At 46.3% G+C, this 72,089-nt stretch overlaps 1 protein-coding gene across 2 annotated transcripts; it reads left to right on the top strand.

Annotated features, from left to right (window-relative positions):
- The first annotated feature begins 17,656 nt into the window (after positions 1-17,656).
- LOC135392948 (uncharacterized) lies at positions 17,657-50,809 on the top strand. Of its 2 annotated transcripts, XM_064623585.1 has the most exons (7): positions 17,657-17,716; positions 17,781-17,853; positions 35,076-35,149; positions 38,642-38,845; positions 39,777-39,908; positions 46,036-46,126; positions 49,036-50,809. In XM_064623585.1, exons 2-7 carry the CDS (start codon positions 17,789-17,791, stop codon positions 50,615-50,617), a joined length of 2,148 nt encoding a protein of 715 aa, XP_064479655.1. In that variant the 5' UTR covers positions 17,657-17,716; positions 17,781-17,788; the 3' UTR covers positions 50,618-50,809. The 2 variants fall into 2 exon arrangements, with proteins under 2 accessions (XP_064479655.1, XP_064479654.1); XM_064623584.1 differs by having other exon boundaries at positions 17,671-17,853.
- The last annotated feature ends 21,280 nt before the right edge of the window (positions 50,810-72,089 follow it).

The raw sequence follows: 72,089 nt of genomic DNA, 5'->3' as shown, positions 1-72,089 counted from the left end.
GAAAATCGACGATGCCGTGGCGAAGAAGCCGCTGCGCAACACCCGAGTGACCAGCGCCCGCCATGTTGGTAGTTGGCCCCCAGCAGTTGCAGAGATCGACGACAGGTGGCCACTTAGTTGCAAGGCATCACACCAGATGGCACCACCATCATAGCTCTAGGCGAGAAAGACGGAACAAGACACTAGCGGCAGGTAGAAAATGGCAGCACTGCTAAGCAAGTCTAGACATGCGAGAGAAAAGGTTTAACACACAGTACACACAGAAAACAGTACATATCGGGGAAAAGACAATCGACTAGGCCTAACCAGAGCGCCTCAACACTATACACCTAACACAACGCGAGAAACCACTAAACAACAGGCTTCCTCTTCGCTAAACAAGTCTAAACATGCGAGAAAAGGCTTAACACGAGCGCGGTCAAACATCGACAAATCACTCGTTGGTCACCGCTAAACACGGCAAACATGTGAGAAAAGGAGTGCGGCAAATCACTCACCTTTTCCCCACGGTGACTGCTCATCAGCCAGGCAGAAACTGAGCGAGCGCGGAGCACCCGAGCATACGTCTGCTCTCCGCGACAGCCAGACAGAAACTGAGCGAGCGCGGGGACTGCGGAGCACCCGAGCACACGTCTGCTCTCCACGACAGCCAGCCAGAAACTGACTGAGTCGCCGCGCCGCCCCAAGCAGCACACAATATTGGACCCATATTGGCTGGTCATTGGCGATACGGGTCCAATATGGGACCCGTTTCGCCAAGATTTTCCCCATATTGGCTGAAAATGGGCAATATGGGCCCCATATTGCCCAGTTTCAGCCAATATGGGGAAAATCCTGGCAATATGGGCCCCATATTGCCCACTTTGAGCCAATATTGGGAAAATCTTGGGAATATGGGCCCCATATTGCACGCGTACACCCCATATTGACTGAACAGGGTACGTAGCCCTGTTGCACAAATGCCCAAGCAGCACGGCAAGATTGAACGTTGAAGCGTATGAAATACCCTATTCACTACATCGTTACATTCAACAACTTCCCGCAGATGATACACATTGTTCGAAACAGTCAACGTACTTGGCATTCCCAACGTAAAGTTCGCTAGAGTTCGACACCTCAACATTCCACGTCTTGAAAGTCGCCGCCATCTTCCTTCGCGATGCCAATGCCAATCGGTCGAGCCGACTGTGAGCAAGCGAGTTGTTTGAGCGTAATCACGCGTCCTACAACTAATGCGCATGCGCGACAGCCCGAACGGACGTTTCATAGGGCTAAAATGTCGCTGGGTGCTGTAATGGTAACGAAATTGCGGCAGGTCAAGTAAAAAACACAATGTTTGACAAGAAGGGATGGCTATTCTGTAAAGTTAGGTGATTTCAAGTTGCTGCAAGCAGTGTAAATTGCTCTGGCGTGTGTCCGTCACCGCCACGAAAGTGTTTCGCTGCTTTGTATTCTCGGAGCGGGTGTGGAAATTGTTAGTCCACAGAATATTGCGATCCCAACGAAGGCGTCTGAGGGATCTTAGGTATTGGCAGTTCTGTGGGACTGCTTGTGAGCACCTGTTCTTCGTTTTTTTTGTGTGTGTGTTTTGGCAATGCCGTGTTTCTTTCCTTTTTTTTCGTTTTTTTTTTTTTTTTTTGAAGTGATGTGAACGTGGATCAATTAGATCCGCAGAAATAAAAAAGCAAAAATCATACAAAAGTAGTGAATATTATACAGCATAATGCTTTATTATTACACGGGCTCCCCGTAGATGTTATCATAGAAATATTGGCAATATTGGCGCAAAATGGGCTTGCCAATATGGGCAGCCCATATTGGTCCAATATGGAGCCTGGTTGCACTCCCCATATTGGTCCAATATTGGCAGCCCATATTGGGCCAATATTGGCAATCTTGGCAGCCCATATGGGTCCAATATTGGAACAATATTGGCGTGCTGCTTGGGGCGGCAGCTGCACATACGCGCACGCTCCTAGCGCCCTCTGCGCCGCCCGCCCGCGGGTGTTTGCGGTTTCGGCTCTCCCCTGCGCGCGCTCCTAGCGGCGACGGGTGGCTTCACAGTTTCGGTTTCACCCTCCTTTCTTTGCGCGCGCGCGTTTATCTGTATAAAGGCACCGCGCACCGCGCTCGCATCATCATTCTGACCGATACGTGGAAAACGCCATGTGTGGTTTATTCTCCCGCGTTTCTCGTCGTCGCAAGGAAAAGACAAAAAACGAAGAACTTCGCGAATTTATTCGCGGCATTGTGGAGGAAGCCCTTCAAGTCCACCGCCTGGAATGGTTGCAAGCGCGTCAAGAAATGTGTCAGGACGCTCGACCGCATCTTAGCGGCGGACAGACTGGCGAAAAAGAAGTCCAACTTTAGCCTGGATAATCTGTATTCGGAACGCAGTTCCGATGTAGAGGACGACGACGACGACGTGTAAATAAAAGCGATGCATTTCTCTTCGAGTCTCAGTCTCTTGTTTTTCTTCGTGCAACGCGTACGCACGCAACATGTCTTCCCCCTCCCCGAACCTTTTCGTTTCCGTCATCCTTTTCGCTGTATCTTAAGCGGCCCCTCCATGTGCGGCAAATCTACTTTCGTTGCTAACGTGCTGAGGAACCTGAACGACGTGGTGGACAAGCCTCCGTCACAAACATTCTATGTGCAGAAATATGCTTCGCCGAGCATGCAGGACGAATTTAGGGAGTCTGTAAAATTTACCAAGGAGCTACCGCGAGAATGGGACACGTCGCGCGCTATGCTGATCGTCGTCGACGATCACATGACCGACGCCTGTTCGTTGAAGGAGGTGACCGATCTTTTCATTCGGGGTTCTCACCGCGCCAACACGTCGATCTTCTTACTCGTTCAAAACATCTTTTTCGACAGTAGCCATTTTAGAACTATATCCTACTACGCCAGTTACGTCGTCCTGTGGCGCAGCGTGCACCAGGTGGAACATTTCGGGCAACAGCTATTTGGCAGAAAAAGATTGGAGTATTTTCTGGACGCATATAAACAAGCGATGTCGTCGCCCCACGCTTATTTACTCGTGGATCTTCACAACTATACGCACGAGGATCACAGGTTGCGTAGCAATATCTTTCCGGGAGAACGTCAATATATCTATGCTCCAAAATGAATCTCCGCCCTCACCTCACTTTACTCCAAGTACTCTCCGCTCTACCCCCTCCGCGCCGTCGCGACGTCTTGAGACGTTCTTCCTCGTCCGACATGAAACACCTCTCCGAAATTTGCCTCAATGTATTGAACAGAAAGGTGGCTCTAGCTCCAGACACGTTCGTGCATTTGAAGAAGCACAGACGCTTCTTACGACGGCTCGCCTACAAAAAGATTCACAAGAATCCGCAATGTTTCAAGCGCTATCTGTCTCAGCAGCGAGGACAGGGCGTTCTTTCGTTGGTGGTTCCTCTCCTGCTTTCCGCCGTGTTGAACCTTTTCGCCAGTGGCCAAGAGAATTGAAGTGACCACCTCCTCCTCCATCGGAAACATTCTTTCCTCGAAAGAGAGTGACAATGTCAAAGTGAAACTCATACTACAAGCACTGTATCGCGTACTCAAGCAGTACGGATTTGACCCCTACGACAATAAAAACAAGGTGTCCGACGCTACAAATTACTTTGACTATTCGCTCCTCACTCCAGAGGTGGACGAAGAGGAAGCGGAAAGGGTCGTCTCGGAATTAAGGAAGGTTCTTTCCTGGGATTGCGAGGGCTGTGTCTCCGTGTTGGGCAAGCCCATCAGACACTCCTCTGTTTACGAACTCGTCAATTATTTGTTGCAACGTACGACGGGAAAGAAACCTTCCTGGTTCCCCAAAGTCTCGAAACTATTGCGTCTGATTTCTCTGCCCAAATCTCGCGAGCCTCAACAGCAGCAGCAGCAGGCCTCCATTGCGTTGAGAGACTTAAGGAGGGATATGAAAAGCCAGCGGGTGGTTTGGGGAGTGTGGACCGCTATAGAAAAGCGCATCACTTGAGCAAAAAGAAGGCTCTCGCCATTCTCAGAAAGCTGGATGCCTACACGCTTCACCATCCAGTCAGGAGAAAGTTTAATAGGAGACGCATCATCGCGCTCAAGATCAACGACGTGTGGCAAATGGACCTCGCAGACTTTTCAAAACACAAGAGATTCAACGGTGGCTACCGCTACATTCTCGTGGCAATCGATTCCCTCTCCCGCTTTCTGCGCACCCTCCCGCTAAAGACGAAGCGCCCCGCCGAAATGAAAAAGGCCATGATAAGACTTTTTCGGGGAAACTTTTTCGCACCTGACGCATCTTTTGCGACAGAGGAGGGGAATTCTACGACAAGACCGTCAAGGAGTATCTCTCACGAAAGAAGGTCCACATGTATTCCACCTTCTCTCCAGTAATCAAAGCACCGCAGGCAGAACGCGTGATACGCACTTTATGCGACAGAATATTCCGCTATTTTAGAGTAACCGGAAAATACCACTTCGTTTCCGCGCTTCCCAAGATCGTGCGACTAGAACAACACCAAACACAGGACTTTGGGCATCAGCCCGTCCGAAGTCACGCCTGAAAACGAATTGGAGCTGTTCAATAAGATAAATGGGAAGCCCGTCGTACCCTCCGAGAAAAAGAAGCTCAAAGTGGGGGATAAAGTGAGGGTCCTACTACACAGAAAAGGTTTTCATAAGAGCTCGGAAGGGAGTTGGTCGCCTCAGATTTTCACCGTCTCCCGCCTCAGAGACACCTCCCCTCCCGTCATGCACCTGGAAGATTACCGGTGTAAGGAAGTGGACGGATCTTTCTACCCGGAGGAGGTACTCGTCGTAACCCGAGCCGCCAATCAGCCTTGGCCAGTAACGAAAGTGCTGAGAAAGAAGCAAGTGAACGGTCAGAGCTTCTCCTTGGTTCGCTAGTTCGGTTACGACAAAGAACACGACAGTCAGGTTCCGAGCAGCGACGTGGTCAAGATTGGGAAATGACGTCAGACAACTACGTCCAGCTGCTCTCGAACGCCAGCATGGATAAGTTTCCCTCCAATAAACTCAACGCCTTCACGGTAGCTTTCAATAGTCCGCTTCAGCTCTCGAATCGGTATAAAGTCTGTCTGATGGATCTCAGCATAAGCAACGATTTTTTAAATATCGGGTACGAAAGGCAAGGTGCGAAAATTGAGGTTTCTTTTGAGGACACGGTCGAAGCCGGGAGAACTTTTCGTGTCACCTCGGATCTCAAGAGGGATTTGGGAAAAGCCCTTTCGGAATTCAACGTTTCTTTCGCATACAATAAATCGCGATACGACTTCGTCTTACCCGTGGACGTGAAAGCCGTGGAATTGGACCCTCGGCTCGCACAGGCGCTCGACGCCTCGCTAGCGTCCCGCGAAGCAGGTCGTGCGGTCAAGCCTCCCAAATTGAGCGAACGCGAAGCCACCTCCATCTTATTGGAGCACGCCGCACCCATCGCTTTCGGCGACGTCACTCTGAATTCGGAAACCATGTCCCTACGGAACACACTCAACAAGTATTTCCAGACGCACAAGCTGGACGCCTCGCTAGAATTCGCGGATAACGTCTACTCTCTGAAAACGCCGAAAGGGTTGCACGTACCGTGTCAAGCTGCTACATCTCACACCCGTCAAGGGACACGGAGAAACGCGTCTCTCGCGTCTACGCGTCTCTCTCCCCGCAGCCCGCCAATTTTCTTTCACGATCAAGACGAAAATTCCTCGATCTTTGCAAGTACATCTGCCTCCCGGCTATTATGCGACTCCGCAAGCACTTCTGGATGCGACTAACCAGCGCGTAGGCGAACGCGCGCGCTTAAGCTAAGACGGAACCAAACAGAAATGTAAAATTCGGCTTTCCGAGGGCACCTCCACCCTAAGACTTTCCGAGTACCTGGCCGTGCTTTTCGGCTTCGAATCGCGTACCGTGTCCACGGGAGAGGATGCCACGAGCTCCGTCGAGGTACTCCTGGAACCCCCGTTTCACAACATAATCGTCTACACGGATATCGTCGAACCCACGTACGTGGGGAGTGGGAAAAAAACGATATTAAAAATACTACCCTTTTATTACGAGAAAGACAAGCACGTCGTCACCTACACGTTAGATAACATCCAGTATTTTAACCTGTCTCAATTCGAAATTCCCTCAGTGACGATGGTTCTCGCGGACGAAACGGGAAGACGTTTGCCGTTGCGGTCCAAAGGCAGAACCAATCTATCGTTGCATTTTCAAATATGTACCGTAATTTACCGCAATAAGTTTATCGTTCCCATCTGGCAGCAAATAAAACTGATCGCCAAGAGAACGTTGAAGCGCTTGGCGCGGAATTTGGCCGATGGCGAAGGAATATCGCGCGCAGTAAAAAAGACGGCCATAGCAACGGGGAGAGACGTGCTGGATTCCATGGAGGGCTCTGGAAACAACAACAATGGAAAGAAACGCCGCAAAAGACAACAAAAGGCGCCGACACACGACGCACTTGCAGATATCTTTGGTACGCCGTGTAGGTCACACATCCACTGCGCGCGCTCCGTCATGACGTCAACGAAAGGAAAAATACAGACGCAGCGGTCACCGCATTGTCTAACGAGTGATGTGATGATATTCGAACCCCCTTCCATTCAATACGGCGTGGAAGATACTTCGTACCAACTCTTTTATCCTGTCAACGGAGTAAATAATTCCGTGATCGAGTTTTGTATTCAAAATTTACAAAGGGCACACTTGGATCTCTACGGTAGTTTTGTGTCTTTGACCGCGCGCATTGTTCGCGACGACGGGGAAGAAATGGACGAGAAAGATGTCGTTTTCTTAATAAACCATCTGTTGAGCGGCATGTTCAAGACGGTCACCGTTTATGCGAACAACAAGGTCGTCAGTTCCAACGAGTTGTACGCCTACAGGAGTATTTTGGACGTCGTGATTCATTCCACGCCCATGGCTCAAGAAACCGTGCACGCGGCTGGACTCTATGTCGAGGACGACGAACATTTAAAGAACAATTACGACGTCTCGTCCCGCAGTCCGAAACAACGTTACGAAGCAACGAAGGGTGGAAAATACTTTAACCTGGTCGGTCAGATCAATACCGACCTGTTTTAACAGCCGCGCCTGATGGTACCTGCCGTCGACATTCGCGTCGTTTTCCTGTTAAACAACGACGAATTTAAACTCATATCGGTCCCCAACGACAAGAAAACGTACAATTATGAGGTGGACATTAAAGAAATGACGTTACACTTGAAAAAGGTTACGCAGGCACCTTCCCTGTTTTTGGAATACGAGCGGCGGCTTGAGACCACGCCGGCCATCTACATGTTACGCGGATTGGAAACCAAGGTGCGGAGCTTGAGTGCCGGGAGCTTGGACGCTCACTTTGAAAACGTTTACCCCGAAAGGGTACCTTCCAAATTATGCGTCGCCCTGCTCGCCACGTCCGACTTTCTCTGCGGCATCCAATCGAACCCCTACAAATTCCGCCATTACGACCTGTCTCATTCGATGCTCTCCGTGGACGGCCAGCAAGTGCATCTGGAAATACTTGTTGAGTGTGTTCCTTAGGGGCGTGGTTTCCGAATTCAGAGTGACGTCGCCGAAAGCGACGGGTGCGGCGTGCTCCAATAAGATGGAGGTGGCTTCGCGTTCGCTCAATTTGGGAGGCTTGACCGACCTGCTTCGCGGGACGCTAGCGAGGCGTCGAGCGCCTGTACGAGCCGAGGGTCCAATTCCACGGCTTTCACGTGCACGGGTAAGACGAAGTCGTATCGCGATTTATTGTACGCGAAAGAAACGTTGAATTCCGAAAGGGCTTTTCCCAAATCCCTCTCGAGATCCGAGGTGACACAAAAAGTTCTCCAGGCTTCGACCGTGTCCTCGAAAGAAACCTCGATTTTCGCATCTTGCCTTTCGTACCCGAAATTTAAAAAATCGTTGCTTATGCTGAGATCCATCAGTCCGACTTTATACCGATTCGAGAGCTGAAGCACACTATCGAAAGCTACCGTGAAGGCGTTGAGTTTATTGGAGGGAACCTTATCCATGCTGGCGTTCGAGAGCAGGTGGACGTAGATGTCTGACGTCATTTCCCAATCTTGACCACGTCGCTGCTCGGAACCCAACTGTCGTGTTCTTTGTCGTAACCGAACCAGCGAACCAAGGAGAAGCTCTGACCGTTCACTTGCTTCTTTCTTAGCACTTTCGTTACTGGCCAAGGCTGATTGGCGTCTCGAGTTACGACGAGTACCTCCTCCGGGTAGAAAGATCCGTCCACTTCCTTACCCCGGTAATCTTCCAGGTGCATGACGGGAGGGGAGGTGTCTCTCAAGCGGGAGACGGTGAAAATCTGAGGCGACCAACTCCCTTCCGAGCTCTTATGAAAACCTTTTCTGTGTAGTAGGATCCTCACTTTATCCCCCACTTTGAGCTTCTTTTTCACGGAGGGCACGACGGGCTTCCCATTTATCTTATTGAACAGCTTCAATTCGTTTTCGGGCGTGACTTCGGACGGGCTGATGCCCAAAGTCCTGTGTTTGGTGTTGTTGTAGTCGCGCACGATCTTGGGAAGCGCGGAAACGAAGTAGTATTTTCCGGTTACTCTAAAATAGTGGAATATTCTGTCGCGTAAAGTGCGTATCACGCGTTCTGCCTGCGATGCTTTGATTACTGGAGAGAAGGTGGAATACATGTGGACCTTCTTTCGTGAGAGATACTCCTTGACGGTCTTGTTGTAGAATTCCCCTCCTCTGTCGCAAAAGATGCGGGTAGGTGTGTTACCTCCCCAAAAAAGTCTTATCATGGCCCTTTTCATTTCGGCAGGGCGCTTCGTCTTTAGCGGGAGGGTGCGCAGAAAGCGGGAAAAAATCGATTGCCACGAGAATGTAGCGGTAGCCACCGTTGAATCTCTTGTATTTTGAAAAGTCTGCGAGGTCCATTTGCCACACGTCGTTGATCTTGAGCGCGATGATGCGTCTCCTATTAAACTTTCTTCTGACCGGATGGTGAAGCGTGTAGGCATCCAGCTTTCTGAGAATGGTGAGAGCCTTCTTTTTGCTCAAGTGATGCGTTTTTCTATAGCGGTCCACACCCCCCAAACCACCCGCTGTCTTTTCATATCCTTCCAGAAGTCGTCCACACAATGAAGGCCTGCTGCTGCTGCTGTTGAGGCTCGCGAGATTTGGGCAGAGAAATCAGACGCAATAGTTTCGAGACTTTGGGGAACCAGGAAGGTTTCTTTCCCGTCTTACGTTGCAACAAATAATTGATGAGTTGGTAAACAGAGGAGTGTCTGATGGGCTTGCCCGACACGGAGACACAACCCTCGCGATCCCAGGAAAGAACCTTCTTTAATTCTGAGAGGACCCTTTCCGCTTCCTCTTCGTCCACCTCTGGAGAGAGGAGCGAATAGTCAAAGTCATTTGTAGCATCGGACGCCTTGGTTTTATTGTCGTAGGGGTCAAATCCGTACTGCCTTAGTATGCGATACAGTGCTTGTAGTATGAGTTTCACTTTGACGTCGTCACTCTCTTACGAGGAAAGAATGTTTCCGATGTAGGAGGATGTGGTCACTTCAATTCTCGTGGCCATTGTCGAAAAGGTTCAACAAGGTGGAAAGCAGGAGAGGAACCACCGACGAAAGAACGCCCTGTCCTCGCTGCTGAGACAGATAGCGCTTGAAACATTGCGGATTCTTGTGAATCTTTTTGTAGGCGAGCCGTCCTAAGAAGCGTCTGTGCTTCTTCAAATGCACGAACGTGTCTGGAGCTAGACCCACCTTTCTGTTCAATACATTGAGGCAAATTTCGGAGAGGTGTTTCATGTCAGACGAGGAAGAATGTCTCAAGACGTCGCGACAGCGCGGAGGGAGTAGAGTGGAGAGTACTTTGAGTAAAGTGAGGTGAGGGCGGAGATTCATTTCGGAGCGTAGATATATTGACGTTCTCCCGGAAAGATATTGCTACGCAACCTGTGATCCTCGTGCGTATAGTTGTGAAGATCCACAAGTAAATAAGCGTGGGGCGACGACATCGCTTGTTTATATGCGTCCAGAAAATACTCCAATCTTTTTCTGCCAAATAGCTGTTGCCCGAAATGTTCCATCTGGTGCACGCTGTGCACGGCGCGCCACAGGACGACGTAACTGGCGTTGTAGGATATAGTTCTAAAATGGCTACTGTCAAAAAAGATGTTTTGAACGAGTAAGAAGATCGACGCGTTGGCGTGGTGAGAACCCCGAATGAAAAGATCGGTCACCTTCTTCAACGAACCGGTGTCAGTCATGTGAGCGTCAACGACGATCAGCGTAGCGCGCGACGTGTCCCATTCTCGCGGTAGCTCCTTGGTAAATTTTACAGAGTCCCCAAATTCGTCCTGCATGCTCGGCGAAGCATATTTCTGCGCGTAGCATATTTGTGACGGAGGCTTGTCCACCACGTCGTTCAGGTTCCTCAGCACGTTAGCAACGAAAGTAGATTTGCTGCACATGGAGGGGCGTCTTAAGATACAGCGAAAAGGATGACGGAAAGGAAAAGGTTCGGGGGAACGCATGTTGCGTACGTACACGTTGCACGAAGAAAAAGAAGAGAATGATGCTCAAAGAGAAATGCATCGCTTTTATTTACACGTCGTCGTCGTCGTCCTCTACACCGGAACTGCGTTCCCAATACAGATTATCCAGGCTAAAGTTGGACTTCTTTTTCGCCAGTCTGTCCGCGGCTATGATACGGTCGAGCGTCTTCATCTTGTCCTGACACATTTCTTGACGCGCTTGCAACCATTCCAGGCGGTGGACATGAAGGGCTTCCTCCACGATGCCGCGAATAAATTCACGAAGTTCTTCGTTTTTTGTCTTTTCCTTGTGACGACGAGAAACGCAGGAGGATAAACCACACATGGCGTTTTCCACGTATCGGTGAGAATGATGACGCGAGCGCGGTGCGCGCTGCCTTTATACAGATAAACGCGCGTGCGCAAAGAAAGGAGAGTGAAACCGAAACTGAGAAGCCACCCATCGCCGCTAGGAGCACGCGCGCGCAGCGGAGAGCGAAAAGCGAAAACACCCGTGGGCGGGCGGCGCAGAGGGCGCTAGGAGCGCGCGCGTATGCGTAGCTGCCGCGGCGCGGCGCCTCAGTCAGTTTCTGCCTGGCTGTCGCGGAGAGCAGACGTGTGCTCCGTTGCTCCGCAGTCCCCGCGCTCGCTCAGTTTCTGGCGGGCTGTCGCGGAGAGCAGACTATGCTCGGGTGTTCCGCGCTCGCTCAGTTTCTGCCTGGCTGATGAGCAGTCGCTGCGGGGGGAAAAGGTGAGTGATTTGCTGCGCTCCTTTCTCGCATGTTTGCGGTGTTTAGCGGTGACCAACGAGTGATTTGGCGATGCTTGACCGCGCTCGTGTTAAGCCTTTTCTCGCATGTTTAGACTTGTTTAGCGGAGAGCAAGCCTGTTGCTTAGCGGTTCCCGCCTTGTGTTAGGTGTATAGTGTTGAGGCGCTGTGGTTATGCCTAGTCGATTGCCTTTTCCCCGATATGTACTGTTTTCTGTGTGTACTGTGTGTTAAACCTTTTGTCTCGCATGTCTAGACCTGTTTAGCAGTGCTTCCATTTTGCACCTGCCGCTAGTGTCTTGTTCTGTCTTTCTCGCCTAGAGCTATGATGGTGGTGCCATCTGGTGTGATGCCTTGCAACTAAGTGGCCACCTGTCCGCGGCATCGTCGATTTTCGAATGAATTATTTCTCTTCACTCTATTTCTATCTTTTTATTTTATTTTCTGCCTATTTTTTATTTTTTCATCAGCTCAACTAGCCCACAACTTACACAGTGGTCCGGACACGTCTTAGATGCTCCCCAATTAGTGTAATGACTCCTTGGAGGGTCCTGATTACTGTGGGGGGTCAAAATTAGCTCTAATTGCTAATTAATGGCGTCCAAGCCACTGTGTGAGTTGTGGGCCAGTTGAGCTGATCCCATACTACTCACCATAAGGCTCTAGCAAAAAGTCTGGTGGCTGGTGGCAAAAAGTCACGCTGCACTCGGGATCATCAAAGTTGCCCCCAATCGGCGTAGTAGTAGTTGATAATGGTCCTAAACAACCATGTCATAGAGCTCTGACATGAGGAAGTTCCAAAAAGTCACGCCATAACCACCTTCATCAAAATTGTTGCAAAACGGTTTTGTACTCAATAATGGTCTTAAGTCACCATTCCATACAGCAGCGACATGGTGAAGTCCTAGAAGGTCAGGCCATACTCGGCATGACGAACGTTGTCCCAAACAGTTGCCATAACCCACAATAGTGGGTATGTGTCATGTCATGCAACTCTGACATACGTGAGTCGCAAAAAGTTGGGTTCCGCGTAGTTGACCCTACCACCTTTGTCGCAAAGTGTCGACCATCCCAACATTTATATAGGATTAATTTGAGTGGCACCTGGATTAATTAGTTTGGCGCTAGGATTAATTTAGCTGGCACTTGGATTAAAATTGCCGGGAAAACCTGTAGTAATGGTCAGGGTCACATGACCCACTGACGTCAATGATTCGCGAACGAATCTTTCCAACGAGTCCCTAATGTTCACTGAGTTGAACGAACACATCAGATATTCGGGCCACGCGCGCTGAGCTTCGCCTCGCTAACTACTGCGCATGCGTTCAACACTGCTTTACAGCGACGAACATAGATGGCGACACGTGCGCCATCGACTGGAGGAGAGTGGAGAAACGAGAAACTGAAGCGAACGCAGCGAAACCTGACAAAACGGGGACGTCTAAGTGAACTGGTGAACGAGTACGATCGACGATAGTGAATGAGTTCATTCAGTTTGTGCTCGGGATTCGTTCATTCCGAACTGGTCATTCGCGAACGACACATCACTAGTTTCAGCAGTTCCAGCATAGTTTCGAAATAGCACGCATCAGCTGGGAAGGCGTCCGTCCTCTTGTGTTCCCTGTTTCGGTGATGTCAATCGGCTGAACAGTTTGTGATTCTACGCGTGTTGTGCTGTTTCTGGACACGAATCCCGCGAACAGTCTATCAACTACGGAACTGGAGTGCTTCGTGAGTTTGGAGCGGTTGGAGAATGAAGAACGCGTTCGGGCGCCATCGGATTGACAACAAAGACAGGATTACGATTATGTGCCACACAAGCGCCTTCCGCTCTGCAAGCAACGAAAGAAGATGCTCATCATAAAATCGGCTGGCACGGCGTCCTCTTGTGTTCCGTGTTTCGGTGGTGTCGATCGGCAAAACAGTTTGTAGAAATGTGTTCGCCCGTTTATTCATGCGTCGATGTGATTCTACGTGTGTTGTGCCGTTCCTGGACAGGATTATTATCCCACGAACAGTCTATATCAACTCCGGAACTGGAATGCTTCGTGAATTGCAGCAGTTGGAGAGTGAAGAGCACGCTCGTGCGCCGTCGGATTTCGAGGGCTGACAACAAGACAAGGTTACGTGCCACACAAGCGCTTTCCGCTCCGCAAGCAGCGAAAGAAGATACTCATCATGAAATCGTACGCACTCATAAAGCTGCCTCGGTATTAAGAAATGAATGGTATGTTCGTTTTGCTTCAAGTTCGAACTTGGTTACAGTGTGTCAACAAAGCCGTGGACTTTGTATTCACAGTGCACCCATGTATCAGATCAGTGCAACACGAAATGATCCGATAAATGTTACTGGGATGTCACATTGGGGATGTTGCGGACGTCCCGGGGATGTTCCAAACACAGCCTAAACTTGTCCCAAAAATGAAAAAATGAGACACCGAGAAATGTTTCAGGGAGATCCTGTGGATGTCCTCGAGGGATGTGCATCAGACATGAATGGGATATCGCTGAGAAGCCCCTCCCCCACGTGCCGTCCCCGTTTTAGTGCTGTCCTTTCCACTTTTTAAGCTGTATAATGTATTATAAGCACTGCAAGCAACATGCACACACCTTGAGTAAACATGACAGCATTTTATTGTTCCTTTGAGTTACATCTGTCATCATCCAGCACGTTGACCATTAATACTATGAAGCTAATAAATATCACAGTTCCAACAAATAGAAACACATGTACAGGGTTATAACTGTTCCCTGTAAACACTAAAGAATCCAAATGAGGGGATAGCAGCTGCCGCTTGTAAAGAAATTTAAAGCTCCAAATAGATTGTTAAAATTGCTCTCTGTAAAAACACTAAAGGGTTCCCAACCCGAAAAGGGTCAAATGGTGAGGTAGCAATAAGCAAGTATAGGCATTATGATATGCAACTGCAACATTCATGAAATCCCTTCTGCATCACACCGCAGCGTCGGACTTTGATGATGCAACTTGCAACAAGAAAAGGCAGTGCAAAAGTTCAAATAGGATGTTGTAAGTAATGACAGGTACTGAAAATTTTACCTGAAATTTTATTATGTTACCTCGTAGAGGCGCCTTTCTGGCTTGGGAGGAAAGAGCGGAAGCTGAGGCAGAGGTAGATGTATGGCGAATACGGCTGACTGCAATTCAATACAGAGATTTAATGCACCGTACGCTATCGCCTTTGCGTACATAAGAAATAGTGTGGTGGTTCTGTGCAATGCGTGAAGCTTTCTCTATGTTTTGCTCGTGCACAGAACCAGCAACGCTACCTCTTGCGTACGCAAATGCGGTAACGTACGATCCACTAAAACTCACTATTCATACAGAGGAAATGAAATGTACAGGTGAAAATGCAACACTGGTATGAATGCAAGACATACCACAAGCCCGTAGGCTATATAAAAAATTCAAACAAAAAACTCAGTGAGTGTGGAAGGAAATTGTCCAAACGAAACAACAAACAAAAGAGTCCAAACTAACAAAAGAGCACAAACTGGAATGTTTCTGGTACAGGATGTGGGGCAGTTCAACTGCGCTTCTGGTCTGGGCAGCTGAAGGAAGAGCAGAAGTAGAGATGGAGCGAATACGGCTCACTGCAAGACAACCATACAAAGGGAGTTAAATGTACAGGTGAATATGCAATGGTGCCAAAAATGGGAGATGTATCACAAGAACGTGAAACTTGCTCTCAAACATGATGTGGCAGAGTATAGGCCAAAACTGATCTTTTGTCAGCGGAAGTCCATTAACGTTCATAATTATCGCAATTTCGTATAGTATTTGACTTAATCCCTCCAGTGCGCACCTCTTGCCAAACCGAAATGGCAATATTTTCCATCTTCCATTCCTTCCACACCGGATGCAAAACGTGGGGTTCGTAGCAGGACGTTGCTACCACAAGCTGGGAGATCGATAAATGACGGCTGCTTCTTCAGCAATTTCAACACTTTTGTCAGATGTACATGTGACACAGACGATGCAAGCGCCCACAACCTCGGCCACTCTTCAAAGTTAGCATGCAGAGGAACACTGCATGGATGGGAAAGCGTCTCCCTCGTATTCTTGGTTCTGACAAATCGATTCCGTAGATGTTTCACTCAACACGGTGTCAACGTTGTGAAAGGGTAATAGACTAGAAACCGCGAAAATGTTAGCTGGCACAGCCGTGTTCTCAACGGACACAGAACGCATTTCATATCTTCGAAGGGCACGTTTTGGAGGAAGTAAAAGCAGCAAGTGACGGCACATTAATTGTTGATAAGTTTCCTTGCACCGCTTTCCGTAAGTGACAGTGAATGTATGACTATGCAGCCCACACATAATCCGAACACGTCACCTCGTCTGCAAAGAGTAAAGCAACCGGGAGACGCGCTTTGTGTTTCAGCTGCATCTGCCTGACGTGGTCATATGATCGGTCTGCACCCGCAATAGTAGTCACATAACAATGCAGTTCAAGAGTACGGGAAGTTTAAATATACTTACTTTTGCTTGCCATTGCTAACGACAGTTCCGTAGCAGAGTCGCATCACAATGGACGCCCGAGCGGCCTCCTTCCCGCCGCTTTCCGTACTGCTCATCGCCGAACGTCCCAATTTGGCATCCACAGGGCGATTTAGCGGATTTCAAATGCTGCGTTTCAAACGCACATCCTACCAATGTACTAGATACATCGCCTGTGGGACTGCGGATGTTGGGACCTGTTTGGGATGTCCCTACAAAGTTTCGTGTTGTCTGGGTTGTGTCAAATAAATATTTCTTTTAGCCAAAAGAAGCTTAAGTTATTTTGAATATCGGGTAACAGCGGTAGGCGTGAAATCCGGAACAAGTCGATGGTAGCCAGAACCGGCCAGTCAAAGTTAAGGCTCCTGATCGGCCGACTCTCATTGCATAATTTCTACAACGTTGCACTCTCATTGGCCCAGTGTTGTGTGAATTATCTCAAACTATGGGTTCTATGGGGAGCGGTTGGAGCCTGATATATGTATCTCGTGTAACAAGCCTGGCAATCGCACGATGTGTACACGGGCAGAAATACGGTCTTCTTCCTTTGAAGACCAGTCCTCTGGAGGTATATGCTCAAACGACCACCAAGTCTGACGTTGTTACTCAATCGCTCCCATCCCTGCACTTGCAGTAAAAGCAGCAAACGGGTCGACGTGAATGGCAGCTGAACGGTTGAACTGCGAAGTTCTCGAGCACATAATCACAATTTCACGTCGAAAATGTTCTTGAGGTGAGTTTGCATTTGTTGTTTCCATCGTCCAGAGAGAGTGAGGGAAAGTGGTTACACGACACTATAGGGGAATATGGAGTGAGTGTACAGAAAATCACATTAAGTGGAGGAATCTGCGTGTTTTGTTTTGGGACACATGAAGTCTGGATGTTTTCGACCAAGCTGATAAAGAAGGCGCTATAGAGATTAGGAGCCTCGGGTGTTAATCTCTGGAGATTATAATAATTGAATTTGAGTTTTTGCTGCTGTTTGTAAAGCCAGCTTGCTTTGGAAACAGTGACAAACGAAAAAAATCGATAATCATATTTCATCACCTTTCCCGTGATTAGTACTCCATGTTCTTAATTTCTATATTGGACATGTTTGTCACCTTGCACAAACAGATCCGGATTTCATGTGCCTCGAAGCCAAACACGCATGCTCTTCCACTTAATCTGATCCACAGCGCACACACGTGTATCTAGCTTTTCCGACCACTCGCTTCATATTCCTCTATAGTATTGTGTAGCCACTTTACCTCAGGCCTCTGTACAGGTGAATGAGCATATGACCATCCGAAACTTATGTTTATTTTAGAGTAACAAAGTGGAATTGTATAGACGTTTCACAGTTTCGTACGTATCTGCTACCCAAAGATGTGCAGACTATGCAAGGCAGCCTGCGCCATATCAAAGCTATCGAGATGTTTCATGCTCCGAGATTTGTTACTTTTTTATATATTTGCTATAGATAGACTGTGCCTTTCTTTGTTTATGAACTCAACTCAACACGTGTGTGATTCAGCGGGTTTTATGCTGCTACAACTACCAAATGGTGCCAGAAATAACTCATTGTCTGCATCATGTGCACCTCAAGACATACGGCACATTATGCGGGACGTCTGAAGCAGCGGGATGCACAAGAGATTTCTATTTCAATTGAGCAGTCCCTGATTTGATAGCATTTATTGATAAGTAGTAAGCCTACGCAAGGAAGTACTCTTTAAAAAGCTGATATTTCTTCTGCTTACCTTTGTACCTGGATATTTTCTTTAAATATGGAGAGTAACCATGTGCCATGTAGGCATGTGCCAACATCAGGTGCACAGAGCAAGTAGGCAAAAGAAGTAGACGTTGCACGTGGGTTTTCGTCGACCGGTGATCAGGCAAAGAATTACAAGGTAATCTGCAGACACCCGCTGGTACCTCGTCAAAAATGGGACGCAAAATCGTTATTTGAAACAGAAACGGCGATGCGTCTCTCTGGTATGCTCTGGCTGCTGTCTGTCTCAAGTACAACTCAAATCCAGGAGGTCAGGTGAGCTCACGTAACGATATGTGTAACGACGTAAAATACGTATCTCGATGGAATAGAGCAGAGCAATCGTTCGCAACCTGGTTGTATTGGGTTGACGAGGCAGGGGGCCCAAGGTATACAGGGTGTTTGCTGTAACGTGTCCCTCAATTATATATAAAAAATCTAGACATTGTACAAGGATGCCGCTTGCTGCATTGGTCTTTGCGGCACTTTTACCACCAGGGAAGGCTGATTTTGTCAAATTTCAACTGCAATAAATGGAATTTTATAATTTGCCAAGTCAACCTCACATTTTTCCAACGGAAATGGAAAGCACATGTTCGATTTACCACGAAACATCACTGAAGGCGTCCAGCACCACAGCGGGAACACATGAAAAAATCGAGCAAAATGCGCCGTTTTGGGACTCGTAAGTCGCCGGACGCGCGCTAACACGTACGTTCAAGGCAAGAAGAGATATGCGTGGAACGACAGGAAGCGTCAGGTGAAAATCAAGGGTTGACTTTATCAGAGCAGCAAATTTGGTGCGGCGAGGGAATGTTAAAGGGGCACTAAACAGCTCGACGAACATTATCCAGTTATTATGCTGTATGAAAAAACGTGGCCCACGATGTCAAAACGTGAAATTCATTTACTTCTAGCGAACGTCTTTACCACGAAACAATGCCATTCCAAGAGCATAATCCCAGTGAGCCTCTCCTTCATCCTTGGAACGAGGACACGTCACTAGGTTCCAGCGTAAATCGACGTCGCATTCCAGGCGCTGGAGGTAGGGGAGATTTCGATCTCAGAGCCAATGACGGGCTCCACGGAGACAAACCGCAGCTCCCGAAGGAACCGGTTGTGGCAGCATCTCGGTGACCTCGCGGAGCAATACAACACTGAAAACATAGTGCGCACATGAAATGCAACATTGCGGGCTTTTGGTACCGTTTCATCTGGCTACGTTGGGATTGACAATTGGCAAGACGCCTAGAATTCACATAACTTCCCGATGTTACAACTAAATCAATTTACAAGCGTCCGGCATTTTGAACGGTTGATGGTACGCGACGTCAAAATGACGTGCGGCTATTGTCGCCTGGGCATCCCAGGGCGGGGCATGGACGCGAAAGAGTGCAGTGAATATTCGATCGGTTTCGAGCCATTATTTAGTTTTTTGCGACAAAAATTTTTTGAAAATGTTTACCATCAGCAACGTATCACAGCCCATTAAAAAAAAGTGCACCGTATACCTGTTTATTGCCCCCTTAAGGGAGCGGAGCAGCCACGGCCTGCATGGCGCTGAAACAGGGTGTCGAACCGAAACGTTTTTCGTTCCGGTTTTCGTTCCGGTTACATCATAAACGATCCGGTACCGGTTCTGCTCCGGAGCAAAAAAATAACGGTTCATACCGGTTTTCAACCGGTTACGCTTCTGCTGGGAATATTCATCCCCACAAAAAAAAAATCAATGCTACAAAATGTAAACCCGTTTATTCCGCATACACGGTATTTAATATCAATAGACAGCTGTGAAATTGGTAGCTCCTGGTTCCTGTAGGTTACCGTCTGTTCAAATGGGCTTTCTCCTTTATTGAAACGCATGCTACAAACGGACTTGTTTGTCGTGATGTCATACGTAAAGTACACTCTAATTCGTTTCACACCTTTAAAGGTGTAAAATAGGTGTATTAACAAAGATCACACCCCTTTCACACCCTACAACTTTGTTTTGGAAGTTCCTGAGGGTGTAACAATGGTGTACTACACCCTCAGGTAAAATATTGTGATAAGTGTGTCGCCTGGGTGTAGGAAGGGGTATGTTTATTTTCGTTCACGTGAACAAAAGTAAATGTATACAGCAACCGGGAACGGGAAGTTACATTACAAAAGTTCATGGCGTCGTCTACCATCTACAGATTTAGAAGATCTGTTGAAATAGTGCCTAAATTCCTTAAAACACGTTGCTCCTCATTGCAAGACAGAACAAATACATGATAGTGCTCATACTCAACTGTAGTTAATGTTTGTATCAGAAAAATTGTATGAGAGTTAATACCATATATGCCTGTAATCTCAACGAACACGGGTAAGTCATCCTCGGAAGATTCTTTGGCAACAACACAGCCAACAGCAAATGTGTTATGATTATCATCTGCACTTTTTACATAGACAATAGATTGTGCGTGAATATCACGGTCATGAATATAACTCTGAATTGCTTCTGGGGCATGTTGAAGCATTATCTCCTTGGAACCATCAGTAGATGTGGCATTTCTGATGAAGGGCTGCGACCACGCATACATTTGATAAAATTGATGTCTTCTTGCTAATGAAAGGGTTACATGTTCTTAAAATGTCGAGTTTTTCTAGCAACATCTTAAAATGCTGGTGTTTCCCTTAGAAACGCATACACAATACAGCTAGGAGAAGACCAAACATCCTGATGAGTCGCGGATAATGAACAATGTAATCATTTTACAGGGGTTAGATATTTGTGGGTACAACACTGCAAAGCCTTGAAGAAACGAATAAATGCAGCGTTCTAAGTAATGAACATGCATATGGGGGAGGTGCCTGCTCATGAGAAGGTCTAGAGTTTCACGAAAAGCTATATACAGCTGCCATGCTTCATTGCCATACACAGCTGCCACGCCATACATGATTTTCTGTATGTCGGCTGTGCATGTTTACACACATATTTAATCACCTTGATATTCATACATCTATGGACCTCAATGTGATTATACGCAATATGCTGGTAATTGTGAATACACGGTTACCAGCATATTGCCACGAACCCAGCAGTTTTGTTCCGCGTTACAACCTTTACACCCCAATTGCCACGAGGGTGTTAAAATACACCTTAAAAGGTGTGCGCCATGAACATTTTGATTTACACCCTTGGAGGTGTAAAACGATTTAGAGTGTACTTTCTTGCTGGGTTGGAGCGATTGCGTCCCATCCGAATGTCTGTTGCTACTGTCTAGCCAGCAAACACCACCGCACGAGTACGACGCAAATCGAGGAACACCTTCATTCACAAACGCGCGACAGCTCCGTTTTATTTTCTTCGTGTCCCGTCCACAAAAGAGCTGCCACTTTGCACGGGCTTGCCCTCGCGTATACATAAATGTATTCAACTTAGCTGCTCTCAAACAAGGGACGCGTTGCGCGACATTACCGATGTGGTATCGGCGAGGCATCGTCATGATGGCTCGAGGCGCGTGGAATAAAAGGTTTGGGAATGGAACGATGGAGTCAGGCTGCGTAACTGGGCTCTGCCCTGTACATTCGGTGTAAGACACCACACCATATTTTGGCGACGAGCGGGAACTACTTACAAGACGGGAACTACTTACGACTTGCTACAATGTCTGGTCTTCCGCCGCCACCATACTTTCTTCAAAATCCTGGTAAGCCTCCGCAAACCTGGCTGTCATGGCGGAAATCGTTCCAGAATTACCTCATCGCAACTGGACTGGACAGTGAATCCGCAACGCGTCGCAAGGCGATTCTTTACCACTGCTTGGGAAGCGAAGGTCAACGGATCTTCGATTTGCTACCATCGGGTGATTCTTCAACTACATCATCAGGTTCGGGAGACTCTACTGGGCAACCGGATATTTTCGCAAAGGCTTTGCACACGTTGGACGTGCACTATGATGTCGCGACACACGCAATCGCCGAACGGCATAATTTTCGACAACGTCGTCAACAATCTGGTGAAACGACGGACGACTACCTCATTGCACTTCGTCAGCTAGCTAACAGCTGCGATTTTGGATCCACATGCGACGCAATGCTCAGGGACCAAATTGTGGAGAGTACGAATGTTCCTCACCTCCGTGAGCGGTTGCTGCTCGAAGGCTCTGGCCTTACCTTGGATAGGACTCTGGCTCTCGCGCGTCAGTTTGAGCAAACACAGAAGGAAGTGAAACAATTCCACAAGTACGAAGAAGATTTCACTGTACAAGAAGTTGCCAAGCGACGATTCAAGCAGACTGCTAACAAGCAGTTCCGAACTGGTAACAGACCATCGGTACCGACGTCAGGCACACATTGCTTTCGTTGCGGGTCGGCGGATCATCTCGCGAACTCACCTTCATGCAGAGCAAGAAACAAAAAGTGTTTGGCTTGCAATAAGATAGGACACTTTCGGTCGGTCTGCCGATCTTCTGGCCGAGTTCGTACATTAGCTTCGGATCCGAGCACTTCTGGGTCGACCTCGCAAGACGACAGCCCAACAGTACTCCAACTTGCATCACCCGAAACGAGGCGCAAGACTGGAATATATCTTACAGTAAATGTTGAAGGCACCAACGTCGATTTCCTGTTGGATACAGGTTCGTCAGTATCCATTATTTCTGCAGCAATTTACAACAAGCACTTCTCTGGCATTACATTGAGGCCGACGTCCATCAACCTCTTCGACTACTCAAGAAGCCGCATCGCTATAGTCGGTTGCTTCCCAGCATCGGTAACCCACAAGAACCGCACAGTGTGCGTGATCTTCTACGTCGTTTCGAGCGGTACAACTCTACTGGGCCTTGACGCGCTCACCGCACTGGAACTTAGGATCGACGGGCTCCACCTTACGTGCTCAAACACAGTATCTACTTCATTACCGTCAGTACTCGCTTCAGATTTCGAACACCTGTTTGATGGTGCGCTAGGAATTGCAAAGAACTATGTGCACAAGGTGAAAGTGCGGTCGGAAGTCAAGCCCGTTACTGGTAAATTGCGACGGCTACCGCTCACAGTTCGCGAACAAGTTTCAGATGAACTGCGACGACTAGAAGAGCAAGATATAATAGAGAAGATTACTGCGTCGGAATGGGTATCACCAATCGTGGTGGTGAAAAAGAAAGATGGCTCCATCCGCCTTTGTGTGGACCTCCGGGAGCCAAACAAGGCAGTCATACCAGATTGTTTCCCCTTGCCCCATACAGATGAACTGTTAAATGCCCTGTCTGGAGCTACGCGTTTCTCCAAACTCGATTTAGCTTCAGCATATCATCAAGTTCCTTTACATCCAGACAGCAGGGATCTAACAGCATTTATAACCCACGATGGCCTCTACCGTTTCAAACGTGTATGCTTTGGAATTGCATCCGCTCCGTCAGCGTTCCAGCTTATGGTGTCACTCCTACTGCAAGGCTGTCAAGGAGTATTATTCTATATTGACGACATCATCGTGTACGGGCGAACTGAGCAGGAGCATATGGACAACCTTCGAGCAGTTCTACAACGACTTTCGCAAGAAGGCTTGCGGCTCAACCACAAGTGCATTTTTGACGTCCCCGAACTGACTTTCTTAGGACATACTGTGAGTGCTCGAGGGCTCTCACCTTTGCCATCGGCTACGGAAGCCATCGAGAAAGCCCCTCCGCCAACCGACATAAAATCTCTTCGGTCATTTCTTGGCCTTGTCGGTTATTATGGCAAATTTCTTCCGCATTATGCACAGGTCCTGGAGCCACTGAGGAAGCTCTTGAGAAGTGGAGAATCATTTTCCTCGACACAAGAAGCAGAAGAGTCTTTCATTCATATCAAATCAATGCTAGCTTCATGTCCCATTCTCTACATGTTCGACCCCCGTCTACCAGTCGTAGTAAGCACCGATGTCGTAGTAAGCACTTCTTCTTGTGGTTTGGGTGCCGTTTTACAGCAGCTGCAGGATAACCACCTGCGCACTGTTGCTTTTGCATCCCGAACGCTGTCTGCCCAAGAAAGGAAGTATTCTGTAGGCGAACGGGAAGCATTGGCGTGCTTGTGGGCGTGCGAACACTGGCACGTATACCTATGGGGACGACCGTTTACACTACGCACCGACCACCAGGCTTTGGTCACACTCCTGGGTTCACAGGGAAGTGGACACCGGCCCCTTCGCATCTCACGGTGGACTGCTCGGCTCTTCTACTACAATTTCACCATCAAATACAAGAAAGGCGACCAAAATTGCGTCGCGGATGCCCTATCCAGGCTACCGTTGCCTCCTCAAGATAGCTTCGACGAGGAAGTTGTCTGCGTAGTTTCGTCTGCAGTATCAAAAAAACGAAATGCAGGAAGCTTCACGAGTCGATCCTTCGATTACTGCTGTTGTCAAATTCATTGAAGACAACTCGTGGCCTTGCGCCAATTTACTGACATCACTGCTTCCGTTTTACCGTTGTCGAGATGAGCTTTCTTCCGTGGACGGACTACTACTACGAGGAGATCGCATTGTCGTTCCTCAGGCTGTGACTGACCGGCTCCTAGCATCTGCTCATGACACCCATTGTGGTATTGTCCGCACGAAGCAGAGGTTGCGAGAGTACTACTGGTGGCCAGGCATGGATTCTCACGTGGAAAAGATGGTACGATCGTGCTCTGTCTGCCAGGCTTGCGATAAGTCCGCGAAGACCGCCCAGCAACCTCTTCATCCAGTACCATTCCCTAAAGCACCGTGGTCGAAGCTGGGATTGGACATCGTTGGACCATTTGAGCAGAACCCACAGCCGTATCGCTATGCACTTACTCTGGTGGATTATCACAGCAAATGGCCGGAAGTTTCTTTTTCATCCACCGTTACAGCGAGGACAGTAACTACGTTCTTGCAACATCTCTTTAGCCATGAGGGATATCCGGAAGAAGTTGTCACAGACAACGGGCCACAATTCCTCGCAGTCGAATTTGAAGACTTTCTTCGCAGTTGTGGAATACGTCATACTCTGGTATCGATCTACTACCCGCAAGCCAACGGCCAAGTTGAGCGTTTTAACCGCGTCCTCAAGGACATCGTGCAAATCCCCGCTAATGAAAACAAGCCGCTTAGGACCACCGTGCTGGAGTATCTGACCGTGTACAGGTCGACACCCCATGCAACTACTGGAGTTTCACCGTCGGTGCTTCTACACGGCCGCAACCTAAGAACGAAACTGCAGCCGACTGGCATTCCTATCATCACGCCGAAACTCGACATGCCCGCAATTCGGCGTCATGTAGCAGCCCGACAAACCAAATAGAAAACAAACGAGGACAACAAGAGACGTGCCGTCAAGAAACGATTTCATCCAGGGGATTATGTGCGCGTTCGCCTGCCTGGTAGGCAAACCAAAGGCAATTCAAAGTATTCAGCTCCTCTTAGGATTGTAGCGCCCCGTGGTCCACTCTCGTACCTCCTCGAAGACGGGAGAGTGTGGCACTCATCAAAGTTTGCACGGGCTCACCCACGAGAACCACCTGCGGGCGACAAAGTGGACACTTCGTCACTGCATGGCTGGTGGACTGTTTCAATTCCCGAAAGGGAATCTGCGCCGGTAGAGCAACCCCAGGATGCCCTTGAAGCACCACCACCACCACCACCGCCATTACGACGTAGCGCGAGAAGTCGTGCACCACCTGTGAGATACCCGAACAGCATTCCAGGAACATAAAGTGGACATGTCATTTCGCTGGACATATACATTGTGGAATGCTAGAGCATTTGCCGTCTTGTGTGCTAATTTGCAATTGACTTTGTTTTGGAAGTTTGTATGTCATGGGATTGTCTTTTTCAACAAAGGGGGATATGTGGTATCGGCGAGGCATCGTCATGATGGCTCGAGGCGCGTGGAATAAAAGGTTTGGGAATGGAACGATGGAGTCAGGCTGCGTAACTGGGCTCTGCCCTGTACATTCGGTGTAAGACACCACAACCGATAAAGAAGCCGTTATGCAGCCCCCTTGGGTCGTTATTTAGTTGAGGAGAGTTTGGGGGGATCAAATTAAAACGAACACTACGGCACATTGCTAGAGAGTCACATGTACCTCAAAGTCTGTGTGCGCGCGCGAACTATAAACCATTACAAATGGAGCACAAGGGTCATACTATATCGACATACATTCCACTGTAGCCGTAACCCTCGTATAGTATCCATGACATGACTTCAGAGCACACGACGTCTGTTTCATTCGCCTATCCGTAGTCCAAACCGGCGAAGTTTTTTCTTGGACCGAAAACCGTTAGATATATTTTTCGGTTTCCCTCCTGAGCGAAAAAAACGTATACGGTTTCGATTCCGTTCCGGTTCGCACCAAAATAGCGGTTTTTTTCGGTTTTCGGTTCCGGTTTTCGGTTCGCTCCGACACCCTGCGCTGAAATACTCGCGCCCGGCGACTTGCGAGTCCCAAAACGGCGCTTTTTGCATATTTTTTCATGTGTTCCCGCTGTGGTGCTGGACGCCTTCAGTGATGTTTCGGGGTATATCGAACATGCGCTTTCCAGTTCCGTTGGAAAAACGTGACGTTGACTTGGCAAATTCGCGAGATCAATTTTAAAAATTCAGTTTATTGCAGTTGAAACTTGATAAAATCAGTCTTCCCTGGTGGCTGAAGTGCCACAAAAACCAATGCAGCAAGTGGCATCCTTGTACAATGTCTTGATTTTTTGTATTATAATTCAGGGACACGTTACAGCAAACACCCTGTATATAGACGGGTTGCGAAACTCCCATAGGCCCTGCGTCTTCAGAATGAGGAAATGATAGCTACCGTCAACGCCATTCATCCGTTGCATGGACTACTACGATAGTAAATCAATGTCGTCAACGATGACGTCTGCAATATGAATAATAAGCAGTGCATTTAGCCATGGCGCGCTTACATTTGCGCACTTTGTTTGCGAGGAATTCCCTTTCCCTGACCGAACCATGCTAATCACCCACGGCAACAATACCAGACGAAAACAGAGAAAAATAAATCATATCAGGTTTAATAACACATATCAATTCCAAGTACATGCAGTTATCACAGGTTTTGACAACTACAAACCGAAGGGTATCGTGATGACCACACAAAAATTGGGAAGATTCAATTAATTAAGGTCCATTTCTCACATAGAGCTAAATGTACACGCAGTGATTAGCCGCAAGCTTGAATTCCAGACCATAATGCCACAATGAGTCCGTTGCAAAAACAAAAACATAATAATAATAAAAGGAAACACGGTGTCGTTGGTGCACAGCTGATTCCTGGTAGCGCTCACGGCATCTTGGCCGGTCACACCAAGACCAAACCTTTTCTTTTCTTCATTTTTCGTGGGGCCAGCAACAGCGGATGATGCATTGTATTCATCTGTTCACACGTGTTAATCTTGGCCTACAACTCCGAGATGTGAAAGTCTGTTTAACCATGTTCATGTTTAACCGAAAAAGTGTACCAACTTCGTATGATAATGCACGGATAAACAAGCCTACTGTTACACATGCGCAAAGGAGCATGAGACAAAAACATACTCGGTGGCGAGGGGGGGGGGGGGAGATTTCGCATATATGCACGAATGGGGCAACAGCTAGTATTTCCCATATTGAAATTATCAATAAACCATTGGAATATCAATAAACTATTGGAAGTTGGCGAATGTCGTTCCAATATTTAAGGCACGTGACAGAACGCACGTAGAAAGCTACCGGCCTGTCTCACTCCTATGCATTTGTGGCAAAATTTTAGAGCATGTTGTTTGTCCAAATATAGTGTCTCGCTTATCTCTCAATAATTGTTTCTCTCCATCACAGCACGTATTTTGCAAAAACTTGTCATGTGCAACTCAGCTTGTCTGCTTTTATCATGACCTTGCACGTAATTTCGGTAATCAGATCCGAACTGTCTGCATTTTCCTCGATTTTAGAAAGGCATTCGACACTATATCAATCATAACTTAATGCTTCACAAGTTACGGTTCTTGAAATTGGGCCTTGTGCTATTGAACTGGCTCAATGACTATTTTAGAGATAGGAAGCAATCTGTGGTGATAAATGGTGCAGTGTCAAAATTAGTAGATGTAACATCTGGTGTCCCACAGGGATCCGTGTTGGGGCCACTAATGTTCTTGATGCACATAAATGACCTTTCCAAAGTCTCGGATTCTTATCAGGTTATTTGATGACGATTGTGTGGTATATCGGGCAATTCACTCAGCAAATGATATTAATATCACACAGAGAGACCTGGTCAAAATCGACACCCAGTGCAGAGAATGGGGCTTGACATTAAACACCTCTAAATGTCAGTTTATCGCGTTTTCTTCGAATATACACACTTCAACATATAACCTAAATAACACAGTCCGTCAAGCTGTAGAAGGCTACAAGTATTTTCGAATCACGTTTAGCAGGAATTTAAAGTGGGACAAACCTATCGAACGGACTGTTAGTAAAGGTATTAAAACACTTGCATCCTTGCGACGAATTTTTAGATCAGCTCCTAAAGATATCAAGATAACAGTTTACGAGTCGTATGTTTGCACGATCTTGGAATATTCTAGCGCAGTATGGGACCCATCTGGTATTGGTCTTCGGAAGAAAATAGAAAGGGTACAAAATCAAGCTGCAAGGTTTGTTACGAACAATTATGCTCATGATGTCAAATTAGCAGATTTAAAAGCAGCCTTGGGAGGACATCACTGGAAAATCGCAGCAAGGCGTCTCACTTGAAACGTTTTTCGACATGTACTATGGACACACGGGTGTTAGCGGATACGATTATTTGCGAAGTCCCCATTTTATCTCGGAACGGCTGGATCACGCATGCAAGGTCGAGCCGTATCGCCACCGGTCATGAGTCTTCAAGGATTCATTTTTCGTGCGAACCATATCAGAATGGAATTGCCTTCCACGGGACCTAGTTCCCACCACCTGTAGAAACAGGTTCTCGAGGTCTCTTTGTTTATTTATGTCTGAATCTTCCTGATACTTAGAAGGCACTGAGTTTGTGTTAGCTAGATATAGTGATTGACATTGTTGTTAATTGATTGGCATTGTTGGGTTATATCGGCCAGGAGCCAACTTCGGCACTCCATGGCAGAAGATGGCAGAGATGTGTTCACCCCGTTAACCAGCGTCAGTCTAACTTTTCAACCCACAATCCCTCTTCCACATCGAATTGCCCTCGGGTTTCAGACCTTCATCGTTCAAGAGTACATAGAAGGCGCCCTCCAGTGCTATAACTGTCAACGCTTTGGCCATCTTGCTCGAAATTGCCGAGGTGGAACTAGGTGTGGCGTATGCGCTCGGCCTCACCGCCGATGTGACTGCAACAATAAAAGAGCGCCAAATTGTGCCAACTGTAAATTCGGCCATTCTCTTTATGTCCCGTGAAGACCGCCGCCACAAAAAGACATCAAGACCGGATATTACGCCTTCCTTCTGACACTCCCAGGGGCGGCAATGCCACCATCGCGCCTCGTACGGATGACCACGACTTTCCTACACTCCCACCCAGGTCTTCACAAGGCGAATGGAGGTTGCAGAACGCCACCGCGACGAAGCCCATTAGAACCAGCCACCTGACACACCCAGGTCCCTCAAGGCAGATTACACGCAGTTACCCCGGTGTAGCAGACCCATCAGTCATGAGACGACAGTTAGCACCATCAACCACCGAAGCTGTCCCCTCGCTGACACTCTTCTCTGCTGTACTCACGGCAGTCACGGCAATTGTCTCTGCCCTTCCTGGTGCGTCGCAACTGCCTGAGGTTCAAGCGCTTTTGGCATTGGAGGCATTATCATTATCTCCGCATGATGGAACTGTATAGAAAGGCCATCACGATGCAGTGGAATCCTCGCAGCCTACGTAAGGCCGCACAGCGTTATACATTCGTAATGACCTCGTTGCTGCTCCCATAGGGTCTGTTTGTCATCGCTCTTATGATCATGTCTCCTGTAAGATCCGCCTTGGGCACATGCTGTTGACCGTCGTCAGTATCTATCTACGTCCCGCGTTCCGCTGAGCTACGCGCAGGTTCCGTGGACTGACCTCCACCACTTATTCAGTTCACTAGAATCCCCCGCTCTTGTACTGGGTGACTGACTTCAATGCTCATCATACGGCCTGAGGAAGCCGTAGAACGGACGATCGGGGAACGAGATTGTTAGAAGTAATGGAGACTGCTCACATGTGCCTCCTCAAGAACCGGCAGCCAACTTATATGCGATCAGCAACGTCAGTCGATGTCCTGGATCTTTCCTGGTGCTCAGCAGACATAATTCGCCACGTGTCGTGCGCTACCGATGTCGACACCCGAGGTAGTGACCACTTTCCCCACTTCCCCTTTCGCACGAAAGGCTGCTTCTGTCACCCACTACTGGACTGGTCCCTTTCACGAATTGGGCACTCTTTCGTGCTGGCCTCCGAACATCCGTGAACATCGTGTGTAGCTGAACATCGGCATGTTCTCAGAGGCCCTCTCGCAAGGCATTCGTTCCGCCATGCAGGACGCGGTAGTCATGCCTAAACGGGTCACCGGTCACGTCGGTCATTCTCCCGCAATTAACCATCTCAGAGCATTACGTCGCGAGCCGAGAGAACGGCTCGCGGAACTGGGCAACTTCCTGACATCGTGGCGTACCGCCGGATGAAATTTAAAGTAACACGAGAACTTAAGAAAGAGGACCGGAAGCGTTGGCGTAAGTTTTGTCATCACCTTTCACCATTTGACCCCGCCACAAAGATATGGAGGACAATTCGAGCTCTGAAGGATGCGCCCCCACAACGGAATCCTCTCGCCGCATTCGCTATCGTTAAGGGTGTCGACGAAACCACGCTCGCGACAGATGTCTCCGTCGTCCTAACGACACCAGCGGCCGCCACAACGTCTGCAGTACACCATAGTTTCGTCCAGAGCCTGCAGACAGAAATCCACCAAGACTGGCCCCGTCCACCGGCGGTTATGGACCGCGACTTTACTCTCATTGAGCTGCAGACTGCGTTGAACCTTGTGAATGTGCGATCGTCCCCAGGACCAGATAAAATCACTTACGCCGCACTGCGAAACCTTGACGAGCCGTCACTCCTAGCTCTCCTTCATGTTTATAATACGTCTTGGCGACAGGAATCCGTACCATCTACCTGGAAGGAGGCTTTAGTTGTTCCAATCCTGAAACCAGGCAAACCCCCAAATGCCATATCCTCCTTTCACCCCGTGAGCCTGACAAGCTGTGTGAGAAAACTGATGGAGAGAATGATTTTGCATCGTCTCGACTCGGGGCTCGAAAGACAAGGTGCGTTCCCACAGGAAATGGCTGGATTTCGCCGCCACCGAAGCTCTATGGGCCCAGTTCTCGATCTGGTCTCTACAGTCCAACATGCTCGTGCTCATCGGCGGATCGTTGTATCGGTATTCCTGGACATTAAGCGCGCCTATTATACCGTTTCGCACATCTGTGTCCTCCACGGGTTGCGGTCTTTTGGAGTATGTGGTCGACTTTTCAGCTGGCTTCACGATTTCCTTACGGACTGAACTGTCGCTGTACGCACATCCCACGGCCAAAGCCCCAAGCACCCTGTTCATCAAGGCGCACCCCAAGGAAGTCCTACACTTTTTAATGTGGTCATGGCAGGACTAAAATCGATAGTTCCACGCAAGGTAGCATTCTCCGTGTGTGCCGATGACGTTGCCCTTTGGACTGTAGGCAAGTCACGACCAGCCCATTCAGCGCCGTTTCACACCAGCATGACTTACGCGACTTGGAATGGACCTTTCGCCCGAAAAGTGTGTCGAGCTCCCTTTCACCACAAGGCTATGAGTAATTTCCCTCTTTGGGTTGGTGCACGGAAGCTCGAGCCTGTGCGTTCCCATCGCTTCCTTGCGCTGGGCTCGCCACATTAAGCACCTTGAAACCAATGTGCAGCGATGGCTTCCTGCCATTCAACATCTTTCTGGCTTCGGCTGGGGCAGTGATCAACGCTCCGTCTTAGCCGTTCACGCGGCTTTGGTGAGGGCGACTGTGCTTTACAGCCTTCCAGTCTTGCATAGGGTTTCTACAACATCGTTCAATACCCTTCGGTCCCTGTTCGCCCGAAGCCTTCGTCGCTGCCTTGGCGTTCCAAGAATGGCTGAAACACGGCAAGTCCTAGCTGAAGCTGGAGAACTCCCAGTGGAGGTCCCCCGCGAGCGGGAAAAGGCTCATCACTTCCTACGTTTGGGTGCGAACGTTCCCCGTCACCCACTCCTCAGGATAATTCGATACCGTCCTGAAAGTGATTTCCATCGCGTAGCGCAGAGGACACGCCACGCTCTCACCGGCTTCACACCTAGGACTGTCACACCGCCGAACGCCCCCTGGTCTCTGTCTGTGCCACCCACCTTCCCACGTCTTCCTGACCTCCACGTCCGCAGAGCTCAGGTTCCCCCTCAAATCCTTCGAGCCCATTTTTATGCTCTCGTCGACGCGAAGTTTTCCACTTCTACCGCCGCTTACACCGATGGCGCATCTCGAAATGGTAAGTCCGCGTCACCATTTGTCATTCCCGACGAAGGCGTAGTTCAAAAACGTCGCCTTTGCCTTTGTACATCATCCACAGCTGCGGAACTCTACTCCATACTTTTCTTTTTGCAGCACATCGTTCCATTCCCACCCCGGAATTGGGTGGTCTTTACTGACTCAGCATCTGCGCTGCAAGCAATTGAAAATTTTCCGAGGCCCCTCCGCCCCGTTGGTTATGGATGTATTAAACGCTTACAAACTTGTCTACGAAGCAGGACATAGGCTCGCTCTCCAATGGGTTCCCGCCCATTGCGTTGTCGAAGGCAATGAACTGGCGGACTGCGCCGCCGAAGCAGCTCTCTCGTCTCGGACACGGACACGTATTGCACTGCTGAGAGGCGATCGGCGGTCCATAAGCCTTGTGACCCCTCTGGCTATCCGCCAACGGACCGCCGACATACTACACCCCGCCATGCTGAGCAGAGTTGACCAAGCGCTCGCTTTCCGCATGCCAGCACATATTTCTCGTCGAGACGCCGCATTAGTTCATCGAATGTGCCTCGACGTGGCCTTCACAGCACAGTGGCGCTACCGCTTGCGACAAGTTAACTGTCTCCACTGCAGTCACTGCGGTGCTGTTGAAGGTCTCCGGCACATTCTTCTCCGTTGCCCACACTACCACCCTTCCCGCTCCGTACTCTCCGCCTGCCTCAACGAGCTCGACTCCCGTCCCCTCACCAACTTGCTTGGCCCCTGACCGCACCCAGCTCACCAACGCTCTGTCCTCAAGGCTCTTATCGCCTTTTTGGACGCCACAGGACTTTGGTCTCTTCGATTCCTTCATTCCCTGCTTCACCTCCAGCAGTGAGGTAGAGTACCGCCCCCGGCGATGAAACTCCCCACCCATTATCCTGAAATAAAGTTGTTGTTGTTTGTTCTGACATTGTTGTTATCAGTTGTATTTCTCTCTACCCCTATGCAATTCCACAGGAAGTGGAGAAGTAGGGTACTTTTAATAAATAAATAAACTAATAATACACACAAAGACCATGCGCTGATGACAGTGTTACCGTGGCAGATATTTTGTTTTTCGCCTTTGCATCCTGGCTAGACCTACATTGGGGAACTCCTCACGACTATTCCGGAACTCAAAAATCTCGAATTCACATTATCAATCAAGGACAGCAGCACAGACAACAATGGGTGTAACTGTTCTTTTGTGTGTGTGAAGCGGCTCGTTCAGCTTTCCTTTTCTGGAACAGTAGACGTCTTCGTCATGCATCCACATATAACTTCCTATTGTGCTTACCTGCCAGACATTCAGATTGACCGGCCGGAGCGCCTTGAAGAGAATGAGAGAAAAGAGAACGAGGTGAATGCAAATAAATACGATGGTATCTTTAGGGGACCACAGGGGGTACCTTTAGGGGGAACTTTTCTAGCAACTCTGACTGCCTGACTCTACCATCGGCAACCTCCACCAACTCGAGTTGCAGGGAATCAATCGGCGAGCGAAATTTTCAAAAGTTGCTTCTAAGATTGCTTATGGGTGGAGCTCTCGAGTGAACGTGGACATTGCACCGTCTCCAAGTTGGTTATAAGACGTTGGTTCGATATGGTCCGAGTTGCTGCGAAAAGTTACCCAGTGTGAACACGGTCTTATCATAGCTCCATTGCGCTATTGTGAAACGAATGTCCTGTCTCGTATGTTCTACCACGCTGTTCCTGGAAAAATAACGTTTGACGTCGAACAGCTTTCGCCGCAACTCCATATGTCATCTTCATTTACTCTTGAGAGGTTTCGTCATTCGACTCATTGGTTCATGACTACTGAAAATCCTTTTCGTCCACAACTCAGAGTCGATGCGCTTCGCGAAAGAGCGCGGAGTTGGAATTCTTCCGGCGCTACAGCACATCTCTGTCGCAACGTATACCTGCTTCAAGCAGCCTGTAACACATAAACACTATTTCCGCCCGGTTCAAAAGAGCGAAGTGGCACCAACCCCAAAAATGCATCTTGCAATTTGTAAAATATGTATCCCCAGGGGCTTGCCCCCCGGAAAATGAACTGGGGGCGCCGCCTCCCCCGGGAAGTCCCGCTAAGGACTGACACCAACCTTTGGGGCTCGGCGCGCCCGGGTCAAAAGAGCGAAGTGGCACCAACCCCAAAAATGCAACTTGCAATTTGTAAAATATGTATCCGCCCACCATACTCACTATCACAGTAGAAGGTGAGGCGAAAAAGCATAGAGGATGACACAACACGTAGCCTGAATTTCGCCCACAGCAATCACATCAATGAAACGAAGCAGTCGAAAAGGCACCAGCAGCTCCCAGTCTTCGGAACGCATATTCATTGGGAGCGGGTTCAACTCCCGCTGCTCCATTTCATTGACCATATTCATTATATTGCGCGTATTTCGCGTCAAACACCGAGGATTCAATGCATTTTGTTCCTTTTGCACTCAGTTTTCAAAGGCGTAATGCCTTCAGTTGTGCACATGTTCACTGTTTACGTTGTCTCTTTTTTTTTTCTGTTCTTCCTTCCTCTTATTTCTATACCAGTTCTGCATATATCATAGGATCCCGCCAGAATGTGTGATTCTTCAGCTTTAGTTTTGTGTTCTTCATTTTTCTTTTCCTTTTCTTTCCTTCTTTTTGTTTTCTTTTGCTTTCTTTTATTTGCCTTTTTTGTCTCGCCCCTTTCACTTTTTTTTTAATAACAAGCCGACATCCATCTGGCGTACCTTTCCTTTTTCTATTTTTCTTAATAAACATATCCCCCACCCCCCGGCCAGAGTACTTACTTCGCGGTGCGCCCATGCCCCCGCCCGGGAAAATGAAAACTCTCCGCCTCTGCATGTTATATTCCAAATTGGAGATGAGGGATTGCTGGACAGTGTGCAATTGTGTGTCTTCAATAGGGACATCGGATCGACATGCACTGCTAAACACCAGTCCACTTCCTATAGATGAATGAGTACAGATCATACGTGTCTGTTTCCTTTGCTGCAGGTGCAACAATACAGAAAGTCTTCTCTCAGAAGCAAGTCCGACAACTACAAATGCTGAAGGTTCAGCGCAAGAAGGTAATTGTATCCGCACCTGTACCTTATAAGGTCTGACGAGAGCTAAGAGAGAGAGAGAGAGTCTAGGAGAGCGGGCTGACGTCCCTTACGTCCTTTACTCACTCAAAGGTGGCACTAAACTAGCCCGCCAGTGGCCACCCTCACCTGCCGCTGACGTCACAACGAGTTTATCCGTCGTGCCGGTAGGGCTGGCGTCGTAGCATCGCCTTTTTTGTCGTGTTTTTAGTCAATATCTCTGTTATTGTAAGCAATGTCTGGTTCATACTCCACATGGTGAATGGATTAGCGGCTATGAATGCATGACACGTCTTTGTAGATGTTTTGGTTATTCCTTCATTGTCCCTTTAATACCGTGCGGCGGGGTATGACACTAACTGTATGATAAGCAACTTTATATCACCCCATCCACGCATTGCGCTGTACCGCGTAGTATGAATGATAATGTCGAACGTGTTGTAGTGGTGCTAGATGCACCCTCAGCAGGCTTCGACGTGTAAGAATGACGTTCGAGGAGCGAGCTCGTCGTATCGGTTCTGGTGGCCACGTGACATCTGGACTACGTATGGCGGGCTCACCGGAGGATGAGCACTCCGTTTTGGTCGGGTATGCCCAACGCACCTGTCGTATCTATCAGCACGGAGAAACTGTCAATGTCATTGTTTCTTTCTTGTGTTTTTTTGTTTTTCGTTTCTGTTTTTAATTTCGTGGCTTTCAGTATCGTTTGCGGTTTGCTGGTGCCCCTGTACGGGGGGAGGTCAGCTGCCGCATTTCGTGGTGTGGTGTACATCGGTGACCTTCATCGAATTTTCTGTGTCCTTGGGAAACCATTCCGACTGGAAACCATTGCAACATGTTGCGACTGGAAGCCGTACTTGTTGTTTGCAGATGGCCCTGCTTTTGGGGTAACAAAGACATCGGGTTGAATTAAATCGCACGCGTGACTAGGCCTGCACATAAATTATCGAAAGCTATTTGTGTTTATGTCTTGTTTGCTTTTAGTTCTGAAATGGGGGGTATAAATGAACATCCTTTAAGAAAAAGAAGATGAAAGGATGATTTGTTGTCCTCTTCATTGTCTGATGGGTGAGTCAACCTGGAGTACTAGAAAATGAGTGGCAGTGTTTGTAAATGCAAATGAGAAATTTGAGTGAGGGTCCAGCCTTATGATTTGTTGGAAACTATGTAAAATACTACTTGCCCAATTCGTGTGACGTTTGAGAAAGTGCGAAAGGGCGTTGATAATTTGGAAGTGCCTGACCACGGTGGTGAAAAGTACGTGCACCGAATGGAAATGATGGTTAATACTTTTGGCTTTGGAACGATATGTAACTAAATCGGAGTTGCTACTCGTACTGCTGAGTGGCTGCTCTGTACTACCCTCTACGGACCCGCGTCTTAACACCACCCCTCATTCACGACAACTTCACTTCGCACTTGGTTCGTCAACGGTGAATCCCGGGGTCGAAAGTTGACTGCATGTATTAAACTGGAATTGTACGTTCAGACCGAATAAAATAACCGTATACTATATGTTTATTCTGCATAGACGTGTGCGCCAAGGCCCTTTTTGCCTGCAGGCGTGCGTCAATTTGCCGTACGCCGCGCGGCGCGTACTTAGACACGACGGCGGCACAAAGAACGATATATCTTAATGATCACCACGATCACATTTAATCTTGTGGGCGTCAAACAGGTGCCTCTGCATGTTTCAAGTACTTACTGGAAGCATAGTGCCCGATCTTTCATCTGCGTAATGAATTGCAAGGTAACCTAAAATTAACACCAGTTTTCCCTGTGAGCAACTATTATGATGCGGTATACCCTTGAAACGGTTCTGAAGTGCCAGCGTCCTTGCAGAGACACACATTCATTACAAAAGCGCCTGTTCCTAACGCGTCCCCGTTTTCTATCGACGCACCCTTCCGAAAGTTCCAAAATAACGCTAGACATGGGCTTGCTCTTCGAATGGAGCGATACTTGGAAATTTCCCACAGGCTCTTCTAAAACATTGCCTCTACCAGTAACAGCCGGGCTCGTCATCGTCCCAGGTTTTCAAAACGTTGAAAACCGTAAGTCCGTACCACAGGCGTACCGAGAGCGAGGCAAAGCGGGTCGTGCTCGCGGGATGACGCTGAAATAAATCATGTAAAAATAAAACGTTCGAAAATAAATCTCTTAACGATAAAAGTTTCAAAATAAACTCTTCAATGTAAATCATGAGAAAATCCACGCTGCCGAAACAAACTCCGAAAAATAAACTTTGAAGAATAAACGCTTCGAAATAAATCTTTTAAAATCTACCGTCCCTGATTGGTGGACAGCCGGCGGCTCTACGTCCGCTGCAGAAAATAGTGCGCTCATCGCGCTTGGGGCTAGCTGGGGCAAGAACTGTGAACCAGCATTTCTCTAGACCGGAAGTAGGTTGTGTATCTGTATGTGACCCATGGCCAGTGTTCCGAACTTTGTGGGGGAATGTTTTCTGATTGGGCGGCTGGCGAATTTTATTGGTCGTGTAATCTGGCCAGCTTTATCTCTCTCTCTCTCTGGCGAATGAACGTCGGTGCGAAACACCGCCATAGCCATCTCCCCCCCCCCCCCCCAAAAAAAAAAACCTGTTATCCTCGTTCACAGCTCAGCTCTCAGCAGGTTCAAGGGTCAAGAGTGTATGTCCTGTATTCATACGCGCATTGTCCTCGCCATTTTTACACTGGATATAAAATCCAAAGTTGTTATTTGAAGAAATGTACTTGGTAGCAGTAGAAATATGAGTAAGAAACATCATTATAGCATGTTCCGCCGGAAAGAACATCGTGTAGCCCATAAACTATCATACGGAACATTACCTTGCTATGCGGTTTATATCAGAAAATGGATTTTGAAGGGTGGAATTTTAAGCGTGGATTTTTAGTGTTTTATTTTAAAAGATTTATTTCGGCGTAGAGCCGTGCGCACTCCCCGGAGTTTCACGGTCACTTGGGAAAACTGTGCCCTCTTTGTTCATAGCTCGTCAGGATATCTTTCTCAGATGTCATAATAATGTGAACCTCTGAGCGTCGACACAGCCCGCAACGTCAGTCTCCAGGAAAACAGATAATAGGCTTGCACGCTTTGCCACGAAGCACTCCCTCTCCCACTTGGAGAAAATTCTGACGCAATAAGCACGGACACAAATACACAGACATGGACGAAGCAAACGCAGTTTTTGACGGGTGTTGATCAAAGCGCCCACCGTTATTGCTAGGCGGCGGCGGTTCGCATAAACGTGGTCGCGGGTACTCGTCGGCGCGGTGGAGCACACCTCTAATTCTGCATAACGATGGGCGAAATATATGAGTGCCAAGGTTTCGTGGAGCATGCAATAACTACTTCGAAAAGTGCCTGAACCAGTTTGTCGTGGTATTTTTTAGCTGACTGACAGTACAAAAGGAGAGAAATGGGGGAAAATGTATTTGAAGCATATCTTTCTGCTTGTGATTTCATCCTACCTTTCAGGTCGTCATACAGGGAAAGTCAGCGCCTGGAGAAACTCCAGTTGGGGAGGCTTCGGAAGCCTTTGCAGGAAAGACGAAGACTGCGCTTTTCATGGTGGACTTACTTGTCTATCTGCAGGGGATCGAAATATCTCTCGATGCGGGTGTGCACGCATCGTACCCGTTGTCATTCGAGATCCTGAAGGGGCACCGAAATGCAGAACAGGTAGATGAGCGCCTTGTGTAAAATGAACCGTCTGCCACGAATTAGAAAACGCGGATGGCATTACGACAACACGAATGGCATTATCTTCCTGCATCATGCACGCTTCATGGGACGGTCGGTCTCCACAATTGTGCGTACGAAACGAGTAACACGATGTTTGATGCCGCTCTACCCTCAAATCTTCTCACAATCTTCTCACTTCTCTCAAAACTTCGCACAAAATAAAGAAAAAGAGCCAATTGAAAACAAGAGAGAAAAACGATTCCGGCTGTGGTTTAGTAACGATGTTGTCGCGACAGACAGTGTTTCAGAGGATTGGTCTTTACATAGCGTTGACGCGACGGTGCCATGGTTGCCAGACGACGTCACTATTACAGCCGGAATATGTTTGGGTGAAACCGCTATTCCATGCAGCAGACTGATACAGTCGAAACGAAGTAACCTGCGGTAGGAATTGGTTCGGGATTAAATCATTATTGCATGCGACGGACTGATGCAGGCGGAAAGAAGCCGCTTGCGTTACAGAATAGGCTTGGATTAAATCGTTATTGCATGCGACTGGCTGATGCAGCGAAAGGAAGTAGCCTATACGGTATAGGAATGTGTTTGGGTCGGATCATTCTTGGGCTGTTATCTTATCCATCTGATCTTAGCCATCAGAGCGCATGTCTGCTAGGGTGACAACGACCAGAGTAACCTATTTCAAACTGGGTTCCTAATGCATATAATGTCCTTTCATCTTCATACGCTCACCCTCTTTCGACGTTTTCTGCTTGTTGCTCTAGCTTACCAGAAAACACCGTTATTTCATGCTTATTTTGGCAACTAAGTATGGTGGCGAAACTTTTAGTTGACACGCCATCACTGTCTTAATACAAGTTTATAAAAAAACATTGCCTCACTGACGACGACCGCCGCTCTATATTTCCAGTTAAGCTACTGTACGAGCGTTGCAGTGACAGCTTGGAGTGCAGCTACAATAAGTCCAACCTGCGATGCATCGACTACGTCTGCCAATGCGTACAGCCATACAGGCTGACCGGAGACCAGCTGTGCGAATATTGTGAGTCCCTCCCTTGATGCGGATGCTTCCAGACTATCTTCAGTGATCATTGACGAGCACACGTGTGGAGTTTCTTACGCCTTATGGGGAACGATTCATTAACAAACCTCCGCACCGTGTGTGATGCTGTGATAGCATGTGATGTCACAGTACGGTGCTTAAAAGGAGTTGCGACAGGACACCCTATGTTATCGCAGATAAACAGGCGTAACATATCTGAGCCTCTATTTCAAGTTTGACAGCGAAATGGCTAATAGAAGCGAATAGAATAAATAATAAAAGAAAACTGGAACTGCGAATACTGAAGCTCTGTCAGCTCTGACATCACGGAGCGCTTCGCTGCCAGTGAGGCAGCGGGAAGGAGGTCACGCGCAAATGCCTACCAATGTGTCGTTCTTGTCCCACTACATTGGGATGGGTATCATTCGATAGCTAGTGCAAGGCGCTTTCCTAGGATACAGAATGTTATTTATACTATGAATGTGTTGTTTGAAGAGCGTTCAACTGCGCACGATGTCCTCACTTCTGCAATGTTTTAATCCCGTTTTTAAAAATTTACAGCACCTGAGCAGCTCCATTCGTTTGCTTTACAATGCCACAGGTGCACTTTTCCTTTATTGCGCATGAGACGCAATTTTTTCCCGAGACGCCGTTGAGAGCGCCCCCCCCCCCCCCTCACTTTTTTTTTCTTTTTTTTGGTGACTCGCAGTTCGCGTGACCTAAACTGATTTCCTCTGTCAAGAGAATGAAGCGAAAACGGTCTTTTTGCCGCCTACATTTTATCCCAGCATTGCCTTATTCATTCGTTTGGTACTTCTTTTATCCACAGTTCGAGGTAACTCGTTACTGTAACTAAGTTCCTTTTTTTGTTAACTTTTAACTTAACTCGGTACTTCTGCGCCGTGGTAACTTTCAGAGGATCTCGTTCCTTTTTCAGGTAACTTTGCCAAAGTAACTTCAGTTAAGTTCCAAGTTACTTTTAACTCGCTTTTCACTCACGTCCACATATTTTTTTGCTTTCTCTCCGGTTCCTCCATAGCATTTTTTTTTTGCCATGTAACGTGATATTCAATCAATGACAGTATTTTATTCAGGAAGTAAGAACCGCTGCCATTGAAATGAAGCTGAACCATTGTGCACACACAGAGAGTAAGATGCAAAGCATTCGAATAGACCTTTACCAGAGAAACGTCATCATGACATTGGTAGACAGACTGAAATCGAAAGGAGAGGGCTGGGTTCCACCAACGGGCACTTGTTCTCTGCCTCCCATTGAAAGAAAAGCAGGACCAAGGGTCGCGTCCCTTTAAGGGACCATATCGGTATTCCCCTCAAGACCGTCGCTTTCGGGCGCAACCTTGTCCACCTCTACCTTCGAGCGTAGTTCAATTCTACCCAATTTGTGGCTCTGTCGAACACTATGACGTCATTTGTACGACTATATGACGTACGAGATATGACGTATGTATGACGTCATTTGTTTGCAAACAGGGAGAGGTCTATTGTTCGACATAAACGAAAACGATCTAAGCGTGTTGCACTCCTCCGCAGGCAACTCAAGGTCTAGCTCAACTGCTCATACGCGCTGCACCTGCGGAATGCTATTTTGTGTCCGAAGTAACTTGGAAGTAACTCGTTCTTTTTTAAAGTAACTCAGTAACTGCAAGTTACGTTTCAGGCTGAAGAACTTCTTTATTAACTTAGTTACATTTTTCACACGGTAACTTAACTTGTAACGTGTCCTTTTTGACGGGTAACTTGGCGGACATAACAGTGTCATAATATGAAAAACAACGAGACTAATGAAGTACGAAACAGACACGAACGGACACAGTCTCAAACACCGCTGAGCTTTTACTAGGCTCACGCACAGTTATAAAGAGAACGTCAAGGAGGCAAAGCAATCAACTTCTCCAAAGACGAGCCGAAGGTCCCCGACGGTTTGCTAACAGAGTTCCCACAGGGACGGATGAAGAGTGACTCTCTCAATAGCCTTCGGTTCACAACTGCTTCTCTAACTTTTACAATTGCATTATGCCATAAAGGGCTACAACCATCGCAAGTTTCAAGATGTTTAATATTTTTCGTGTTCATATTTTTTTAACTTTTAGAGCGTGCTTTCCGACCGATATAGCACAACTCAGAGCTCAACGGAATTTAATATGCAATATTTCACTGGCAAGTGAAGTTGTTTTGATGTTTTGTGCACAGTGCCTGTGGCTTTTAAAAGCAGGTGAGCGCGTCTAACTGGAAATCATTCTTCAGCCATCATTCATTCGTCAATCATTCAGCCAAAAACTGTGTGACCGATGTGGTAGTACGGAACCACAACACGCTTAGTTTTGTGCGGCTTGTCAGAATAAGTTGACACACAACTTTTGTGGTGCGCGTGGCGGGAGGAGCTCAGAGCACAAAGCTGCCTACAGCCGATCTATTTGAAGAATGAAGGCAAAAGCTGATGCCCAGATGCCTTCTTTAGAGCGTTTGATAGGAGACCAAAAATTACACCCAACTTCACTGTTTTAGAATGGCAACTGAAAGCAGGTAAAGCAGGCGTGTGCTTCCATTTCCCATAGCTCCAGTGCGAAGTTGGTTGCGACAAGTGCCTCACATTCAGAAGCTGCAAAACACCTCCCGAAGGGAGCTCATCTGTAAACGAAAGTTCAGGGGCAGAAGAAGAAATAACACATGACAATTATATAAGGCTATCTCATCACAGAATAACAGAACCAAATCACCAACAAATATTTTTGCAGTTGCAATGGTAGACGAAAAAGAGGATGAAATGGGCATGATTACAGAATAAAGGGAGCGCAGATAAATTTCAGAAAGGGGACAATTTTTTCACTGGACAGTCACAGAACCTATACAGATGTCGGTCTTTTGAATGTACGATATGGGTATTTCTTTATTTACATCGTATTTATGGCGGTAGACTTCGGATAGAGCTCAAGTACGCGCAGAAAATCATTGACAGAGTGAAGTTGGGTGTAATTGTTGGCGCGGCCGTGCCGCGAACGCTGGGGCGGCGCCGCTTTTTGAAACGCATGTGTGAATGAGCTGTTAAGAAGTGTTGTGCGCATCGGCTTTTGCATCGTCATTTCGATCGTGTGTACGTAACTGGGTACTCTCAGCTACTCTTGTCACGCGCACTACAAAAGTACCACGTCAACTTAGTCTATCGAGCCGCACAAAAGAATGCCATGTCCACTAAGCGTGTTGTGACTCCGTACTATCACATTGTGTCACACATTGTGTTGAAGAATAATTTCCGTTTAGACACCCTCACCTCCTTCGAAAAGCCACACGCCCTGTGCAAAAAACATGAACACAACTTTTTCATTTGCTAGTTAAACATTGTATATGAAATTCCTTTGGCTGTGCTATATTGGTCAGAGTAAGAGATGTTTAAACGATCGAATGAGACAGCACGCTCTAAAAATAAAAAGTATGGATCGTACGCCCGCAACTGAATATTGCGATGATCCCTTTATGGCATAGTACACTTCAAAAATAAATCTCTTAAAGATACAACTTGCAAAGTAAACTCTTCCATATAAATCATAGTAAACTCCACGCTGTTGAAGTAAACTTTGAAGAATAAACGCTTCGAAATAAATCTCTTCAAACCCACCGTACATGATTAGTGGACAACCGACGGCTCTACGTCCGTTGCGGAAAATAGCGCACTCCTCGCGCTTGGGGCTAGCCAGGACTAGAAGTGTGAACGAGGATTTCGTTACACCGGAAGTAGTAGGTTGTCTGTCTATAAGTGAACAGTGGCCAGAACTGCTAACTTAGTGTGTGTTTGGGGGGGGGGGGGGGGGAAGATGTTTTCTGATTTGGAGGCTGTGCTATCTTTTTGGTCATGTATCCAGGGTGGCTTTCTCTCTCTCTCTCTCTCTCTCTCTTTGTTGTCTTTTTCGCGTGTCTGCGCGCTTTCTTGACCTTTCTTTTACCAGTGCGAATGACCGCCGCCGCGCAATCCGTATACAACACCGCCATAGGCATCTTTCCCTGGCCCTCGGACGGAAGCCTGTAAGCCTCGTTGACGGCGCTCAACTGGCTCAAAGGTCAAAAGTGAGTCTTGTATTCATACGCGTATCGTCCTCATCACTTTTAAAGTCGATATTTCGAAATCCTAAGTTGTTATTTGACGACATGTAATTTATAACAATACAAATATGAGTAAGAAAGAATTTAATATCATGTTCCGCCGAAAAGAACATCGTGTCGCCCATAAACTATCATACGGAACATAACCTTCCTAAGATGGGTAGAAATCCAGCGAACCGGTAGAATGTAGGAAGAGAGTTGCCTCAGGACAGAAGCCGCCGATATTTCGAGCAGAGACTGTCCTTCTTCTGGGCACCGTCCTCATCATTGGCATGGTATTTAAAGGGTTAGGTGTGACGTGTTTAAAGGTTCATGCGGTCAACAGCCCGGAGGGAAGAAAGGTTTCTTTACGGGCTTCTACGGCCGGAGTGAATGGCTGCTTTGTTAGAGTGTGGAGGGGATTATGTGAACGTTGTGATCTAGGCTACAGACCGGTTACAGAAAAATGGAAGGTTCACGAACACGTGGATGAAACGGGACAACAGGCAAGAATTGGCAAGCATAGCGAAAGATAAGGAGGTTACTGGTTACCTTCCTAAGCCTGACCACGATTCATTTTAACAGCGTTTACTTTGAGGGCGTGTATTTTTTAGCGCTTTATTTTCGAAAATGAATTTTGAAGAGGGGAATTTTACCCGTGAATTTTAATGTTTTCTTTTAAGATATTTATTACGGCGTACAACCTAGCAGCGAATGGGACCGTACGGACTTACAGACCGTCCGCCTAGGTAACCCAGTCACCTATTCGTAAGTCCGTATGGTACCATTCGCTGCTAACGTGTCACTCTGAGGAACTAAGTGCACCAGAGCGTGTTCCATAAACTTTTGTCCAGCACTGTACAATGCACCACTTCCATGTACGTGTCTACCCTCGCGTCGGAATGCAAAACGTCGTATTTAAACGCCAAATGAGCGAAGTCAACTTTTTTAGACTGGCACCTTACGTGGGAAGGTAGCGAGGGAAGATTGCAAAAAAAAAAAAAAAAAAGAGGAAAAGAGTGAAAGCGCATTTTACTGATTACGAGTAGTACGAGTAGTGATTACGAGTCCGTTCCTCTTGGAACTGTGCTATCAAGCCGTCAGTGACCTTCGGCTCGTCTTTGGAGAAGTTGATGGCTTTGTCTCCTTGACCTTGTTCTTTCTTTATATTTGTGTCAGTCTAGTAAAATCGCAGCTGTGTTTGAGACTTTGTCCGTGTCCGGTGTGCTTCTGTTTCGTACTGCTCTAGTCTCGGGGTTTTTAATGTTATGAGTTCTAATCACATCTCGCTTGCATTTGAGCCACTCTACAACTGTCATTGTAATCGCTGTGTGATGAACAGACAGTCATGTGCTCTAGGACGGAAATGCAGATGGTTGGTTATGATGGTTCCACGGGGCAATTCCAACATAAATTTAATCACGTATGTGTGCATGCACAGCGTGTTTTTTACAAGTTACGTTTTTAATCCATCAGTCTTGCCTGCTCTTTTCTAAACAGTGGGCGCACGAATTTTTCAAGAGGCGATAGTGTGCCCTTTCACCCTCTCACATTGGGGGTGAACGAAAGACGCGTCACCAAAGATACGCAATGAACAACATAAAGAAAAAATGGTGTTCCTTCACGAATTTCTTGTGGACGATCTATAGAACAGATTTTTGTTCTGAAAACGGCAACGATATCAGGTCACCTGAAGGAACCAGATGCTCTCATAGGGGCAATTTCATAGCGTTTATAATTAAAAAAAATTATTATTGAAAGTTAATTAGGGCATGGCCTAAGGAGTTTGCTGGTGCCCTCCTAAGGCCCTTCTGCATATAGGTTACATTGCAATTGATTTCATTTAAAAAAAAAAAGATGTATATACTCTGAAAAAATATTTCGCAGTTAGCTGTGACACACTGTATGTTAGCTGCAGCTTGTTGTTTGTCCGCCTCATCTGCGCGTTCCTTAACTATGCCCTAAGGAGTTTTCGGATACATATTACCAATAGAGTTGATTGAAAGCAGCTCACGGATGCAATTTCCTGCAGCAAGAAGAACGGCTTCCCTGTTCGCTGTTGCCACAGCGGTACCTCTGCTTTTACTTCTGTTGGCTTTAGCAGCAGCCTACAGGTTCCACAGGTAAACCATAACCTACAGCTATCCAACCGACTAACTAACGATGCACTCGGAGGTGGTGGGTGTTGTTGAAGTAGCTATCCACTGGAATTTATATTAACTATGGGCGCAGATGCATAATCCAGGCATATAATAATAACAACAACAACAACAATAATAATAATAACCTTTATTCACCACTGTCGTAAATGGGAGTTAAACAATATGATCCTATTATACCCTGACACACAGGCGCATCGAAATCCGTTACGCAGAGGGACATCTAACGGAAAGGCGTTTGGTTGCCTGGCACACTGCAAAGGAGTACCACCCTTCTACGAAGGGGTCTTTTCGGTAAACTGAGATCGGCGATGTCCTTTTTATCTGTAAAGGCGTATGGCGTAGCCTCGAACAAAGGACGATACGACGATACCCTCGAACGACGTCTACATCATGTTTTCGAGAACTTTCAGTATATTTTTCAGTTGCATTACGTATTTTAAATACATTGGTCGTATTGTTATGTTCAGTAGGAGTAGCCTGGTTCTAATCAGGGTTGTTTGGATGTAATCCATATGGATTTTATCAAGTGGATTTTTTAGGATTTCATTCACTCAATTCTATGCGTATCCTATTGTATTTTATCCAAAAGATGCATTGAAATACGTTATAACGTATCGTGACGTACGTAACGTAACGTACGTCAACGTTATAATCGAAGAGTTGCTTTTTCTCAAAGTGTGGGAAATACGATGTTGGCTCCATGATTTCACTCGGTGACAACATAAGCGTATACGAACAGGGGAATCAAGTCCTGTAGATCACATAAACAAAATACAGAAACCGACACTGAAGATTTTTGTTTAGGTTTCATTTATACAAGCTTTCGCGTGGAGGTCCACGCTTCTTCAGGTCCACGTCTATACCATATATACTTGAAGAAGCGTGGACCTCCGCGCAAAAGCTTGTATAAATTAAACCTAAACAAAAATCTTCAGTGTCGGTTTCTGTATTTTGTTTATCTGTGACAACATGGGAGGATGTATGGACTAGTATGTGGGCTGTGGGACTATGGATTATAGGAGATGATCCCAAAAGGCTTGGGCCAAGGCAAAAACATTGGAGTATTGGCACTCCTCGCATTGCTCGATATTCTATATTAGTGAAAAGTATCCATAAAATCCTGTTTTATCCGAAAAAGAAAAAAAGACCACTGGAGAGGTTTTCTCTAAAAATATCCGGATTTTTTTCAACCCTGGTTCTGACCGTAATATCTAGCGCTACACCTTCGTTTATATTTTTCCAACGAAACACGAAAAGTTCTAGTGCTTGCCGTGTGTCAACGGCACCAACTCCATTCGCGAAGGTGTCCTTTGCAACTGTAAAGTATCTCTAATGGAAAGGAGTGCAAACATGCAATCATCAACCTATTTCCACTAATTAAGAATAGCTAAATACACTCCTAATTTTTGCACAGTATTTCCCTTGAGTAGATATTATCGGGAATATCTCTATGCAGCAAATTTTTCGAAGTACTAATGATCCACGAATTTAAGAAAATTGTGCTCAGCTTCAGTAACGAACCATGTATGTCATGACGCATAGAGACAATGGCTTATTGCTGTAGGGAGCAGACGAAGTAAAATAGGCAAAGTGAGTGCGCGGGCATTCGTTCATACAAGTATACAAACCAAACTGTCCACTAACTGCCATCATTCCTAAAAAAAAAACAGAAGTTTGAAAGAAAACGTCTCAAATGGATCATGTAGGGTCACGCGTAACTTCTCTCAGTCGATAGCGTGTTCGCCTACTGATCCCGAGACAGCGGGTTCGAATGCGGTTGAGGACGCCAGCAACATGTGTGGGAACAAGTTGCTTAGACGTGCGCCGTCTTCCGCGAGGCACGTTAAATACGGGGTGCCGTGTGGTGAGCTTTCATCGCACCTTAAAGAAACTTCAGGTATGCAAAACCAATCCACAGACCGACCGATGCGGTGTCGCTCATGATCTCAGTTGTCTCGCGACGTAAGCTCCCAACTATTATTATTAGCGTAACTTCTCGGCCAATCCGAGGCAGCCTCTGTCTGCATCTCGACGTTTATGGGCTCGTGGTCAGCCAATCCATCGAGAAAAGTCATTAAGAAAATGCATCCATGTGGAAAGTAGGATTCGGTTTACATATTTCAGCTGGTACTTCAGCAAGATTTATGGATGCAAGGTAATTTTGAATAAACGCAGATGCAGTTCTTTTGTACCACTGCACTTCACAAGCCTACGGGCTGTTTCACGAAAAATGAGCTTTAATGAGTCTTTAAAAAAAATATTTCATCGCGCACCAAAACATTTGCATACTTTTGTGAGGATACACGAAATATCTTTGTTTCGTAGTTAATGAATAAGTAATTAGTCAGTTTTTAATTACAAGGATTGGAACCAAAATGAGAATGAGAACGTGTATGCGTGCGATACAACGAAACGAATCCCGTTGATTGCAACTTTGTAACTCTAACGGATCCTGTCTTTTTCTTTCTTTTTTTTTCGAAAAAAAAAAAGATCCATGACAGGTACAAAGTTGCAACGAGGAGGTTTCGTGCCGCTGTGTCGCCCGCTATGATTTTCCCATTGGATTTTTTTTCTGTAATCCTTATAATTAAAAAAAAACTGACTGATTCCACTTCATTACTGCATGAATTACAAAACAAAAAATTGTTTGAATATCCTCACACCGCTGGTAACATTATGCAGTCCGTCTTTTTGGTGTGCAATGAACTATAAACTTTGGCACATTTTTCTGAAACACCCTGTATATGTATTATGTATTCGCACCAAGATGGTCCTTTTAACAATTGCGCGATTGCAACTGTTGCACTTATTGAAGAGAGTTGCTGTGAGTGTATTGTGGGTGCACTGACAGTCTCCACTCTTCCGTGTAGGCTCTCCAGTTCTTCCGCGACTGCAGCTACGTTACAGGGTGTCCACAAAGTGTCCAAGGCTTCTGGACTACATCTTCCACTAGTCTCTGGTGACCATCTGCTACAGGTGTCTTATCAAGTAGAGGACTCAGAGGACAAGAGCATGTGTCAAAGTTCTCCACCGATACCTATCAAAGAACAGCACATGGAACGCGGCAGCCACGGTAGCAGCCAAAGATCAGAAGCTCCAAACTACGAAAGAGACCAAAGTGTCGAAAGCACCGAAATGTATGATTCCCGAGAAAACGAACCTGTGCTAGATGCCCATGCGGAAGAATTGTACGTCGGAAGCCAATATAGCAATATCAATGCAACAGACGAAGAAAGAGCAACACGTTGCTCGAGTGGGTTACTTCGAGACATTACTGCCGCATCCGTAACATGCGAAGAGTGTCATACGCCCGCGGAACTTGGTTTTAAATTAAGGCAAAATCCCGAGCACGGTGTCGCACCTTGCGAGTATCCACTGACGAGGGCAGGTACAAGTAATATTGCGTTACAGAAAGAACTAAGGAAACTTCTGGAGAATCCTTTTGTCAGTAGCAGTGAGCCTTTTTTGCCTTCGCCGTCCACATCGCTATATTTTACGTCCTCAGAAGCGACGGATGATACAGCACCGACATTCGATATTAATCACACCGCGCTGAAGGTGCTTTCGGCTCTCCATACATATGAACACAAAGGAATGGATCGGAGACAAGTAGACGCTAGCAACACAAGATCGCAGTTGGCACTGTGTTACCGTGCGCCATCAGCAACAGCTGACGAGCTCTCCGAGGAATTGGCGATACTCGGAGATCGCACCGAGTTTTCAACGGGGCCGTTGGAAGCTCATAGACAGGTTGTCGCAACTTCTCTGTCGCCTCCTTTGGCCACGACAGCCGCGAATGACCCTAGACATAACAAAAGCCGTTATGAGACATCGGGCAATCGCTTCCCTGATATGACACCGGCAATTATGATGGGTAATATACGGGAGCCGCTGAGATTTACCCAGTCGTGGCACACGTGTTCATGCGCGCATGACCCAAGTAGGAATGTCTTGCGGCTGAACGTTAACCGAGCCCCCACGTCCCAGGAAGATCAAAATATGGACCATGTTGATTCGGCGGCAGCTAAGAGCGCTTCCTTTAGTAATGCAGGGCGGGCGTGCACACAGTTGAACCAATTTCAAGACTATGACATTTATCCAATGTGTGACACAAGTCAGCAGGCTTTACAGTTTAGAATGATCCCCTTCTCTCCACGTATTGCAACATGTTCTACGGGACCGAAGACAGTGTACTATAATATGGCACAAGGTACACCAAGAGAGCCTGCTGTTTCAGATACACACCGTAGCACGAATGCATTGAATGATCTGGAGGAATCGAGAGACGGTTCAACTTCTTCTCTTCAGTCCTTGAAGAAACCGCGAGATATTTCAAGTACCCGTTCTACTATAAAAGGTAATAAGTATCCAAAGCAAACACCTGCAAACGGCGAAAGAAAACGACACGGTGCAGGGCATGTCAGCAATGAAAAATGGTGGAATTCCGCTTAGAAATGTATCCGCTGGTGGTATTTCCAATCCTACGTGGTAATATTCGTTCCAGGTTGAATATGAGGACGATTTCCGCTGTGGTGAGTGCGCCAATATGCCGAATATGCACAATATGTTACATGTTCCAAGTTCATCGACGCGTTAGCCTGCGTAGCATCTATAGGTTCATAATAAAATAAGTGCTGGACTGAGGCATGGACGTACTGAAATAAGGGATCAAACGCCAACGAGCCAATGACACACATACACGACAGAAGAGATGCTCTGAAACGAGAAGCGATGCACAGCACAGTTAATCCTCAAATGCATCCAACAACTTCTAATAGCACATCCAAAGTTGTATATAGCAGCGGCGCTACCGCATCTGCTCCTTTTTAATAGCGGATTACATACAACCTATCCAATTGTGTTAAGAAAGCTTGACGATGTATGCTAGTTCGTATAAGTTCATACTTTTGAAGGAGTACCAGCAAAACAGGACGAGAGGAGTAAACTACACACGTGACAAATGCCACTAACAACTGCTGAATGAAAAGATCAAAGAAACGGGGGGGAGAGAACAAAACACTCGAGATCTTGAGCGCCGGACGTAGGTTGCGGAGATTTGTATTTGCTTGCGTGCATCAGCGTACCTTCCAGCACCGTGCGAAATACATAACAGGGTATGACGCTGTGTGATAGGATAAGGGCGCTGGTGATATCTTGGTTATTGGTTGGTAGCTTTTTTATTTTATCGTTTATTGATTGTTTATTTTATTTTAATTTCCTACAGCAGGTAAGCAGTGCGTTTTCGCGCTGAACCAGAAGACAGATACACAATCCTATTCCTTATCGTCATGCAAAATATTTTGGCTCTGCGGTATACTGCCACTACGCAATGAAATTTACAAAACGAGTCGGATAAAACAGTACGGAGAAAAGCCCCAGTTGTCACGGCGTACCCTCCTCCTTCCCTCTTTCGAACGATGGAGGATTTCGCAAGTGCGTGCGGAGATAAAGCCCCGCACGAACCCTGCAGGCCACCTGCGCCCGTCGTTCTTTCGGATGAGATTTTTTTTCTTCTTTTTTTCGCCGTAGAAGCAGCCTCACTCAAAAAGGAAGATATTTGAACGGTCACCTCGGTGCTCCTTTAAAGGAAGAGCCTCAGGACGAGACCCGCAGATATTTCGAACAGATGTCTGGGCTCCGTTCAATGGGCAGCGCAGATCAATTGCGTGCGTGGACGAAAAGTAGAAAAAAAAAAAGAAAAGAAACTAGGCTATTACGACTGAAGCGTACATACACGTGTCCTTGAGGACGCTTTGCTAGAGTGAGCAGTGGATTAGGTGAATGTATGCACCTTTAAATGAAAAGCGTTGAGTAAGGTAAGGTGGTAGTAGCTCATAAGCACCAAATGCTCAACCTCCAAACGCTCAAAACCTCCAAACGCTCATATGCACCGAAAAAAAGTTGGTGGTTTTGAGCGTTTGGTGGAAATGAGCAGGATGGGAGAAGCTGCTCATAAGCACCAAACGTCCAGAACATACGAATGCTCATATGCACCGAAAGGCGGGCGACCACAAAGGCCGGGTCTTCCTTTCCCGCATGTGGAACAAGGTCATAGGGTGAGAAAGGTGGAATGAATGGCGACTACCAAGGCCGCTTAATATGTCAGTGTGAAGTTTATGTAACAGCTTGGTCCTGCTTGTATGTAGTCAGAACGAATTTTTATGGAAGTTTATTTTTATCTTTATAAACGAAGTTTATGAAGGATGAAAGATCATCTTTCATCGTTGATTTCTTAGGCAATTTGAGGCTTTGTTTGTATCCGTCCCTTCTATGTTGTTCCAGCCTCAGAACATCAGTTTACCTCTTGAAGTTTATGAAGTTCGAATTTGACTGAATGAGTGGGTTTGAATGGGGTTATCGTGAGACAATGGGTGTTTGAACCTGACAAACACGTCCGCCGTAGTGTCCGCCCATTTGGTCGAACGCCGTTTGGTCGAATGCCGTTTGATCGAACGCAGCTTGGTCGAAAACCGTTTGATCGAAAGCCGGTTGATCGACACCGTTTGTTCGAAAGACGTTTGTTCGATGCATGCACTGTGTCATCCGCGCCCCTTTTTCTGTAACTTTTGACTGCATACGGAGCGGGCAATCAGTGTACTCTGCTTTTTTCCATTTTTATTTTTATTATTATTATTAGTTTTATTTCATTTTTCTCTTTTTCTTTTTTTTGCAGGGAGACCACTGGTTACTTGCAGACGTTTTAATTTACGAACCAGTGGGACACATGCTGAAAAAAGTTGCCCCAGGTTCGGAGCAGCCTATAGTCTGTGCTTCTTCTGAGCACCCTTCTCATTGCTGGTGACATATTTAAAGGGAACGGTCTGAAACAGGATAGCTATATGTGCGCGAAAGCCACTCGATGTCTGTGGATGCTAAGAAGGAAATTTCGCCATGGCACAACGAAAGATATTAAATTAACAGCATATAAAACCTTAGTTGAAACTCGTTTCGTGTATGCATCTGCAATCTGGGGTCACTACACATGCACGCTATCCGAAAAAAATAGAGAAAGTACAAAGATCTGTTGCCCTGCTTATCTTGTCTAGGTTACGAAGGACTTCTTCGGTTACATGTCTGTTGCAAGAACTAAATTTAGATTCACCTGCGCATAGGCGAAAAGTAAATAAACTAAAACTGTTCTTTCTCCTATACAATGGTCAATTGATTACAAACAATAATACATTGATAAAATTTATCCACATTCAACAGGAATAAATCATCAAAAAATGTCGTTAATTTATTTTTATTTATTTGCCAAAAATGTTTAATACTTGAAATCAATTATTATTTGACAAGGGGTTGGGGGATTAACATGTATGGCATGTTTAGTCACTATGTGTCAGAGCGGAAAATCCTATCAGGTTGTCCAACGGGCTACGGTGAACAACATGGGCCCTTGGACCGCTTCTTGGACACGAAAAAGTGTGTTAGCATGAGGAATGTGTTTACGAGCAAGCTGGTTACACGCAATTAAATGTTGCTTAGGATAACGGCATTTAGAACTCCGGCGTCTTTTTTTTTTTGTCATTTTCAACACTCAAAGTGAACCAATAAAAAATCGATCAAACGACCGCTGCCGTTTCGATCTTCGATGAAATTACTTTCGACCATATCATATGTCGGCACAGTTCCTTTAGAAGTCGGCCAGGATGCTCATTCCCCCAGGCCGTCACTCGTGACGTTGCCCACCTCTGTGAGACCAACAACGCCCCGTGCCTAAAACGGTGGACAAACAGAAATGAGTTGAAACTCAATCATCCAAAGAACCAGGCCAGTCATCTTCCAGACCAAAGATAGAGTAACTATAGGAGCGAGAATTTGTAGAGCATGTTGGATGGAGTTTCGGAAAAAAATAGTCCCGGAAAAGTTCGTCTCGGAAAAATTGGTCCCTGGTTGCGTGGCGGAAGAAATGGTCCCGCGCGGTTCCGTGTGCCCAAAAATACAGGAGCGTCGTTGTGGACATCTGATAAACCGGATCATGGCCAATCAAGTGCTATCATTCGCACTCCTCATTTGTTCTGAATTCGAAGACATGCTTTTTTAAATTAACATTAATCTTAATGAACAATAAATGCTGCACGCCATTTAATGAGGAACATAAAAGCGGTTCTATTTGCTGCACCGCTTGTATTGTACAATGTGCGTCTGTTCTTTCTGTTCCTCTCTTTATTTTGCGGAGTACAGACAACGCGACAAGATCAGGAAGCAGTTGTGCAATGTCTGCTACCTTCTCCTAAAAGTGAAATAAAAAAAAGGAAGAGTCGTCTTTCTGCTGAACGAAAATTCAAATCTCAGTTCTTCCTTATTCTCACTGATCAGGCCATATCTTCTGTTTTGTCGACCAACTCGTGGAGTGGTAAAAGTTGTTTGGATTTCTGTACAACGATAACAACTTGGGGCAGTGTCAATGGGATCTTGAACTGGAGAATCGCAGCAAAGTAAAAATGGTAGACATCGATGCCAGCGAACTTATAATGGAATATCGTTTTGTGTCATTGAAAAAAAGAGAGGACGTCAAACAAAGAGACACCAAACAATTTTAACGTGCACATACAAGAAAGCCTCCAGGAGATATATCTGAATCCTTGCATTTGCGTCAGGATTCTATTTTCTGACCACACCAGCTACTGTCGTTGATGCTGAAAGAAGCCTCAGCACAATGAACCTGAGCGATCGAGAATATCCTGCGCTCAACCATAAGAAATGTCAGGCTTTCTCAGTTCGTAGTTAACCGAAAACATGATTATCATATCTCTAGACTATGACGCATTGATTAACCAACTTGCGAAGAACAAGGCTCGAAAGAAGGGTTTTGCGCAAATGTTCACCGCAGGCCTATGTATGCATAATATAAACCCTATATAAATATCGTATTCCAGCTTCTGCATTGTAAGTGAACCCGGACATATGTTCGGAGGGGACCACGCTCTTTGTTGCTACAGCCCTGGCAGCCGAGTGCCTTTCGAGCTAGAATCAAGTCTTTTGTCCTAGGCTGCCTCCATGTCTATGAAAATAAAGCTCAAATTGAAATCCATAAACGAGAAGGCGCTATTCGTTCTGGCTACATACAAGCAGGACCAAGCTGTTACATAAACTTCAAACTGACACATTAAGCGGCCTTGGTAGTCACCATTCATTTCACCTTTCTCCCCCTATGACCTTGTTCCACATGCGGGAGAGGAAGACCCGGCCTTTGTGGTCGTCCGCCTTTCGGTGCATATGAGCATTCGGATGTTCTGGAGGTTTGGTGCTTATGAGCAGCTTCTCCCCTCCTGCTCATTTCCACCAAACGCTCAAAACCACCAACTTTTTTTCGGTGCATATGAGCGTTTGGAGGTTTTGAGCGTTTGGAGGTTATGAGCATTTGGTGCATATGAGGCACAACCAGGTAAGGTGGATAGCGCTCATACGGATTTTTCCAAGCATGCATATATTTTCACAATATGCGTTTATAATCGTGTCCTGCATATCGATATCTGACAAAAAATTAGTGACACTTTCTCACCGGACACCCTGTATGTCCTCTTGTAACTATCCGCAAAATCAGCTTCAATTTTTGTTACGCTATCGTTATTTATTGACTACCCTGCATCGCCGCTAGCCATTATAGCAAGGGAGTGGGATATAATGTATCGACATTAACAGTGAACAAACTTTCGGCATGACAATTTAACGCGCCCATAACTACAACAATATGATCATCGCAAGATAAACATAGAGACAAGCAAGCTAGAATATTCGTCGTCTCCTGGCTAAGTCTTGAACCTCGGGAATAACAACAATTGTGTTTTGAGATGATGAAAGGAGAGTTTCCGTACTTGAGAAGAAAGTGGTGCTGTCCGACGTGTTTATGACAGCAGACGGCACCTTGTTACAAACACGGATTGCGCAACAAAAAATAGATCGCTTGAACACATCACCGTTGTAACGGTAGACTTCAATTTTCTAAGAGTCGGCTCGTCCACTGGAAAGGTACACAGGTGATTCAATAAATTAATTGCTGTCTAGGCTAGCCACGTCATTGTACATCTGATGAAACCGTTTGAGTTCATTTATACTCTCTGCGTGTTTCTAAATTTTCCCTACCTGGACTGGTCTATATTTCGCTGTAGCTAGTGGTAAAGGAATAATTGCCTTCACAAACATCGCTGCCTGGTTTGAACTGATTCCAATCTTCCTGTTCAGGGTGCCACACTTGCAAAGCATACTCCAATATTGGAAGCGAGTGTATATATGACATAGAAAGAGCTTCATTTACTCCCCGCTCATGTTCACTTAAATGAACTTGTTGTTCTTGTTCCCTCACAGGACAAGGCGCCTCTTTCAAGTTACGCCGGAGGAAATACAGGCTGCGTTTGGCCTTTGTATAACAATCAGGGTGTAGAACCGATACCGTAGCTAAACTATGAGAACCGAAAATCATACCCGAGCCGTTATTTTTGCCGGAACCGAACCCGAACCGGAGCAGTACCAGGAAAAATAATAGCGGTAACCGGTTCGCAGCAAAACGGTTCGGACACTAAGGAAGTCAGCACAAGAGCCAAGTGCCTCTGCTGTGAGCTCGGACAGAGCAAGGCTGGCAGTTTTATTTTCGACAAGCTTCAGTACGGTTTCAGATCGATTCACGTTGCGAAAAGTTGACGGAAAGTGCCGTCGTCTACATATAATGCTGTCCATCTTATTAGGCTTCCTTTTGTATCCTGTAGTATCTTGCTAGTACTGCGCGTAGTGAAAAAACTACACCGCTTCATCAACGTGGACGCTATTTGCAAGTGTTCATCCATTTCTCGTTTTTCTCGCTAAAGGGAGTACTTGACCACTAAACACGTCAATGCAGACAACAGCAATAACCTATTAGCCAGGCATTTCCTTATAAAAGCAGTTTTATGGGAGATATAAACAGGAAACCTTGAACCGGTTCGGTTTTGGCGAGGCTGAACCGGAACTGAGCCGGAACGAGATCTAAGCAACCCGAACCTGTATTTTCTCCGGTTCGGCGCCCTGATAACAATATCGTTCCCCTATCATTCTATATATTAATATGGTAAGGGAACCTTTGATATGGGCAATCCTATACACATAATGGGATATATATGAGATATATATGATAGAGGATCCCATACGAATCTGGCATCATGCCTGACAGGGCTCCTTGTGTTAACTGGATCTGTCAGGGCTAGTCTCAGGTCAATGTCTCAGTGGGTGCACTATAGCACCAATAGTCAACATGTCACCTATGGGGAATATGCATCACTATAGCGGGCAATGACCGCCGTGTAGTGGCGAACCAAGTGGCGTGTTAAATGTGTCCTACGTGTCCAAAATTGATGTGATACACTTTTGGCTGTGTTCCAGGCCTCCCGTGTAGGCAAGGCTAGAACACAGTGCAAATATAATGCAGGAATAAGAACAACATGCGGCTTACGACTTCATCTTATAGAGATCATTTAACATCTGCCCCACATGCTTCCGGAACTGGGATGTACGCTCCTTTATCTTTATTGTAGCCTCCTTCTATGTCAAGTGCTTGCCCACGTTATTCTCCACATACATGCGGAAAACGTCTGAAACAAAATATAAAAATAGTATAAGTTAAACAGTAATAAAAGAACTGAGAGCGTTGAATCTGTCATAGCTAAGATTTCGCAAGGAAATAGTTCCCAATTGGGAGTATTTCTCCGCAGGGCCCCGTGGGCATTAAAATGGGTACTACCCCTTTTGGTACCATCAGTAATTCATCGTCATTTATGGTCGCGGTGGAATTCGGAAACTTGTTGTAGTTTCGCCAACCTACAACAAGTTTCAGAATTCGATTCAATAATCATAAATCTGATGTGACAAACAAAATCTCCCGGTCTCCCGCCACTTTCGCGAACCCGGCAATTATTTCAATGACATAACGTTGAGAACTAAACTATGAGAACCAAAAACCATACCCGAGCCGTTATTTTTGCCGGAACCGAACCCGAACCGGAGCAGTACCGGGAAAAATAATAGCGATAACCGATTCGCAACAAAACCGTGTGATTGTGGTGGGTAATCGCACAAGAGTCAAGTCAAGAGTCAAGTGCCTCTCAATCCCCCATCGAGGACACATTTGTGTTCATATCGTGGATTTCGCGAATTTTCGCCTAACACTCAAACGAGGACCAATAGTAAGTAGGCTTTCAACGTCTTTTTTCAACGTCTTATCCATTTTACAATCAGGTTTCACATCCAACCGCGGCAGGCAACAACGTCTCACTTAATCCATAAATTCCAGTGCACAATAAACGAAGACACGGGCATGTTGTCCACAGTCCACAGCCTGAGCTCATCATCAAATTTGAGCGCACCGACCCACTTCCGTTCTTGCTGCCGCTTTTTCCTTTTACCTTTACAGATCCCCACTCCCCAGGGACGAAAGAGGACAAACCCCCTGGAAAAACCCCCCAAGATCAGCACCCGTTCCACATACGGATTCCTCCTCTTCCGTAACCCCCCCCCCCCCTTTATAAGTGATTACCCACCACAATCACCTGTAGTGCTGATGAATGCGACGTTTCGACAGTGGCACTGTCTTCGTCAGGACAAAAGATGCTTAGCTGGTAACACATTACTTAAATAGGTTTGGTACATGACGTCATAATCGGTACGGGCACGCCACAGGCGTTTGTCAATGAGTCAGATTCGGCAATATTCCAGAAGGTCAAGTGTGGTTGGTGATGTCATTCGCGGTAGGTCACTGTCCGCTTTGGGGCAAATTCCGGACAGGATGAGCGCGGCTTCAAACTTTGCTAAAAAAAAAAGAAAGAAAGGAAAGAAAAACAGAAAGAAAACGAAAAAGAAGAAAGTGTAGCTCATCTAGGCGACCAGATTTCTTACCGTTGAAAGTGCTCCCAGATCTTCGTTAATGGTTGATTAGAATTTGTAAATGAGATAAGATTCCCGTGGTTCCCTGCACCGATCTGAGCTAAAATTGTACTAGAGAATAAAAAGTGACACATTATTTAGTGAATGACCTGGTTGCTTGAAATGGCGAGAGACCGGGAGGTTTGGCTCTTGGCTACACTTTCTTCCTTTTCGTTTCTTTTTTTTCTTTCTTTTCCCTTTTTTTTTCAGCAAAGTTTGAAGCCGCGCTCATCCTGCCCGGAATTTTCCCCAAAGCGGACAGTGACCTACGGCGAATGACATCACCACCCGGACTTGACCTTCTGGAATATTCCCGAATCTGACTCATTGACAAACGTCTGTGGCGTGCCCGTACCGATTATGAAGTCATGTACCAAACCTATTTAAGTAATGTGTAACCAGCTGAGCATCTTTTGTCCTGACGAAGACAGTGCCACTGTCGAAACGTCGACCCCTTGCCCATTTTACTTTTTAACGTCTCCCTATGTAATAAACTAGTGTTTCTAACTTTCCTAAAATCTGTTTCCGCGTCTTTTTTTGAACTTCTGTAAAACTTCGTGCCCGTTTGATAATCCTTTTACCTCACCCTATATATATATATATATATAAAGAGAGGAAAAAAGCCATTAAAAAATAAGAAAAATGACGCTAGATGTGTTTGAAATTCAAACTTACAGGTTAAGATGGCTTCTATGGCTGCACGTAGAAAAACAGATACTCATGGAACGATGCGACAGCACCAGAGGACACGTGTTTCGCCGTGTTTAAACACGGCGAAACACGTGTCCTCTGGTGCTGTCGCATCGTTCCATGAGTATCTGTTTTTCTACGTGCAGCCATAGAAGCCATCTTAACCTGTAAGTTTGAATTTCAAACACATCTAGCGTCATTTTTCTTATTTTTTAATGGCTTTTTTCCTCTCTTTATAATTCACTGGCTTGCACTGTGGCATTGAGGAGTGCTCAGTCACCCTCCCAGGTGTATATCGCTCGCTGAGTGACCCCTGGTTTGCCAATCCCGAACGATGCGCAGCTACCCAGGGCCGACGAGCCGCAAACACGGCGAAACACGTGTCCTCTGGTGCTGTCGCATCGTTCCATGAGTATCTATATATATATATATATATAAGCAGGAAAAATCAGAAGACGACAAAGAGCTTACAGGAAAACACAAAGGGGAGTTTATTAACACATATAGGGATAGGGGTCGACGTTTCGGCAGTCAGCGCTGCCTTCGACGGGACTGGGGTTTGGTGACAAGAACAAGCTTTATATATGGGAGAGGGTTATGTACAAGGGAAAGAGAGCAGCGCATGCGCTTTTGTCATGACTAACATAGGTTGGTGACTAAGTGAGAGGGGAATGACCGGGTCTGTGCAGCAGGACCTTGAGGAAATACCCGTGAGCCTGAAAAAGAGACAAAAGAGTGTATGTATTGTGCTGGATTAGGAATGCAGGTTGCGAATAGTAGAAAGGATTCCTGGATCTTCGTTTATCTGACACTGGAATTTATGAATGAGATAAGACTCGCGCTGTTCCCTGAGCCGCTGGGAAAGAAAGCCTGACTGCAGGATGAAAATAGATATATTGGTGATTGAGTGTCCTGGTTTACTGAAATGGCGCGACACTGGCAGATTAGGTTTCTTCGCGACGTCAGATTTGTGGTTATTGAATCGCGTTCTAAATGAAGTAGCTGTCTGTCCGATATATTGGGCGTTGCATTCATTACATTGAAGAAGATAGACAACATTGGAAGAATTACAGTTAAAGTCGCCATTAATGTTGACCCGATAATTAGAATTGGTACTATCTGCAGAGTTAGCGGCTTGCATTGATTTACAAATTTGGCATCTAGTTGCATTACAAGGGTGGCAACCAATGTTATTTTCTGGAAGTTTGTTAATTTTGGCATTTACTAGTCTGTCTTGGATGTTCCGCGCCCGGCGATAACTTACGCGCGGTGGCTGTGAGAATATTTCCTTCATCCGATCAGATTGTGAAAGAATTGTGTAGTGGCGGTTGAGTATCCGGCTAATGTTAGGAACGCTGCCATTGAATGTGACAGTGAGATTTACTGCAGAATTTCCATTGGCTCGAGGAGATCTTTGGAGCAATTGTTGGCGATCTGTGGATCTTGCTCTGGCTATAGCGTCTTTAACAAGTTTGTCCGGGTATTCACGATCAATGAAGGTTTGTTCTAGTCGTTGGAGATGGTTGTCTAGTTCGGCATCGTTAGTGCATATTCTGCGGTAGCGCAATGCCTGACTATAAGGTATGGCTAACTTAGTATGCCTTGGATGGCAACTGCGGAACGATAAGTATTGCTGAGCATCTGTAGGCTTCCGGTATAAGTTGGTTGAGATGCCGCCGTTTTGTAACTTGACTTCCACATCCAAGAAGGTAACAGTGGAGGCGGAGTAGTGGGAGGTAAATTGAATGTTAGGGTGAATTTGGTTGAACCGGTTGATGAACGTGAGAAGGTCACTTTCAGAATGAGGCCATATGATAAAAATATCATCTAAAAATCTCTTGTACACAAGTGGTTTCAACACGGAACATTCGAGAAATGTTTCCTCCAGGGATGCCATGAAGATATTTGCATAGTTGGGGGCCATTCTCGTGCCCATAGCTGTCCCGTTAACTTGCAGATAGTGCTTGTTATCAAATTCAAAGTTATTGGAGGTCAAAATCAGTGTTAGCAGTTCGGTGAGGACAGTAGGATCATACGGCTGGTCAGGTTGATTTTTGTATGCTGAAACGGCCGCTGCTATACCATCTGCGTGGGGAATATTAGTGTAAAGGGACGTGACGTCTAACGTTGCCAAGAGACAGCTTGAGGGAACGGTTACTTGCGATACAGTTTGAAGGAAATGGTTGGTATCTTTGACGTAGGAAGGTAATTTAGGGGGGATAGATTTGAGAACGTGATCGACGAAGGACGATATATTTTCTGTAGCGGTACCGTTACTGGACACAATTGGTCTTCCGGGATTGCCTGGTTTATGTATCTTAGGGAGCATGTAAAATCGGCCTGGTTTAGGGTCTTTAGGAAGTAAATATTCGTAGAGCGCATCGCCAATTTTCTTAGTGGTCTTTAACCGTTTTAGTGTTTTACATATATCTGCGGCAATTTCATTAGTGGGGTCGGATTCGAGAGGTTTGTAAAAGTCTGCACAATTAAGTTGACGGAGTCCTTCCGCCACGTAAGCTTGCTTATCCATTACGACTATGGCACCTCCTTTATCAGCCTGTTTGATGATGATACCTTCGTTGCTTTCTAGCGCGGACAAGCTTTGCTGTTCTGCTTTCGTAAGATTGTGCCGGAATTTCCGATTGTTTGAGCTTGCATAAGTACTGAGAATATCTTTCTGAACAGCTTTGATATACATATCAAGATTTTTATCTCGGTTCGGGTTGGGAGTAAAATCGGATTTTATACGGAAAGGATTTAGGTTTGATTGCGGTTTGTCGTAGAAGTATTCCGTAAGGCGTAGTCGCCGCGCAAAGTTGTCAAGATCCAGATGTAGCTGATATTCATCGATTTTACTGTTATTGGGACAAAACGATAATCCCTTCTCCAGTAGAGAGATTTCCGCGGGTGTAAGGTCACGGGAAGAAAGGTTAACTACGCTACATTTGGTTAGTGTGGGGATGTCGGGAGCAAACTGGCTGTTGCTGTCTAACGGGGTATCTGGACGTAGTTGTGAAGTATTGCTACGGGCTTCGGAATTAGGGGGTGCCGAATCTGTGGAAGTATTATGAGTTGGAGGGCAATCGATTTTGTCTCTAAATAATTTCTTTTGCTTTTGGAGCTTCAGGTGGATGTTTTTCTTTTGGAGGAATTTGTCTAACTCTGATCTATGAGAATGTGACAACGGGGTAGTGCTGTTAATGGCATCGGCGTCTTCGGATAGAGACTGGATAGTATCTTGGCAGTGATAAATTAGAATTTTAGTTAGGTCTAAAGATGCTTTGTTAAGAATGGACAGCCATTGCACGTTGCGTTCATGGTTCAAGGGGAAGGTTGATGTTTTGTGGATTTCTAGCCCACGCGGAATCCTGTCGTTTTCATGATAAGTAGCCAAAGTATCACGATGGGAGGTGTAGCGTGCAACTTTATCCGCGATTTTTCTGAGTTTAAAGAACGCCTCAGTGCTACTGTTGACAATTTGTGGAGAGTGAATTGGTACTGACTCACCGGCTAGTCAATCCTGCTGCTTGGCTCGTGACGATTTCTCGGCACGTGTAGTTCTTTGTGTCCATGCTGCAGCCTCCTGGAGTGTCGGCCATACGGGGTCCGGCGTTCCAGTGCTTGCTGTACGTGTGGGTAGGCGACGGAGCAGCCGGGGTACCAGGGACCGCAGTCGGTGGGCGATCTGGGTGACTCCTTCGAAACTGGGGTGGAGGCCGTCAGCTGCAAGGACTCTGGTTGGGGGCTGTCGGTGGAAACCATGGTCCAGGAAATACAGGTCACGGGCACCTCGGCACAGGGTCGTCAGTCGTTGGTTGAATGCAAATGCCCGGGGATTGCACTGGAATTCGCGTCGCCTGTCAAGATAAGGACGACGGCGGTTGTAGGATCTGGGTAAGATGAGGGTACATACCACAAGTTCGATGTTTCCCCGAGAGCGAATGTGGTCGATGAGTTGCACATAGCGACGGATGGCCATGTCAGGATCGCTATCCGTCGCTATGTGCAACTCATCGACCACATTCGCTCTCGGGGAAACATCGAACTTGTGGTATGTACCCTCATCTTACCCAGATCCTACAACCGCCGTCGTCCTTATCTTGACAGGCGACGCGAATTCCAGTGCAATCCCCGGGCATTTGCATTCAACCAACGACTGACGACCCTGTGCCGAGGTGCCCGTGACCTGTATTTCCTGGACCATGGTTTCCACCGACAGCCCCCAACCAGAGTCCTTGCAGCTGACGGCCTCCACCCCAGTTTCGAAGGAGTCACCCAGATCGCCCACCGACTGCGGTCCCTGGTACCCCGGCTGCTCCGTCGCCTACCCACACGTACAGCAAGCACTGGAACGCCGGACCCCGTATGGCCGACACTCCAGGAGGCTGCAGCATGGACACAAAGAACTACACGTGCCGAGAAATCGTCACGAGCCAAGCAGCAGGATTGACTAGCCGGTGAGTCAGTACCAATTCACTCTCCACAAATTGTCAACAGTAGCACTGAGGCGTTCTTTAAACTCAGAAAAATCGCGGATAAAGTTGCACGCTACACCTCCCATCGTGATACTTTGGCTACTTATCATGAAAACGACAGGATTCCGCGTGGGCTAGAAATCCACAAAACATCAACCTTCCCCTTGAACCATGAACGCAACGTGCAATGGCTGTCCATTCTTAACAAAGCATCTTTAGACCTAACTAAAATTCTAATTTATCACTGCCAAGATACTATCCAGTCTCTATCCGAAGACGCCGATGCCATTAACAGCACTACCCCGTTGTCACATTCTCATAGATCAGAGTTAGACAAATTCCTCCAAAAGAAAAACATCCACCTGAAGCTCCAAAAGCAAAAGAAATTATTTAGAGACAAAATCGATTGCCCTCCAACTCATAATACTTCCACAGATTCGGCACCCCCTAATTCCGAAGCCCGTAGCAATACTTCACAACTACGTCCAGATACCCCGTTAGACAGCAACAGCCAGTTTGCTCCCGACATCCCCACACTAACCAAATGTAGCGTAGTTAACCTTTCTTCCCGTGACCTTACACCCGCGGAAATCTCTCTACTGGAGAAGGGATTATCGTTTTGTCCCAATAACAGTAAAATCGATGAATATCAGCTACATCTGGATCTTGACAACTTTGCGCGGCGACTACGCCTTACGGAATACTTCTACGACAAACCGCAATCAAACCTAAATCCTTTCCGTATAAAATCCGATTTTACTCCCAACCCGAACCGAGATAAAAATCTTGATATGTATATCAAAGCTGTTCAGAAAGATATTCTCAGTACTTATGCAAGCTCAAACAATCGGAAATTCCGGCACAATCTTACGAAAGCAGAACAGCAAAGCTTGTCCGCGCTAGAAAGCAACGAAGGTATCATCATCAAACAGGCTGATAAAGGAGGTGCCATAGTCGTAATGGATAAGCAAGCTTACGTGGCGGAAGGACTCCGTCAACTTAATTGTGCAGACTTTTACAAACCTCTCGAATCCGACCCCACTAATGAAATTGCCGCAGATATATGTAAAACACTAAAACGGTTAAAGACCACTAAGAAAATTGGCGATGCGCTCTACGAATATTTACTTCCTAAAGACCCTAAACCAGGCCGATTTTACATGCTCCCTAAGATACATAAACCAGGCAATCCCGGAAGACCAATTGTGTCCAGTAACGGTACCGCTACAGAAAATATATCGTCCTTCGTCGATCACGTTCTCAAATCTATCCCCCCTAAATTACCTTCCTACGTCAAAGATACCAACCATTTCCTTCAAACTGTATCGCAAGTAACCGTTCCCTCAAGCTGTCTCTTGGCAACGTTAGACGTCACGTCCCTTTACACTAATATTCCCCACGCAGATGGTATAGCAGCGGCCGTTTCAGCATACAAAAATCAACCTGACCAGCCGTATGATCCTACTGTCCTCACCGAACTGCTAACACTGATTTTGACCTCCAATAACTTTGAATTTGATAACAAGCACTATCTGCAAGTTAACGGGACAGCTATGGGCACGAGAATGGCCCCCAACTATGCAAATATCTTCATGGCATCCCTGGAGGAAACATTTCTCGAATGTTCCGTGTTGAAACCACTTGTGTACAAGAGATTTTTAGATGATATTTTTATCATATGGCCTCATTCTGAAAGTGACCTTCTCACGTTCATCAACCGGTTCAACCAAATTCACCCTAACATTCAATTTACCTCCCACTACTCCGCCTCCACTGTTACCTTCTTGGATGTGGAAGTCAAGTTACAAAACGGCGGCATCTCAACCAACTTATACCGGAAGCCTACAGATGCTCAGCAATACTTATCGTTCCGCAGTTGCCATCCAAGGCATACTAAGTTAGCCATACCTTATAGTCAGGCATTGCGCTACCGCAGAATATGCACTAACGATGCCGAACTAGACAACCATCTCCAACGACTAGAACAAACCTTCATTGATCGTGAATACCCGGACAAACTTGTTAAAGACGCTATAGCCAGAGCAAGATCCACAGATCGCCAACAATTGCTCCAAAGATCTCCTCGAGCCAATGGAAATTCTGCAGTAAATCTCACTGTCACATTCAATGGCAGCGTTCCTAACATTAGCCGGATACTCAACCGCCACTACACAATTCTTTCACAATCTGATCGGATGAAGGAAATATTCTCACAGCCACCGCGCGTAAGTTATCGCCGGGCGCGGAACATCCAAGACAGACTAGTAAATGCCAAAATTAACAAACTTCCAGAAAATAACATTGGTTGCCACCCTTGTAATGCAACTAGATGCCAAATTTGTAAATCAATGCAAGCCGCTAACTCTGCAGATAGTACCAATTCTAATTATCGGGTCAACATTAATGGCGACTTTAACTGTAATTCTTCCAATGTTGTCTATCTTCTTCAATGTAATGAATGCAACGCCCAATATATCGGACAGACAGCTACTTCATTTAGAACGCGATTCAATAACCACAAATCTGACGTCGCGAAGAAACCTAATCTGCCAGTGTCGCGCCATTTCAGTAAACCAGGACACTCAATCACCAATATATCTATTTTCATCCTGCAGTCAGGCTTTCTTTCCCAGCGGCTCAGGGAACAGCGCGAGTCTTATCTCATTCATAAATTCCAGTGTCAGATAAACGAAGATCCAGGAATCCTTTCTACTATTCGCAACCTGCATTCCTAATCCAGCACAATACATACACTCTTTTGTCTCTTTTTCAGGCTCACGGGTATTTCCTCAAGGTCCTGCTGCACAGACCCGGTCATTCCCCTCTCACTTAGTCACCAACCTATGTTAGTCATGACAAAAGCGCATGCGCTGCTCTCTTTCCCTTGTACATAACCCTCTCCCATATATAAAGCTTGTTCTTGTCACCAAACCCCAGTCCCGTCGAAGGCAGCGCTGACTGCCGAAACGTCGACCCCTATCCCTATATGTGTTAATAAACTCCCCTTTGTGTTTTCCTGTAAGCTCTTTGTCGTCTTCTGATTTTTCCTGCTTATTTCATTCTCGTGGTCAACCGCCCTCCTAAGCTTCTAATCTATATATATATATATATATATACACACATATAAATAAGCGGATGCTCCATGGCTGCACGTCAAGTATCTGGTCAAGCCTGCCACATCCCAGCTGTGGACGGCCGTTTCGGGCTTCTTGGCTCTTATCGGCACAGCGTAGTACAGGGTAGGCACAGAGTACGATACAGGGTGTCTTTCTTAGGCGATACAGATTTTTCATCAAAAAAACTATAAGGGCTATAGACATGCTGTTTTTACTTCTATCATCTCTGGGCCTCCACCCTCTCACATGGAAGGCAAAGGAAAGACCGGTCTCCGAAGATGCGCAATGAACAAAATAAAGAAAAAAATTGTGTTCCTTCAGGAATTTTTTGCGAATGATCTACAGAACGGATTTTTGTTCTGAAAACGGCTACGATATCAGGTCACCGAAAGGAACAGATGTTCTCATTGGGACAACTTCGTAGCTTTTATAATTAAAAAGCCAATTAACGATTTTTAGGTAATTAGTCATTTGACGGTTGAGCAACGTATGCCCAAGAACGTCCGCCGGCACCGAGATGACAGAAGTGAAAACAGCATGTCTATAGCCCTTATGGTTTTTTGATGAAAAATCTGTATCGCCTAAAAAAAGACACCCTGTCTATACAGGGAGTTTGCCCTAACGTGTCGAGGAATTATATTTAAAGGGACAGTCTGGACCCCAGATGTGAAGTAAATAGGCATTATCGGATGATTCCTTATATCTTTCCGAGCCACCATGCAAAATATTTCGTTTATATTCGGCTCCGAGAATTTGTAATGCAATTTTCAAATTGCATCTTTTGCCCCCGACTGAAAGCCGCAGTTCGAACAGTCGTGGCGCCAGGGGCGTTCTCTTCCGGCCTTTTTGGTGTCTGCTCCTCTCCTCTCGGCCGTCTTTGGGCTGTTCGTCACCGTTCCTGATTCCCATACTTTCCATACGCATGACATTCCTGCTCTTTATTAACAGTGACTGGTTAGTGCATACGTGACGATGTTGTTCAGCGATGAGGCATATGTGTTGCTTAGTGCGTCGTGAGAACAGAAAGGAAAACACAACGTGCATGTCGTTGTTCGGGCTTGCGGAGACCGAACCCCTAAAACAGTTGCAGATAGCCAGTATTCACCATACTGGATAAAAGCTCACTGCAGTACCAATGCCTTTTGAAGAGACAAGTAAGTGTTATTAAGTGTCGACCTCGTTCTCATGACAGATTTGGCCTACGCAGCATAAACATTTGCTAGACGCGTCTCTCTGAGTTACATCACTAACACCTGCATAACAAATGTCACGCGCTACATAGTTCGGAATAACATAAGTTCTTAAACCGAATCGCGAATCCCTACTGGGTCAGGTCTCACTTTAAAATCTCACTTTGCGCCTCAACCAAGTGCCGATTGTTGTTGTGTCGTCTAGCACAATTGTGAGGTCGAGAACAACTACTACGTTACGGAGAAATCGAAACCGGATATGGGTTAACAGTAGGATTTAATTCATTTTCTCTAAAACGGAGAAGCTTTCACCCTGTCTATTTGAGGTGGATGATATACGTGTGGAGCACACTCGACTGCAGTCGCAATCCGAATACCCTCCTGAGGTCCGGACTGTCGCTTTAAAGGGAGTGATAAAAGAAAAGTAACTGATACATTTCTGCTACTTGAGCAAGAAACAGGTACTGCTTCACTAGTGCCACCTGTTTCTTAGTCAAGTAGCTGAAAAATAGCGCTCGTTTCTCTTTTATCGCTCGCTTTAAACAAAATTTCTGGACACGTTAGGGAAAACAGCCTGTATATACTAGATGAAAAGGGTTCGGACGAACGCGAACGTGTGTAGCTATAATGAAAAATGGCACACAGACTACGAATGTATGGGAAGTACCTACAAAGTACCTAAATGTGGCCACGAGGCTGAAAGGGGCTTTACAATAACGTCAGGATCGGTTGAAAGAACATGAGAGAATGGGATGTGGTTCAGAATGCTTTTGTGTCAGGTTCAGCGACGAAGTCACCGTCAAGCGGGATCACAAAGTCCTTGTGGGTAAGTGGGACTTTGTGATCCAGTTTGCGGTTGTAAATGGGTCCAGTGTGAGAATGCTGTCTTGTCAGGTCCAAGTGTGAGGTCATCGTCCTTGGGGGAGTGTATTGTTCAAGTTGTATCAGCGGTCCAGCTGAAATGTGATTGGAAAAAGTGACTTGTATACGAGGTTAGCCCTGTTATTGCTGATAGCATGCCGGGGTCTTCGTTAATGGTCGATTGGAATTTGTAGATTAGGTAGGATTCGGTGATGATTGTAAGGAAGGTGATGTTTGACTGGAGAATAAAGATTGGTAGTTAATAGAACGACCCGGCTGTTTGAAATGGAGAGAAAACTGGAAGATTGACTTTATGAGACACCCGATCGGTGGATGTTGAATCTGATTCTGAAACAAATTTTTGCCAGACCCACATATTGTGTTTGACATGCATTACATTGGCGATGAAAGATGAAAGTCACTGAAAAGGTTAGCCAGCTGTAGGGAAGCCAGCTGTAGGGCTTTGTGTGTATCTGTCCCCTCTATGTTGTTCCAGCCTCAGAACATCAGTTTATCTCTTATTACATTGGATTCCTCAGATAACAGAGGAATTACAGTCTAGGTCTGCAATGATCTTGGCGGTAAAATTAGAGCTTGTACTTTTGATTTCCTGCGTGGCTTGCATTAGTTTGGGAATCTGACAACGTCGGCCATTACATGGGTGACAACTAGTCGAAGGATTTATAGTACCGTTTACTTTAGAGCGGACGAAGTTGTCCTGCAGATTAGGAGTACGCCTGTAAGCGACACGTCGGAAGAATCGCCTTAGTGTGATCGGACTGGAGGAGGATACTATGGTGATGATTGAGTATTCTGCTAAAGGTCAGCTATGCCGATATCCCAAATAGTCGAAACGGTTGTGATATTCTGAAAGCCCACATACAGTTCTCTCCAAAATGCACCTTCATTCTCTCAGTTCGGTACAGTACCATGTCAAAAAAATAGATAATTCATTCCGAAACACACATGGGCGCAGCCATTTTTATGACGTAGATGCACCCGAACGGGCATTGTGACGTGTACGCGCCTTCGTACTTGTCAGTGGATTTCAGCTACGGCTTCTCGCGGCTTCACGTATCTGTGCTTGAAGATGGCGGACAGCCGGGTTCCACCGTTCCGCGATAAGTAAACAGTGCAGCAGCTGCGTACTCATTCGCGAACCAACCTCTGTGCGATGTTGTGACTGGAATTCGTCGTTTGTGTTTTGTGAGCACGTACAATTTGTATCAAGTCGCGTCTGCGTTATCCCCCTTTACAGCACTTGCCCAGTGTAGAGACTGACGTTTCGACAGCCGTGTTAGCAAGAAAATGCCGACAGCGTTTTATTCCTGCAGGAAAAAATTGTGCTATGTATTTGAGAAACCGGATACTGCTATGGGACAAGTTTTACGTACGATTTATCAATGTGCAACAGCGTCGACGATGGTATGTAACGACGAGAAACTTAAAACGAAATACAAATCACATTTTAAACTTTTTGCGGGATTCTGTGCATTTTTCAGAAGCTTTCTTTGAATCACACCCCCACGCTGCATTGTGTGGCACGCTACAAACTACTGCATTTTATGTCTAACATCTGGATATTGTTTGTAATGAGCACCGTCGCACAAAAACATGCACACGAAAGCTCCAGTATCCATGTGGTTGCACACTATGCATACGCAAAAGAAGTACCAGAGCACATATTGCCACTTAGAAATGGTGTTTTTAGAAATGTGGTGTCTGAAGAGTTAGGGCATAGCATAGATCCTAGAAATCAGGTGCACCTTATCCTTCTGTAGAGTGCTCTTTCAATTCACAACTCAGCCCATGGGGTGTAAAAGTGTTAGAGGCAATTATGTGACTTGTCGTCCTGGGTGACATCACTGGCAAGCCTCGGAATTAATTCCGTGCTCAGGAATTATTGTACAAATCACTTTGTATGTAGGACATGATAAGCAATATTTAAGTTGCAACCTTGTCTGCAGCATTCGCGATGGCCTCTTACCTTTACAGTTAGAGACAAGTTACCAAACCATTTAAAAAGGGCACTCTTACAGGGGCCGTGTAACTTGAGTTTTTAATTTATAAAAATATAAGTATACAATATGTAATATGAAATTTATATAAATAAAAAATAACATTTATAAAAATAATTTATAAAAAATAAATAAAAAGGCTTCATGGAAGCAATCCGTTAGCATATCCATTGCACATGAAGCACAATTACATATCCTTGGACATCATCTAATTAATCTTCTTAACCATATGTGTGGCTGCATACGAATTTTTTTATGCGCATGCTCTACCTTCCTATTCCTACATGTGCACACGAATAACAGTGAATAGATGTGAAGTGGCAAAAACAACGCTATGCTCTACCATCATTGTGCCCCTTTAACTTTTCCACATTTATTTCTGGTGAACAGGGAATATCTCACTAGAAAAGAAGACATTTGTGCAATGTTTGGCAAGCAAATAAATATATTTATTTACATTTCCATCAATCAACAATGTTGTGACCTGGTGCAAATATTAATGTCAACAAGGAAAGTACTTCCAAATTATTCCTATGTGCTCAAATGCAGATATGACAATTCTGTTTTTGTACCTCAGCACAGTACAGTTTCAAAATTAACAAACTGTACAGCATAAGCAATCTTAAAGTATCTCAAGAGGGGAATCACATAAAGCTCCAATAATAGACTGTGCAAACAAAGCT

This window comes from Ornithodoros turicata, chromosome 4 (genome assembly GCF_037126465.1).
Source record: "Ornithodoros turicata isolate Travis chromosome 4, ASM3712646v1, whole genome shotgun sequence".
NCBI classification, from domain to species: domain Eukaryota; kingdom Metazoa; phylum Arthropoda; class Arachnida; order Ixodida; family Argasidae; genus Ornithodoros; species Ornithodoros turicata.
This window is presented reverse-complemented; position numbering and strand designations above follow the sequence as displayed.

Bases quoted from the DNA above. Each gene is read 5' to 3' on its own strand.
- LOC135392948 (XM_064623585.1), top strand. From the start codon at position 17,789: ATGCGTCTCTCTGGTATGCTCTGGCTGCTGTCTGTCTCAAGTACAACT. The intron at 35,150-38,641 runs GTAATTGTATCC...CCTACCTTTCAG, and splicing joins TGAAGGTTCAGCGCAAGAAG to GTCGTCATACAGGGAAAGTC. The intron at 38,846-39,776 runs GTAGATGAGCGC...CTATATTTCCAG, and splicing joins GGCACCGAAATGCAGAACAG to TTAAGCTACTGTACGAGCGT.